The sequence below is a fragment of the Jatropha curcas genome, chromosome 7, assembly GCF_041381405.1.
Source record: "Jatropha curcas cultivar XTBG-Jc1 chromosome 7, XTBG_Jcur_1.0, whole genome shotgun sequence".
NCBI lineage: Eukaryota > Viridiplantae > Streptophyta > Magnoliopsida > Malpighiales > Euphorbiaceae > Jatropha > Jatropha curcas.
In genome coordinates, this window is record NC_143157.1 from 19,463,730 (window position 1) to 19,532,262 (window position 68,533).

Below are 68,533 nucleotides of genomic sequence, written 5' to 3' on the forward strand. Positions count from 1 at the left end.
CAATCAAGGACCTGGTGCTGCATCTGCATCCTCAAACCCTATCCTTAACTTGGATGACATGCCTTCCAAAACTGCCTCTGAGCTAGAAGCTCAGAAAATGAGAGAAAAGCTAGAACTCTTAGAAAGGTCTGTTACCGCCCTCAAGACACACAAAGAAGTGGTGGACATGGACTCCTTGTCTCTGTTCCCCGAAGCAAGACTGCCAACCAAATTCAAAATGCCCAACATGGACAAATTCAATGGAACTACTTGTCCAAAAACTCACTTGAAAATGTATGTGGGTGCCCTGAACCCGTTTGGATTGAACAGCGAGCTCCTTGCTCAGTTGTTCCAACAGTCACTCACCGGCGCTGCTCTGAGATGGTTTGTCAGTTTGGACCGATCTAAAATGAAAACTTGGGAAGATATCTGTAATGCATTTAATTCACAGTATCGCTATAACATGGAGGTGGATGTTACCCGAAGAGAACTAGAAACCACCAAACAGAAAAACAATGAGCCCTTTTCCTCGTTCCTTACGAGGTGGAGGGCCAAAGCTTCACAAATGATCAACCGACCCTCTGAACAGGAACAAGTTGACATAATAATCAAGAATTTACTACCTATCTACCAGTCTCAGCTTCAAACACAATACCTACCAACGTTCAGTCGCTCATTGCCACTGCTACGAAGGTAGAGGATTTACTTCAAATGGGACAACTGAAAGAAGATTCAGGAGCCTCGAGATACAAAAAACCTAGCCAGCCCGGAAAAGTCCACGAAGTGGCAAGCATCACCCCCACGAATCCTTTACGTGTGGGAAACATGGGAAACATGAGAAACGGCAGTCAATCAAGAAGAACATATACTGATCTCGGCATGCCAATCCTTTTGGTATTCCGAGAAGCTGTCAAAGCAAACTACATCAAACCTTTGGAGACAAGACCACCACCCAACCCCTTACCAAGGAATTTTAAAGCCAATGAATACTGTGAGTACCACCAAGCACATGGGCATAAGACTGAAGCGTGCTGGACGCTTAAGAACCGCATCCAGGACTTGGTAGATAATGGTTCAATTATTACGAGAAGTAAACCAAACATTAGCACTAATCCCTTACCAAATCACGGGGTGAATGCTATTATTTCTGACCAGGAATTGATCGATCCTTTCGGCCTATTCCTGGGAATGAACGAAATCTGTGTCCTAGACCTGAATGACCTGACTGAGGAACTCAATGCCATAACCAGGAGCGGGAGACAATATGAACCATTAGTCTTGGACAAAATCCCAAATAACCCTTACCAAAGGACGGATGAACCAAAGGAAGACCCGATACTCTCACAGCTAAAAAAAGACGCAAGCTCGAGTATCGATTTGGGAACTTCTAGCATCATCCTTTCCTCATCGCCAAGCTCTTTGCAAGGCTTTGAGTCAACTTCAAACATCGGTGGAAGTCAGCCCTGAAGTGTTGGTATCCACCCTTACCCAATCATCAAAGGTGCAAAACATCGGGTTCTCCGACAATGACTTACCTAAGGAGGGAGATAGTCACAACGATGCCCTTTACATCACTGTTCAGACCAGAGACAAAACTGTACCCATGGTTCTCATTGATAATGGGTCAGCACTAAACGTTTGCCCACTAAAGGTGGCCAGCTGTCTGGGCTTGGACGAAACAGATTTCATGCCATCTGACCAGATAGTGAAAGCATATGACAGCACCCGAAGGGAAGTGTTGGGGGTTGCTACCCTAAACTTAGCAATCGGGCCGGCCATAATGGAGGTATCATTTCAGGTGATTGACGTGCCCACCAGTTTCAATCTGCTTCTGGGACGGCCATGGATACACCATACCAAAGCAGTACCTTCCTCTTTACACCAAAAGGTCAAATTCCCTTATGAAGGTAAAATCATAACGGTTCAAGGAGATGATTACAGCCAGCTCAAAAAGCCAAAGGGCCAACCCCTCTTCGAAGTCAACCCTGAAAGCGCCTATTTTCCCCTCTCAGGATTTCAATATGACACGGTGCAGTTCATAGAAGGAAAGACTACGAACTCCCGAATTCTCTTTGATTTCGGAACGGTGCAAATAAACTGCATAGTTCCTTTAATGCTGAAAATGTCCTATTTGCCGGGAATGAATATGGCAAGGTCCGGTAAGACGTACCCCACATTACAAGCTTGGGAGAGTCCAGTGAATGAAGGGACTTTTGGTTTGGGTTATGAGCCTACTGAAGAAGACCGTGCTGAGAAGACTAGAAGAGGAAAGAAGAAAAGCATACAGATGTCGTTACACTTTTCAACATTGAATAGTCACTTCCACAAATCCGGAGAGACAGTTCCTTATCATGGTTTCCAAGAACCATTTTATTGCCCGACCGTCAAGAAAATGCTACCTGGTTTAGAAATATTTTCTGATGTCTGGGGTAACAAGTCTGAGGCAATAGCCGAGCTGGAAGTAGAAGACTTCATGCTGCCGAGTCTCTTTGATGAGGTTGCAGTCATTACAGGAAATGATGGGGACCAAGATCTGTTGAGCCTGATCAAGCCGAATGAAGGCCCTCTCACCAATTGGAACGCCGAGGAGGAGCACGCTGCTGATAAACCCCCTCCCGAGTCAAACCTAGAGTCAAAATATGTAATCAAGTCCTGTGTTGAGTCTGACCCCGAGTCTGAAACCGAGTCAGAGTCCAGTCCTAGTTCTGAGCTATCTGTGTCGGATTTCGAAAATCCAGATTTCAAATTTGATGTAATCTTTGAAGACGATTCTGTCATGATCAATAAAGGCTTGCAAATTATTGACTACCCCGCGTGTCTATCTTTCCAAGCATTTCTAAGCAAAAATAATCATATAAATGAAATGAAAAATGATAAAGAAAAAATAATAATTGGCAAAGAAGAAAATGAACATACATACATTGCATCTGACTGTGTGAACAGGGAACAGGTCAGTGAATGCTTAAAGAAGTTTGCCGATTGCTTCATGTGGAAGGCAAGTGACATCACGGGAATTGACCCAGCAATAGTGGTGCATAAGATTCCAGTATACCCTGAGGCTAAGCCAGTGAAACAGAAGCTAAGAAGGCTAAAAACAAAATGGTCCTTGAAAATCAAGGAGGAAGTGGCCAAGCAGCTGGAAAATCAATTCATAGAACCCTTTGCTAACCCAACATGGTTAGCAAATATTGTGCCGGTGCCGAAGAAAGATGGCAAAGTCAGAATGTGTGTGGACTATCGGGATTTGAATAAGGCATGTCCAAAGGACGACTTCCCCCTGCCGCATATTGACTTGTTAGTGGACCGAATGGCGGGACACGAGATGGTCTCCTTGACCGATCTTGCTGTCGGGTACAACCAGATAATGATGCATGTGCCAGACAAAGAGAAAACGGCATTCATCACGGAGTGGGGAACCTACTGCTACAGGGTCATGCCTTTTGGGCTCAAAAATGCCGGGGCAACCTATCAAAGAATGGCAACGACCATCTTCCATGACATGATTCACAAAGAAGTAGAAGTGTATGTCGACGATATGGTCATTAAGTCAAAACAGCTGACGAACACGCAACCGCACTTGAGAAGTTCTTCCTTAGACTTCGAAAGTACAATTTGAAGCTCAACCCGGCAAAATGCCTGTTTGGAGCTACATCCGGAGTATTTCTAGGGCATATGGTCAGCCAGAAGGGCATAGAGATTGACCCTTCAAAATCCAAAGCCATTTTGGGAATGCCAGCACCTAGGACGGAAAAAAGAAGTTCAGGGTTTCCTGGGAAGGCTACAGTACATCAGCCGATTCATCAACCAATTGGCCGATACTTGTGGACCGATTTTCAAATTGCTCAGAAAAGGAGTAGCCGTCAAATGGAATGAGGATTGTCAGAGAGCCTTTGACCAAGTCAAACAGTATCTGTTATCCCCACCAGTTTTACAGCCACCAAGGCTAGGAAAGCCTTTGCTACTGTACTTATCGGTGACAGAAGAAGCGATGGGTGCAATGCTAGCTCAACAAGCAGAAGATACAAGGGTAGAAAATGCCGTATATTACCTCAGCAAAAGGATGCTAGACTACGAGTTGAAATACAACAAGATAGAAAAACTGTGTTTGGCTCTAGTATGGGCCTGTACGAAGCTACAACACTACCTCTCATCTTACACCACAAGCGTTATTTCTGAGTCGAACCCCTTGAAATTCCTTATGGAGAGGCCGGTTCTTGACTGTAAGATGGCTAAATGGGTGTCAGTACTCGCGGCTTATGATTTGAAGTTTGTGCAACGGAAGGTGGTGAAAGGCGGAGCCTTAGCCGATCAATTAGCAGAATTACCGGTCGAAGACAAAATGCCAGAGGTAGAATTTCCTGATGAAGACTTGTTGAGCTTGGAAAGTGAAGTCTGGGAAATGTACTTCGATGGAGCTTCGAACTACCATGGAAATGGGGTTGGAGTCGTATTCAAAACTCCTTGTGGCGAATATGTCCCGATCGCAATCAAATTAGATTTCGACTGCACCAATAATGAAGCCGAGTATGAAGCTTGCATAAAGGGGTTAGAAGCAGCCCTGGAAAAAGAGATAAAGATCCTCAAGGTTTTCGGAGATTCTAACTTAATAGTCTCCCAAGCTTTAAGGAAATAGAAAATTAAAGAAGAGCGTTTGGTTCCTTACCTACAACGCTTGGACGAATTGGCTCAGCAATTTGAGGATTTATCCTTCCACTACTTGCCGCGAGCCAAAAATCAGTTCGCAGATGCTCTGGCTACTTTAGCCTCCATGGTCAATGTAGAAGGAGACCGAGTCATCCGACCTCTAACAGTGCGGCTGCAGAAACAGCCAGCACATATCATGAATTTGGTCGATGACAAGCCTTGGTATTGGGATATACAGAATTACCTTCAGAATGAAGCCTACCCGGAGGGATCCACCAAGACTGATCAACGGACATTGAGACAGCTAGCATCCGGATATTTCCTTACTGGGGGAGTTCTGTACAAGAGAAGTTGGAATGGCCTGCACCTAAGGTGCGTTGATGAGGGAGAAGCTCAAACCATCATGGATTCCTTACATAATGGGGAATCTGGTCCACACATGTACGGGATAGCCTTGGCTCGAAAAATTGTGAACCTGGGTTATTACTGGTCAACCATGAATGCAGATTGCATGAGGCACGCGCAGAAGTGCCACGAATGTCAAATTTTTGCTAAGCTGCAAAAGCAGCCTCTAGTCAATTTGAAGCCTATCACCTCACCATGGCCTTTCGCAACTTGGGGCATAGATGTGATCGGAAAAAATCCACCCGAAGGCCTCTGACGGTCATCAATTCATCCTGGTTGCTGTAGATTATTTCACTAAATGGATTGAAGCAGCCTCTTATTCGATTTTAAATGCCAAGAAGGCAGCACAGTTCGTTCGTACTAACATCCTTTGTCGGTACGGAACGCCTTTCGAGATCATCACAGATAATGGGTCTCACTTTCAGAGTGAATTTTCTAATTTGTTGAAAGAAACAAGAATTCAACATCATAAGTCCTCGCCCTATCGTCCACAAACAAACGGAGCTGTAGAAGCCGCGAATAAAGCTATAAAAGTCATTCTGCAGAAGACAGTTAAAAAGCATAAAGCTTGGCATGAACAGCTACCGAATGCCTTATGGGGATATAGGACTTCGATTAGAACGCCCACCGGAGCAACTCCGTATTCGTTGGTATACGGTATGGAAGCAGTATTGCCTATTGAGCTGGAAGTTCAGTCGGCAAGGATTATCCAGGAGAGCCAGATCAGCGAAGCAGATTGGGCGAAGAATTATCATTTGCAACTTTTGGGTATGGATGAAAAGCGGTTGCAAGCAATCCACCAAACTCAAGTCTACCAGAGAAGAATGGCACGGCATTTTAACAAGAAGGTCAAAGACCGAAAACTCGAAGAAGGTTGTTTGGTTCTGAAGGAAATTAGACAGCCAATTCAAGATCCACGTGGGAAGTTTCGTCCTCATTGGGCTGGCCCCTATGTGTTGAAGAAAGTATTGTCCGGCGGAGCCGTCATCTTGACTGATTTGGATGGTTTAGAATTTGCAAATCCATGTAATTTAGATCAGTTAAAGAGATATTTTGTATAAGCATTGCATAATGTAAAACGAACTACATTAGACCTGAATCTCTTCGAAAAAAAAAAAAAAAAAATTATATATCGGAGATATGTAGGCAGCCCTGTTTGGGCACGGTCTAAACATTAATAAAAATCATCATTTCATCGTTCTTTCTTCTTTGCTAATAATAAAAAATAATAAATAAAAAAAAATTAAAAAAAAAAAAAAAAACCCGCTAAGTCGAAAACCCGAAAGGGCGGCTTAGGCAAAAGTCGGGGCCCGCTAAGTCGAAAACCCGGAAAGGGCGGCTTAGGCAAAATGGGTAGCTCGCTAAGTTGAAAACCCGAGAGGGCGGCTTAGGCAAAAATCAGAGCTTGAATAAATAAAGTTGGAAAATGCTTAGAAAGCTTAAAAGTAAAATGACACTCCAATTAAAAAAGCAATAAAGCCAAACAGTACAAGCAAAAGCCAAAGAACAAAAATCCAAAATCCAGAGTCAAAGTCCCGAATAAACAGTCAAAATAAGAAAAAAAAAAAAAAAAAAACAAAGTCCAAAAACCCATAGGAGTTCAAGTGGCCCGTCGCCTCCGTGGGGCAATGTCCTCTGAGTCATCCCTAGCCGCTAAACTCTCCCCCGCCTCGTCTGTCCGAGGAGCCAACACAATCTCCTCATCAGTCCTAATCCCATCACCAGCGTCAGCCTGAGTCCAACCCTCAAGTGCACTCAGCAATGCGTTCCTCCTTGGCTTTTCCACTGGCCAAACAAAGGCCATGAACCAGGCCCGATACTCAGGAGAAGTCTGAACACCAGCAGGATTAGGTAAAGGCCTAACCATCAGATGGTCTCTAACCCAAGCTCTAAGGACGGCTCGGGTAACTCCCGGAGTGATGGCCGAATCAGATGAAGAGTCATCCACAATCGGGACAGTCTGATCTATTCCCATCTGCCTCATAACGCGCGAAGCACAATACCAAGTACAGTGTGTAAGGCCTAAAAGGTAAACCCGAGCATGACGAGAGCTAACCTGGATAAAGCAGGTGATGTCATACCAGGGAACAAACCACAATACCTCGTTTGGACCCAATTCAATCAGCCATGAGGTCCATGCGTCAGCAGACGGGTGTGTGATCAAGATCCTTCGCATACGATACTGAGAAGGGTTGTAAGGCAAACGGGTAGGAGCAGCGACCACTTGAAGGTGATCCTTCAACCAAACCTGAGTAATGGATCCTTTCTATTACAAGGGAATGAACCAAAACAATAAGTAAGGAAGAGATGAGAAGAAAAGAAGTACCTGGAGAATAATCGGAGAAAACCGTCCAGTCCTCGAAGCCTAGAGCAGCTCTGTCAAGGCTCCGAATAGTCTCTGACAGCACAATGCCGCCAATGCAACTCATGTCCTCCATCTGTCGAATCATAGGGCAAAATCGCAGATCCCTGAAGCCTGGGTCCTTGTTAAACAAGAAACCAGATAATAAGCAAAATACAAAAGCCCGCATCCTCAGCCTCATCCGGTCTGGGTCATCTGAAAGAACCTCTGAAAATTCATCAATCAGGGGCAGCAGAATTACTATCTGGTCGTCAACAATCATCGCCCTAGCTTGTGGCCGGCTGAATTGAAATAAACTTTCAAATGACCGAACATACCCGACTTTGACCTCATGCCTGACTAGAGGGGCATTGGGATCACACCCGATAATAGCACAGAACTCCTCAAAAAGAGGGCACATCTCCTCCATCATAGCTCCGAACCGGAAAACATGGGCCTCTGGATCCCAAAGCCGGATGCAGGCCCATAAGAAATCCCAGTCAACTACCACCCCCCTGAGAGTAATGATAGGAGAAAGACCGTACCTCCCTAAGTTGATCTTTTCAACTTTGGAGAGACTCTTAGTCCAGCTGTGCATGCTGTGGTTAAAAAGGGGATTCATTTTTTGAAAAAGAAGGAGGATGAGAAACGGCTTTGTTTTCCTTGCTAAGATCTCAAGAAAAAGAGTGAGTGCAAAACCAAAACGAAGAGCCGTTTTTTATAGAGAAAATGCACCGAATAAGGGCGGCAGCAGCCGCCGAAATGATGGCGGCAGCAGCCGCCGAATTGCCACCGAATGACGGCGGCAGCAGCCGCCGAATTCCCGCCGAATGATGGCGGCAGCGGCCCCCACACACATAAAAAAATAATATAAATAAAAGTTTTCATAAATCGAAATGATAAAATCCCATTTTATGTCACATTCGATACACATGCATACATATTTTCAGTACTAACCAAGTGCAGGTACGAATAGAATTCAGTACAAAAGTACAGTGCAGAAGCATGGTCAAAGTTTAGTACAGAAGTTCAAAAAAAAAAAAAGAGAAAAAAAAAATCTGGCAATCATGGCTTCAGCGGCGGGGCCTCCTCCTCCTCTGATCATCATAAGCCTCCCGAGTCCAAGACGCAGACAGCTCTTGTTGCATCCCAAGTATCAGTTCCATCATCTGACTGACCAATCCGGCAGGAACCTAAGAAAAAAAAAAAAAAATGCAGGTCAACATCAAATCTCTTATAAATCCTTTTTGTGAGAGCTTTAGCTGTCTTTACTTACCTCAGTAATGTCCTCGGAAGGCAGATTCAAGCGATCCACATTTTCCAACGAGACTTCTCGAAAGGCTAGAGGAACGTCAGGAGTATGGTAGGAAATGCTGTACGGAAGACGTAAGTTGGCCAAATCTCGATGAAGCGACCCGGTAGCCTCTGAAACAGCCCGAGGAGCCCTGGAATGACCGGCCGAATGGCTAGGCCTGGCTTGAGAAGAACCTTTAACCGGAGTAGAAGAAGAAGGATCGGTCGTAGCCCTCCTCCTTGGAGTACTACTCGAGGGACCTAAAGCCCGAGAAGAACGAGTGGCAGGCGGATGGGAAGGAGCCGATCTCTGAAAACTATCAAGCCGAGACTCAATAGGCTGCATCAAGAAAAGTCTGCAAAACTCGGCGTAATCTCCCTCCAAGGTGAACTCCTCATACGGAACACCCTCAGTATGAGCATCGGTGAGCGTCATGTGCTTACCCACCCGCATGTCCTCGGGAGGAGAATGAGGGATAGAACGACAACCTCTTATTTGAAAGTCTACCCTCTCGCCCAAGTAATATCGTCTCAGAATGGGGTGCGACAGAACCAGCCTCCGCCGAGACAAGTCGTCCGACCGCTGGAAACGGGGGTCAACCTGAATCCAGTTCTGTAGATGGGTAGCCATCGCCCCTACCTCAACCTATAAAAGAAGCAAATATGTTAATAAATCCTTTTTATTCAACATGTTCAAGAATTACTAGACACATACCTGCGCCAAACTACAAGTATCAAAAAGGCTCTCAGATCCTTTAGCGAATCCTTGTGCCGACTGGTATGAAGGTTTGTTCGGTACCATCTCCAAGCCAAAGGCACCAAACCCAATCCGAGATCAGCATGAATCTGCTCTGGGCGAGTATAAGGAAAGTACTCAAATGCCCAAGTCTGCAAATGAAAGAAGAAGAAACAAGAGTCAAGAGAGGTCGAATAAAACGAGAAAAATACAGAATGTTCTCCACATTACCTCCCATAAGTAGTAGGTCCCGCTGAGTTTACAATGGCTCCGACTCAGATCACACATGTCGTCGTACATACGACTCAGAATAGCGCCGGCCCAGTCGTACTCCGTAAGATGGGCTAGGTTTTCCAAACTCTTCAAGATAGAAGGATTGAACTTCTCTTTTCTGTTGGACTAGAAGGTCGAAGCAAATACCAGCAATAAAGTGAATCTGGCCACCTGAGTAGCCGTCAGCTCTCCCCGCCTGTGTCTGGCATAAATACCGGGGGCCTGGAGATGCAACCAGCGTCTGGAAACGCTCAAGGCTGGAGTAGTAGAACCTGGCCCGAAGATCCGAGGCAGATCTATCCCGATCAGCTCCACCATCCGGTCAGAGGAGATCTCTGTCCTCCAGTCATTATATAATTCAATCGGCCGAGTGCCAAAAGGGATCCCGGAGATCACAGAAAAGTCCACAGGGGTCATTGTCATCTCGCCCCAAGAAAAATGAAAAGTATTAGTGGTGTCCCACCATCTCTCGGCCAAAGCGCCCAGTAACTCCTTGTGACTGTTCGGCCCGCATCGAAATGCCTCAAGTAACCCAGATGGGGACGGACTGATAATCGCTCCAACCAGGTGGCTGCGATCGAATATTCCGACCGGGATTTGGGACATAGAGGTCTCACCCACATCCAATTTGATATAAGGATCCTAGAAGGTAAAGCAATATAAGAGTTATCCTTCAGTTCTTTACTAAGGATAATGTCTTCATTCTACCTTAGCATGCATACCAATAAAACAGTGAGTGCAGAAAAATAAAAACAAATCAGGCCACAGAGGCCCAAAATTCACATTTTCGGCCACACAGGCCCGAAAATTCACAATCTGGCCACAGAGGCCCACAAACCACAAATCAGGCCACAGAGGCCCAAAATTCACATTTTCGGCCACACAGGCCCGAAAATTCATAATCTGGCCACAGAGGCCCGAAAAATCACAAATCAGGCCACAGAGGCCCAAAATTCACATTTTCGGCCACACAGGCCCGAAAATTCACAATCTGGCCACAGAGGCCCACAAACCACAAATCAGGCCACAGAGGCCCAAAATTCACATTTTCGGCCACACAGGCCCGATAAATTCACAATCTGGCCACAGAGGCCCGAAAAATCACAAATCAGGCCACAGAGGCCCAAAATTCACATTTTCGGCCACACAGGCCCGAAAATTCACAATCTGGCCACAGAGGCCCAAAAATCACAAATCAGGCCACAGAGGCCCAAAATTCACATTTTCGGCCACACAGGCCCGAAAATTCACAATCTGCCCACAGAGGCCCGAAAAATCACAAATCAGGCCACAGAGGCCCAAAATTCACATTTTCGGCCACACAGGACCGAAAACTTCCACAATCTGGCCACAGAGGCCCACAAATCACAAAATCAGGCACAGAGGCCCAAATTCACATTTTCGGCCACACAGGCCCGAAAAAATCACCAAATTCACATTTTTCGGCCACACAGGCCCGAAAATTCACAATTCGGCCGAAGGCCCGAAAAATTCCCGACTTTGGACTGAAAAAAAATGATAATAATGCCATAAAGGTAGGCTTACCTGGGCGAAGATGCCAGTCACAGAGGCGTGAGTATCAGCGTCCGCCGTAAGCTTGACCTCGTCGAGAGAAATCCCCAAAGACTCCAGATATTCCTCACCACTTAAGTCCGAGGAAGCCATGAAAGAAAGGCTCTTAGAACTTTAGAAGTTGAGAGAATTTGAGAGAGCTCTTTGATTTGGAAAGCTTAGAATGAATGAAAATGAGTTTTTTCAAGCTATTTATAAGCAAATAGCTAAAGGGCAGGTCTCCTGAACGCGTCTGATTTTCGCCATCAAAATTTGCGTTTCAGAGAACCACCGACTCCCATAAATCATTTTTATGGTCGCCGGCGGGGGGCAACTGTGAATACTCAAATTTTGAGGCTCAAAGAGCCAATTATCCCGGACTGCAAACAGTCCGGCCGGACCCAAGGCCATTTTGGAAGTTCACCGAAAGTATGCCAATATGGTACTTAAAACGTCCGGGATGTCGCGAGGATTGCAGAACTGGTCCCGGAATAATTTTTGGAGGTCCAGAACTCCCGGAAAAGCCCTGGAGTGAAACCCGGGGGATTCCCACCAGCCACGGCGGCGCCGGCCGCCGGACACGGCGCAGCAGCCCGCCTTGTTGGTCCTCGCGGCAGCAGCCGCCCCGCCCTGCCAGGTGGCACCTGCCGGCCACAGCCTCCCATGGCGGCAGCTGCCGCCTTGCAGGCGGCACCTGCGCCTGGACCCGAAAATGGCCTATAAATAGGCCATTTTCAGTCCATTTCGACACCGCTGTCTTGTCGACGGACGATCTTTCTCCCCCCGCGCTCTTTGCGATTCTTTTTACGTTTTTTTGCATTTTATTTAATTTTTTATTGCATTTTTATTTGATATTTGGACACTAAAATTGAAACAAAAACTAAATTAATTTTCCCTAAGGAAGGAGCTAAAATCTGGATTAAGAAGTGGTCGCCGATTAAATCAGATACGTAAACGAAACTCTGGCCTATTTAATTTTAGCACTTCATGCATACTTCTCCTCTACTTTTAATAATTCTAACAACTGCATAAATGCATTCACGTCATTAATTTGGCAAATAAATTGCCTCAAGTAAATGAATTTAAGCTTAAAAAACGCCCGATTAATTAATAATCGTGGTATTAAAGTTTAAATCCGACAATATCGGCTAAGTATGCCTAGTTAATCAATAACTACGGTGTAATTGCCTTTATTTCGAACACTCTCGCCTAAAAGTCCAATTAATCAATAATTGTGGCTAACGGCCTCGTCAATCACGTTTGTTGGCAACAAATTGCCTACATTAAAATCAATCTTTTGGCAAAATGCCTTAAAATCAACCATTTTCGGTAAAAAAACCGTTAAAATCACCATTTTAGCGACAAATCGCGTAAAATCGACATTTTTGGCAAAATGCCTTAAAATGAACCAATTTCGGCCAAAGGCCTAAAATCAACCATTTAGCGACAAATCGCTTAAAATCGTATTTTTGGCAAAATGCCTTTAAATCAACCTTTTTCGGCTCAAAGCCGTAAAATCGACATTTTGGCAAAATGCCTTAAAAACGAACCAATTTTCGGCCAAAGGCCTAAAATCAAACCATTTTAGCGACAAATCGCGTAAAATCGACATTTTGGCAAAATGCCTTTAAAATCAACCATTTTCGGCTCAAACCGTAAAATCGACATTTTTGGCAAAATGCCTTTAAAATGAACCATTTTGGCACAAATGCCTTAAAATCAACAATTTTGAGCGACAAATCGTTTAAATGAACCATTTTGGCACAAATGCCTCAAAATCAACATTTTTTGGCAATATGCCTAAAAATCAATCAATCTTTGGCGAGATGCCTAAACAAATGCACAAAGCATACACACACTCATGCACAAAGCATACACACTCATGCACAAAGCATACACAAACATGCACAAAAGCATACACAAACATGCACGAAGCATACACACACACACTCAATGCATTAAGCATACACCTTCAAAGCCCTTGAAACAAGGCCTATCGAACTACGTTGACTTTGATCTTCCATTCAAACGGAAAGTACGTAGGCACGTTCGGGATTTTCCCCCCGGGCGGCAAGTCGAAATCATCGAAATCACTTAAACATTATCATTAATCCATCCATTCACCTTGCAAAGCATCATTCTCAGTTAGTGCAGCAGCATGACATAGTCTCGGGATCCATCCTCGGGTTTGCATACCATGCCTTACATCATTGGGATAACTTATCACTAGTAACTAGGTTATTAAAAATTGGAGTCATTTAGGGTTTTTTCCTAGTTTACCCTGAATAAATTAAACAAGGTGGCGACTCACCACCATCACGTGTCTTTCTTTCTTTTTGTCATATGCTCACATGCATATGCATCCGGGGAAAGGGGTTTCAAACATACGCCTGCAGTACAAAGAAGGGAGCTCAGTACTTGACCATGTAAATGAATTTCAGGGTATCTTTGATCAGTTATCCAATATGGGTGTCAAGTTTGATGAGGACATTATGGGACTTTGGTTGTTGAATACACTTCCTGACTCTTGGGAAAACTTTAGGGTATCTTTGACAAATTCTGCTCCTGATGGTGTTGTAACTATGCAGTATGTGAAGAGTGGTGTTCTGAATGAAGAAGTAAGAAGGAGAACTCAGGGCGCTTCCACATCACAGTCAGATATTTTGGTTACTGAAAACAGGGGGAGAAGCAAGAGTAGAAGTCATGATCACAACAGTAGAAGCAAGAGTAGGAGTAAATCAAAGTCAAGGTATAAGAGCCTTGAATGTCATTATTGTGGTAAATCTGGGCATATCAAACGGTACTGTTACAAGTGGAAAAAGGATAACAAAACCAATAAAGGCAAGCAAGAAAAGAATGGCAATGATGAAAATGGTGATCGTGTCAGTGTTGCTACTTCAGTTGATTTGGCTGTTGTTCATGATGGAAGTATGATTAATGTTGCCAGCAATGAGGTTCTTTGGGTACTTGATAGTGGAGCTGCACACCATGTTGCTACAAAGAAAGAATTCTTCACATCTTACACTCTTGGTGATTTTGGAACTTTACGGATGGGAAATGGATCTGTATCCAAAGTAGTGGGCATTGGCAATGTAACTGTGGTGACCAACCTTGGTATGAAGTTGATACTTAAGAATGTTAAACATGCGCCAGATGTGAGGTTGAATTTGATATCCTGTGACGCTTTATATAATGATGGATATGGCACCAATTTGTTTAATCATGGCATTGTTTATAAAGGCTCTTTGGTTGTGGCTAAAGGGTTTAGAGGTTCAGGTTTGTATTGGCTACTGACTACTATCCCTACAGATCTTGTGAATGCAGTTGAAAATGATAGTTCAACAGAATTATGGCACAAGAGATTGAGTCACATCAGTGAAAAGGGTCTGAATATTCTAGCTAAGAAGAATTTGCTTTCTGGTTTGCAAGGTGGAGAGTTAGACACTTGTGAGCATTGTTTGGCTGGAAAACAGAAACGGGTCTCCTTTAAACATCATCCTCCTTCTAGAAAAGAAGAGTTGTTAGAGCTAGTACACTCAGATGTATGTGGTCCTTTGAAGGATAAGTCATTTGGTGGTGCACAGTACTTTGTGACTTTTATTGATGATCACTCAAGAAAGCTTTGGGTTCGTGTGTTAAAGTCAAAGGATCAGGTACTCGGTGCATTTAGAGAATTTCACATTTATGCTGAGAGAGAAACAGGTAAAAAGTTGAAATGTGTTCGTACTGATAATGGAGGTGAATATTGTGGGCCATTTGATTCTTATTGTCGAGAGCATGGTATCAGACATCAGAAGACACCTCCTAAGACTCCACAGTTGAATGGCTTGGCAGAAAGGATGAACAGAACCTTGATGGAGAGAGTTAGATGTACGCTTTCAGATGCAAAACTACCTAATTCTTTTTGGGGTGAGGCATTGTATGCAGTTGCACATGTCATCAATCTTACTCCTACCGTTCCTTTGAATAATGATGTTCCTGATAGTTTTTGGTATGGTAAGAAGCCTTCATATGATCATCTACGGGTATTTGGGTGCAAATGTTTTGTTCATGTTCCTAAAGATGAAAGGTCCAAGCTAGATGCCAAGACAAGACAGTGTATCTTCATTGGCTACGGTCAAGATGAGTTTGGCTATAGGTGTTATGATCCTATTGAGAAGAAAGTTTATAGAAGCCGTGATGTGGTCTTTATTGAAAATCAGACTATTGAAGATATTGGCAAAGTGGAGAAACCAAAACCTCAAAATAACAGCTTGGTTGATGTAGATCCAGTTCCGTCAGCTTCAACACCTACTGCAGTTGATGTTAGAAATCAGGTTGATCTTCAGGATAATACTGAAGAGGCAGATGAGGTTGATATTCCTATAGATGATGCAACTGATGATCAGTATGAGACACTTGAGGGACAACAAGAGGCTCCAGTCAGAAGGTCTACCAGAAATCATATTCCATCTACAAGGTATTCTCCTAATGAGTATGTATTGTTGACAGATGCAGATGAGCCAGAATGCTACCAAGAAGCTGTTGAGAGTGAGGAAAAGACAAAATGGATTATTGCTATGAAAGATGAAATGCAATCCTTATATGACAATGATACTTTTGAACTGGTGAAGCTTCCTAAAGATAGAAAAGCCTTGAAGAATAGGTGGATCTATAAGGTGAAGCATGAAGAGAATTCATCATCCCCTCGGTATAAAGCGAGATTAGTTGTCAAGGGCTTTAGTCAGAGAAAGGGGATTGATTTTGAAGAAATTTTCTCACCAGTGGTTAAGATGTCTTCCATCAGGGTTATCTTGGGTTTAGCTGCTACACTTGATTTAGAGATTGAGCAGATGGATGTGAAAACTGCATTTCTTCATGGTGACTTAGAAGAGGAAATTTATATGGAGCAGCCTGAAGGTTTTGTGGTGAAGGGCAAAGAAAATTATGTTTGCAAGCTGAAAAAGAGCTTGTATGGTTTAAAACAAGCACCAAGGCAGTGGTATAAGAAGTTTGAGTCTGTTATGGTTCAGCAAGGCTACAAAAAGACTACTTCTGATCATTGTGTTTTTGTGCAAAGTTTTTCTGACAATGACTTTATCATTTTGCTGTTGTATGTTGATGATATGCTTATTGTAGGTCCTAACTCCTCCAGAATTATGAATTTGAAGAAAGACTTGAGCAAGTCTTTTTCTATGAAGGATTTAGGCCCGGCAAAGCAGATTCTTGGCATAAAGGTCATTCGTGACAGAAGATGCAAGAAATTATGGCTTTCACAAGAGAAGTATATTGAAAAGGTACTACAACGGTTCAATATGGCTAAGGCTAAGGCTGTAAGTACACCTCTCCCTACATCTATTAGATTGAGTGTGAAGCAGTCTCCTTCCAATGAGCAAGAGAAAGAATTCATGCAAAAGGTTCCTTATGCATCTGCAGTAGGAAGTTTGATGTATGCTATGGTTTGTACTAGACCAGATATAGCTCATGCAGTTGGTACAGTTAGTAGATTTCTTTCTAATCCAGGTAAGGAGCATTGGAATGCAGTTAAATGGATATTGAGATATCTCCGTGGTACTTCAGGTTTGAAGTTGTGTTTTGGGTCTGAAAAGCTTATGCTTTGTGGTTACACTGATTCCGATATGGCTGGGGATATTGATTCTAGAAAGTCTACTTCTGGGTACTTGATTACATTTGCAGGGGGAGCTGTGGCATGGCAATCCAGGTTGCAAAAATGTATTGCTTTATTTACTACAGAGGCTGAGTTTATTGCAGCTACTGAAGCATGCAAGGAGTTGCTATGGATGAAAAAATTTGTGAATGAGCTTGGCTTTACTCAGGAAAGGTATGTTTTATTTTGCGATAGCCAGAGTGCTATTCATCTTGGTAAGAATCCAACTTTTCATGGTAGATCTAAACATATAGATGTGAGATATCATTGGATCCGTGATGTTTTGGATTCTAAGTCAATTGAGCTTGAGAAGATTCATACGGATGATAATGGTGCTGATATGTGCACAAAGTCTCTACCAAGAATGAAGTTTGAAATATGCCGTTTGAGTACCGGTTTGGGCACCTCTTCCACATAGTCGGGAAGGGGGAGAATTGTTGGGTTTGGGTTCCCTTCCTATGTGGTAAAAGCCCATATTTTGAAGTCCACTAACTAATTATTGTTTTACAATTATGCCCCTCAACTAACAGCCATGTTCCTAATATTTTTTGGCTCTCATTTGATCGACACACAACCAGAAATCGTGTGAGAAAAACAGAGGAGAGGAGAGGGTTTTTCTGCACAGCCCCATCCAGCACTAGCCACCGTGTTCTGGAGATTCCTGGAGTTTCAACCGTTGGATCGTTGTGATATTTGGATATGTCGTTCTTTGCTCTCTGTTCTTTATTCTCACCGTAGGGATTTTCATTTGGAGGTTCAGAGATTGAGTTCTGGGTCTGAATCCGAAGCTGTCCTGTTCTGCTTCTAGCTCTGCATAGCTTCATCTTCTTCAGCGTTTTCGGCAGTCATCCTTTGTCGGATTGAGCTGATTTTTGGTGAGCTTGTTCCTAACATCCAACTCTTGATTCTGGCTGATCAGTTTAATTTTTGGATGAGTAGAACATTTTTAAATGTATTGAGAACAGCAGCTGTATTTTTTGATCACTCTATTGTGTTCCCACACATTTATTTGTGGTTGTTTGTGGTATAGCTACATATTTTGATGGTTGTAGCTTGCTGTAAGTTGTAAGACAATATTTGTGATAGTGAACTTTATTTCCTTGGACCGGAGGAGAGGTCCCGTGGTTTTTATCCTTCACACCAGAGGAGTTTTCCACGTAAAAAGATTTGTGTTCATGTGGGGAATGTTATTTTTGATTGTGTATGATTTGGGACAGCTTGTGTTCCTTGAATTTGTTGCTCATTGTTAATCCTAATAGATTCATTCAAGTGGGGAAGTTTTTGTTGTGAGGTCAGATTTTGTGTTACTTCCCATCATAAAAATGGAGTCTATTATAGTTATCAGGTTGAAGGTGCTCTATTGTCCAGGTTATTAATGAATCGAACGGGCTTCTTGGAGCGTTTTCTAAGAATAACTCTTCCTTGGAGAAATATATATTATGCACCATTAGATGAATGTGATAAGTACTCAGTTTGTGGTGCTAATATGAAATGTAATATTATTGATAATTCTCATACATGTGATTGCTTAGACGGCTTTATATTGGAATCTTCCAAAAATAGGAGCAATCACTGTGTTCGAAAAACTCCATTGGATTGCAAAAAGGGTTACGTTTTTCGTACGTATACAGGATTGAAGTTACCAGATACATCTAATTCTTGGTATGATATGAATATGACACTTGCAGAATGTAAAGAAATGTGTTCAAAAAACTGTTCTTGCACTGCATATGCAAATTCAAGCATCATTGGAGAAGGCAGTGGCTGCGTGCTATGGTTTGGTGAACTGATTGATATGAGATATTACACTGAAGGTGGTCAAGATATCTATATAAGAATGTCCTCTTCAAAAGGATCAGGTATAAAAAAAACTCTTTTTTTCCCCTAATTCTTTCAATTTGGCTCTGGGGAGGATTCAAACTCGAAACTCACAGCACTGAAAACAGTAAAATCGAGTCTGGGCTCATTGGTCCAAAAAAATTTATCTGTTTCAAGAAAAGGAATTAGCCAGTTAGGTTATTGCCATATTATCTCATGAATATACCCACTGAGAATACTTTTTTATATTTCAGATCAGTACAAAAAGGAGCTGATTGGTATCATTGTCAGCTCTGCTATACTCATAGGAGTGCTTATGGTGGGGATTATAGTTTGCATAAGGAAAAAGAAACAGAGAAAGCGAGAAACAGTAAAAGGCAGTTATATAGAAGGTTATGAAGATGGAGAGGTAAAGGAAGACATGGAATTGCCAATATTTGATTTGCCTACAATAGCTAAAGCCACAGATAATTTTTCCAGTATCAACAAACTGGGGCAAGGTGGTTTTGGACCTGTCTACAAGGTAAAGTAACAATTTGAATATTAAATATGGTACATAAGATATTATTTCTGCAACTACAAAGATCTTCAGTTTCTGTAACAATGGTTTTGAGGGCACATTGACTAATGGGCAAGAAATAGCAGTGAAAAGGCTTTCAAAGAGTTCTGGACAAGGGTTAACAGAGTTCAAAAATGAAGTTATTTTGATTGCAAAACTTCAGCACAGAAATCTTGTTAAACTTCTTGGCTGTTGCATTGAGAAAGATGAAAAAATGTTGATATATGAATTCATGCCGAACAAGAGCTTAGATTTTTTCATTTTCGGTTTGAACTTCTCTCTTGTCTATAATTACTATTTCACAACTTGTTTTATGTTAATCTAGTTAAACATTCTGCTAATAGATGATAAATATATCAGATCAAATGAGAAGCAATTTTCTAGATTGGAAAAAGCGCTTTCACATTATTGGAGGAATTGGCAGAGGGCTTCTTTATCTTCATCAAGACTCTAGACTAAGGATTATACACAGAGATCTCAAAGCAAGCAATGCGTTATTGGATAAGGACATGAATCCCAAAATTTCTGACTTTGGTTTGGCTAGAATATTTGGGGGAGACCAAACAGAGGCTAATACAAATAGAGTGGCAGGAACATAGTAAGTACACATCTACACTTATTATTCATTTTCAGTCCTCCCCTGTTGGGAATTTCAAATTTAAGATAGCAAAAAATATAGTTCCATTACTATGTTTCATTTTGCAGTGGTTATATGTCGCCGGAGTACGCAGTGGACGGGCTTTTCTCCATGAAATCAGACGTCTTCAGCTTTGGCGTATTAGTACTGGAGATAGTAAGTGGAAAGAAAAACAGAGGGTTCTTCCACCAAGAACACAACCACAATCTTCTTGGACATGTAAGAACTTTTGCTGGCACAGTCACTCAATTACTAATTGGAATAAATTTTTAATCTTTATTGTTCTTGATTTTACAGGCATGGAAACTGTGGATAGAAGAGAGGTCAATAGAATTAGTTGATAGAAAGCTAGAATCTTTAGCCATGTCTGAAGTGTTAAGATGCATTCAAGTGGGTCTTTTATGTGTTCAACAGCGTCCAGAAGACAGACCAAGCATGGCATCTGTAGTTGTAATGTTAAGCAGTGAGAGTTTATTGCCGAAACCGAAGCAGCCTGGCTTTTTCACAGAAAGGAATAAGCCTGAAGCAGAGTCTTCATCCACCAACCATGGAACATCCTCAGTAAATGAGATAAGTACAACTCAGCTGCTGCCAAGGTAGAATATTAAAGAATATACAGTCTATCGGTTGAACTGTCTCAACATAATTTGCATACTAGAAAATTAAGGATTTAAGATTAAAAAAAATGTCAGACTTATAAGTTAAGAACTTGAGGAAGGTATGGCATATTGGTGGAATAAAGCTTTATTGCAAAATTTGTATAATTATTTTGTATAGTCTCAAAATGAGAACCTCCTTTACGACAGTGCAAAAATTTGTTTTCATTTGGATTTCATATTTTTTTAAAAAATATTAATAATAAAAATAAAAATAAAATTTTAAATGCTCTTTGAATATCCAATTATATTAGGTGACATGTTTATATACGTAGAAATATAATATTTAAGACAAGTGTAATTAAAAATAATTGAGAAATATTTATTTTTTTTATTAAATTAATAATAATTTGACTATATATATTATTAACCTAAAAAATTACAAAAAATTTTTTTATCAGCAATTAGAATATTAAAATTTTATTAAGGGTAGTAAAAGGACAAAACTTATCAAAACGGAGTAATTACTCTCAAACCAAACGGAGCAGAATAACCTCATTAAAAACATCTCTTTAAGACAAGAGAAGAGTACTAGAAATGCTAGAACTGCTGATAGTACAAAGAGAGAAAATCCAAAAAATAAAAATAAAAATAAAAATAAAAAAATAAAGTTAAATCCAAGCTAAGGATAGACTTGAAGCAGTAACACCTGGTTGAGTTGTCAGACTCTATAATCAAAGGAAAATTCTTAACATTTGAATACTAATAAAATCTTAGTTAAAAATCTGCAACATGATTGTCATCTCTTGAAATAAAAACAAACTGAACCTGGTTGAGTTGATACAAAATCTTATTAAACTTGTTAAACTTCTCCCACCATTTCCATGCCCTCATCATGTTCTGAATAATCCAGCATAAAGCATTTTTAGAGTCAGACTCTATAATCAAAGGAAAATTCTTAATAAAACTCAACAGCCGAAAAGAAAGCAAGGAGTTCCGTCTTATTCGAATCCAAAATACCGACTGAATGAAAAAAAATACATTTAACTACTCGGTTGTCATACCTTAGCACGCCTCTAACCCCTACTGGACCCAGCTTACTAGAAGAATTAGGATTTTTTTTCATGCTAAAAATATAGACAAATAAAAAATATAAAATAAAAAATTATATTTTATTAATTTAATTTTTATATCATACTTGGAGATTTTTTTGGTAAATAACAAAATTAAATACCTAATTAATAAACTAAATCTAACTTTTAAGAAACGAAGACTTATCTATGCTTTTAGTATGTAGGTGCATTTACAATCGGGAAAAAGAAAAAGACTATATATATATATATATATATATATTAGTGAGAATAGGTGGACAACATTAATATTGTCAAAAATGCCTTTACTGAGTTTGACAAAAATATTATTAACGATTTAATTTGATTTGTTGAAAAACCAAAGGTAATTTTGATTGACATATTAATTTTCTATTTAAATCTAAATTATATTGGATAAAATAAGAAATTATATTAAATAGTATATAAGATATATAAAAAATATGGTAATACTATTTAGTTACACATTTCTTATAACCAAATATAAAATTTAAACCAATTCAAAATTAATATAAAATTTAATATATAATCATTGACTTTCATAAAATCCAGCTTGTAGATGTGTAATTTTCTATTTGAGTCAAACTTTACTAATAAAAATTATGTCTAAAATGGCTAAGAGCACTTTTTTTGTACCTAACAAGCAAATGACATCCTAACCTAATAGACAAAACAAATATCCTTTACATTCAGATTTGAATCTTACCCTCACCCCTCTTTAATTATTAACCTCATTAAAAGTACAAAATTTCTTACAGAAATAATTGAGAATTGCTACAACCAAATATAAAAATCAACATATTGATTAAGGAGTATTAAATTTCTTACAAGGTAATAGATAAACATTGCAATCAAATATAGAAAAATCAACATGAGAAATTTTAAGAGAAAAATAGTTATATCTATTAATTGTCCATATATTTACTATAAGCAACATATTATGTCTCTATGTAGCAACCTATCCATTAAACAGTGATACTCTTCTTTGTGAAAAATGCAAAGCAGTAAAAATCCAAGACTATTTATTTCCTCGTGATAAATAACTTATATGTATATCTATAATATATATAAAAGTGGAAATGGGTGGAAGAACATTAAGATTGTCAAAAATGCTCCTACTAAGTTTATGAATTGATAAAGATATTACTTTGGATTTTAATTTGATTGATTGTAAAAGATAAAGATAATTTAATTTTAATTAACATATTAATTTCCTATTTTAATCTAAAGTCTATTGGATAATTTAAGAAATTATATTATATACCATATAAGGTATACATAAATATGATAATATTATTCGGTTTTATCTTTTTTCATTTCCATAATCAAAGAAATAAACAATCGAAAAGCTAGATTTTACGATTTAATGGTAAATACGGTCCATATACGTATATATGCCTTTCTAGTTCAAACGGTAGATACAATGTATTTAGATACAAAGTATATATTTATATGTAAAATTATATATATACTGTATTTAATTGATTTTTCATATGAATATATATATATATCTTGTATCAGTATTAATCCAAACAAAGTCGAGAGTCCTAACTTATCTTTTGAAAATAAAAATAATATCTATAGAGATGAAATCATAGATTAGGAATTGATTTTCCATCGAAGAATAGAAACGAAAACAAAAATTAAATTGTAAAACAAACACATATTCCGGTGAGGACTTTCACTCCAAGCGTACATGTGATAATGTTTCTTATGTTGGTCTTGCCGCCAAAGTCAAAGTTCAAGTTTACGATTGAAAGAATAATAATAATAATAATAATAATAATAATAATAATAATAATAATAATAATAATTAATCACTTGTGAAAATATCGACTTGAAGAATGTCGGCATGGCATGAAACGTAGAAAGAGTAATAAGAAAAGAATGCCGGCTGAAAAAAAAGGCAGCAAAAAAAGAAAAAAAAAACTAAAAAAATAAAAGAAAACGATAATGAAAATAGGAAATTAATATAAAAGGAAACTAAGAAATTAAAACACTAAAACACTAACAAACTAATGCCTTACAAATTAAAAAATGGCATAAAAGTAAAAATATAGCCTAACTGACAACCATTTAAATCTTGAAGTCAAACTGACATATGTTAAAAATAAGTTTCAAAAATTGACATCTATCTATATAAATATATAAAATCTAAGGCCTAAATGCTACGTGGCTACATATTAGAATATGAAAGTGATGGCATGACATTTTATTTTTACCTTATAATTAATATCTTTTATATTTAAATAAAAAAGTAAATATTCTTTATTAAATAATGGAGTTACAATTAAACTCATAAGATTTCATTATAATTAATATATAATAAATATAAAATTTTTTATTAAATAGCTTTTACTCTATCAAAAAAAATTAATGGAATTATAATAGAGTCATGGTTAATAAAAATTAATTAAATAATATAATTAGAATAACAAATAGAATTAAAATATTAATTTCAGTTCACTAAATAAAATTTATTTCGTGAAGATTAAACATTCTTATACTTCATTTAATTTGAATATATAATAATTTCAAAGAGAAAAAATAAATAATTAACTAAATATATCAATTGAATAACAATAATTTGCTTACAATAATTAATTGTGCTAACTAATATTTCAGTTAATATTTGAAAATTTAAAAAAGAACCTATAATTTTACCTTCCATCATTTAATCAAAAGTACACAAGTAAATTATTTAAATTAAAGCTACACAAATATAAATTAAAACAAATTTTTTTGAAAATTACATTCAGTTTAATTAAAAAACAGAAAATTATACAATCCGCGCATTATACGGGTACTGATATGTGCATAAATTGTCACTTTTATTCTTAATATTTTTGATATTTTTTAGTTTTTTTCAAGCTTAAATCAGTTGGTTGAACAATTTTTATCAATTAGATATGATCTAAGTTATTTTTTTGAATAATACCATTTAATTGAGGAATTTTCAGCATTGTTAATATTTTGACCATTGTTTGCTTCTTCAGGAATAACTGAATGTATAGATGTTCAAATTGATTGATTTGTGATTCGATGGAAAGATAGAAAGGAGCTCTACAAATTTCTAAGAGGAGGGAAGACTTAATTCAGCCTTGAAATCCATCAAAAAGAGCTCTGAATCTAGAACAAATGTCATGAATGAACATGCATGAAGGGGTTTTATTGTTTAAGACATATCTGGAGCTCCAAGAGTCAAAATCAGCTCAGCTCAGGCCCATTTGAATCTTAGAAGATAGCCCTACAGTTGCTGTGAAGACAACTAAATGAAGAGAGGTCGTTTTGATTGTCAAAAACGCCATAAAAGATTACATTTGGAGCAGAAATATCTGCTTCAACCTAATTTGGTTTTTAGGTCATATCTTCTGCTGTGAGTGTCCGTTTTGGGAAAGCCTTAGTTCGTTAGAAAGGTGAGAAGGAGATCTGCAAGTTTGTTGAAGAAGTTAGAATCAAATTTGAAAAGAAGGTTGTGCAAAATGGGAGAGAAATCAAAACAATAAAGATTTCTGTTGACTGCTTTTTTAAAAGTTCCCAAGTGATTAGAGATTCTTTGGGTCTTTTGAGAGGCTATATATAGTTGCGATTTTGGAGCAGTAGAGGCACGTTTTTCTTTCCACATAGTTCATCATCTAATTTGAGATTTTGTTTCGTATTCTTTTGTTTTAGTGATTGAAAGCCATGAATATGAGTGACTAATTTCTTAGTTCAGTTCAAGGCATTCAATTTCCATATGTATAATTGTGAGACCTGTTCTTAATTTAAATAATTGTTCTTTGAATATCTGTTGTTTCTTGCAATTAAGGTGTTAATTCTATTAGGTGATTTGCTAAAAAGGCCTATTAGTTAATTATTTGGTAGGATTAAGTGCTATTTCATCTTCATAATCCGTAATTGTTGTGAAAAATTCAGTGTTAGTAGCAATTAGATTTTACTGATTATGTTCCAAGTTTTTGGTAATAATCTAAAGAAACAATAGGGTTGAATTAAATAATTTATGCTTTTTAAATTACTGTTCAAATTTAACTACTTTCTGTCATTAATGCTTTTATTAGATTGAAAAGGATTGCTTAATACCTGCTCATTTAATAATTAGAGTTAATAAGGGTGCTGTGCTCAAATTAACTGTAATAAGAAAGTCAGGGAATTTATTATGCTTGTTGGTAAGTTTCAGTTAGGTATTCAAAGAGTAATTCATTCAAAATTTGTCTGTGATCATTTATACATTGGATTATAAATTGCCTTAAATTGAATGTTTAATAGACTGAGTTCCAATTTAAGTTTAATAGTCAGTTTTATTTTGATTTCTTTAAGTGAATTTTCAAAAGCCAACCCCCCTTTTTCTCTTTACAAAATATCACAAATTTTAAGATTTCAGTCTCTAGGGTTCGACTTGAATTCACCACTTCTGCAATTAAAATTCAATAATTAATTTTTGGTGGAATCGACAACCATCAAAATTTTGGCGCCGTTGTCGGGGACTGAAAGATTATTATATTTTGTGTTTTTATTTTGTTAAAATAGTGTTCTTACCTTTGTGTAGTGTTGTGGTTTCAGGTTTGTGGTAAAATTCGTAGAATTGAAGGAGAATTGAAGTCATTTGGTTTATGACAAGAAGTTCTCAATCTGGTGAAATTCTTTTTGATCCTGAAGTAGAAAAAACAACTAAACGTTTGAGGAAATTAGCTAAACAAGCTAAATGAGCTAATTTGAGTCAAGCCTCATCTGAACGGACGATTACTGATTCAAACAATTCTCCGAGGGACTCAATTTCAGATTTAGATTCTAAAATTGATACCATGGCTGCCAGAACCTTGAAAGAATTGGCTACACCTGACCTAAATCAGCAACCTTTGTGCATTCAATTTCCTACTTTAGATTGTTGGCTCAAGGGTCAATCTCTAAATCTCGGATTTTGATGATTAATACAAAACAAATAAATTTAAAATTATGTTATTTGTGCGAATTTTATTTTATGCAGAAATTCTTTGGAAAGAAAATCATACAAGGCAAGTCCTACTTTGAGTGTGAAGATTTCAAAGACCTAGTAGCTAGGTATTTAGAAAAACTTTGTAGGATAGAGAGAAAATCCATATATGAGCACAAAAATCTTTTTCTCTCTCAAAAATATTTTTCGAAAAATTAGTTTTCTTTAAATAATCTATTTTTGGAAATATTCCTTTAAATCGGGAAGATTTATTTTCCTAAAACTAAAGAGAATTTTTCTCTTAATGTTTTAGTAATACAAATCACTCTCTTTTTCGGAAATATATTTTGAAAGGTATAATATACTTAAATTTATTTTCCTACCTTAAAAACGAAAGAGAATCTCTTTCGGTTTTAGTAAGAGTATCCTTCCACAAAAGTATTTTCCAAATATTGCTGTCGAAAATCTCTTGTTTAAAAGAAAGCAAAATCGTGTTTTATTCTCTTACCAAAAATGATAAAATAAATTTTTGGTAACAAAGATTTTCATATCTTCTAAAAGGAAAGAAGATATTCTGATTTCAATGTCTTTCCAAAAGGCAACCGCTTCTTTGTTTCCTATATAAAGGAACATTCACGCCTTAAACATTTGGTGAAGTAAGAGTATTTGTTTTAAGAGCACTCTCTCTCATTGAACGAATCCTTATCTCTCAAAACTTACTCTACCCCCATTTTATTTTCATTTCCACACTTAACGTTTTCAATATTTAAAGTGAAAAGAATTTTTATAATTACTTTTGAAAAACAGTTTTGTGTTCTAATCGATCTTCTAATCTGATAAAACTGTTTTTCCTGTGCTTATATGGGCGTTTCTTTCTGTCTATTTAGATTGTGTAATCTATAGTAGACAGACTCTTTATTTGTTAAACTTTTGAGTGTAATAGCTTAGGTTAGAAGCTATTGAGATAGAGGTTATCAAGCGACCTTCTCCATGTGTGGGATAGTAATGTCTTGAACTGAGTTTTTCTGTACTCTGCCAAAAACAGAAAGGGTTGAGGTTAACTAGAACCTTTGGAAAATCTAGTGGGACAAAAAGGGTAGATATAGGTTTTTGATCTATTGCCTTGTACTGTTGGTTTGTCTCTTACCCTTTAAAAGAGATAATTTAGTTGAGGATCTCAAGATGAGTCTTGGGGAGTGGATGTAGGCGAGTTAGTGCCGAACCACTATAATTCTCTGTGTTGATCTCTTTATTTCTGAAGTTTGTTTGATACTGTCTCTTTTACACTCTTGTTTAATTTTCAGATACGCTAAAATTGTTAATAATTCAGTTGTTCTAAAACGGTAATAAGTCTTATCTATCCTGAACTTTAGAACTCTGGTATTCTAATAAAGTGAATACACAATGTTCTAACTATTGTTCTATTCCCAGTGTAATTCACTGTTTGGGTTTCTATTTTATTTTCTAAACTTTATGAGGATGTTCTAATCCTGATAACTTTCCATCATAAAGTTACTCTAATATTTGATTAAGGCTCTGTGAAGAAGTTCTGAATTTTAATAACTATCTTTCACATAGCTTTATATGATTCTACAAGCTTTATGAGGAAGTTCTGAGTTCGATAACTTTCCTTCATAAACAAGCTCTGATATTGTATAAGTCAGTGTGAAGCTGTTATAATCAATAGCTGCACTTTGCACAGACTTTCTATATTTGAGATTAGAACATTGTGAGGAGATTCTAATCTATATTCTACTCTCACAAAGTTCTGTCTGTTTTCCGCTACACTTAGAATTCTAATTTCTGTTTAGAATTTCTAAAATTAATTTCAGTTTTTAGAAAACCCAATTCACCCCCCTCTTGGGTTGTGCCATACATATTTGGGACCCACAATCTGGTATCAGAGCATTGGCTCTTGACTTACCGAAGCTTAACCACTTAAGAGATAAGATCCCATGGCAACCCCACTTCCTCTTTCTACTTTAGAAGGACAATCTGTTTCTAGACCTCCTTTGTTCAATGGCTCTAATTACTCTTACTGGAAAACTAGAATGGAGAATTTTATGAAATTAGTTGATATAAATTGTTGGAGAAATGTTATAACTGGTCCTCGTATTCCCATGAAAACTGTAGGAGATGAGTTAGTTAGAAAAACTGAAGAAGAATATACCGATGGTGACTGGAATGACATTGCTGTAAATGCAAAAGCCATTAATATTCTTCATTGTGCTTTAGATGCAACTGAATACAACAAGGTGTCTGGATGCAAATCAACAACAGAGGTATGGGAAAAACTTAAAGTCATCTATAAGGGTACAAACAGGGTAAAAGAATCCAGAATCAATATCCTTTGGAGAGAATACGAAATGTTTAGTATGAAAGAAGGAGAAACTATTGCAGAACTAAATTCTAGATTTACCAATATAGTTAATCCTTTGAGAACTCTCGGAAAGGAAATTTCAGAAGATGAGCTTGTTAAGAAAATCCTTAGAATTCTACCTAGAAAATGGGATTCTATAGGAACTGTTATGAATTACAAAGAGGCTCCCATCACTTATGATTATCTTATAGGAGCTCTTGTTTCAGAAGAAATGAAATCTTCCCTCACGACGGAAGATAAGAAAAAAAAAGGACTGGCTTTGAGGGTAGATTCTAGTGAAGAAAGTTCTTCTGATCTTGATAGTGATGATTTAACACTTATTGCTAAAAGATTTAAAAAGTTCTATCGAAAGGGTGGAAGGCCACAAAAAAAGTTTAATAAAAAGAACTTTCCATCTAAAAATAGTAACTTGCCTAAGAAAGAACCTTCTGAAGTGGTTTGTTATGAATGCAACAAACCTGGACATATCAAGCCTAATTGTCCTAAACTGAAAAAGAAGTCAATGAAAGAGAAGCTGAAGCAGGCTTTCGTAGCTGCTTGGAGTGATTCAGATGATTCTAATCCTGAAAGCCACGATGATCAAGAAGAAATTGCTAATATCTGTCTGATGGCTACTATCGACTCTGAATCTAAAGAAATTAGCACTCTGACTTCAACACAGAAAGTTGGAATCAACGAAACAAATGCAACGATCCATGAGAATGATGAAAGCACTGTAAGTATTTTTGAACCCGAATAAAAAAGTGATCTTCTAAATACTTATAATAATCTTTGCAATGAGTTTGAAAAACTTGTTAGAAAGCATAAAGTTCTAAAGAAAGATTTCAGAAAATTAAAATCTGAAAGTAATCATTTAAAAGATGCTTTTTATCAAGAAGTTACATGTAAAGACCTCATTATAGAAATCAAAGATCTTAAAAGTTGTAACAATCGGTTTTCTGAAAATCTGACACATCTTGAAGAAAAATGCAAAAATCTGAATTCTGAAAATGAATCCTTGAAAAATAAGATTAGAATTCTAAAGTCAATTTCAGAAACATTTTCTAAAGAGAAAACAAGTTCTAATAGCATTTCTAAACTGAATCGTGTTTCTAATCAGAAAAATGCTGTTTCTAATGTTGTGACTTTAGAACATCAAAGTTTCAACAAAAAGAAGAATCATAGTGCACCTGTTACCACTAACCCTCCAGGATCCAATATGAGTTGGGTACCTAAATCTGCTTGATCTTTCAGGTGTGCCTAAGGAGCGAGCTGAAAACAGAGATGTGGTACATGGACAGTGCTTGCTCTAGGCATATGACTGGTGACAAAAAGAAGTTCACCAGATTAAAAAAGAAAAAGGGAGGTATGGTAAGCTTTGGAGACAAAGCAAAAGGTAAGATCGTTGGTATTGGTGTGGTAGGTTCTAATCCTTCAATAGAAGATGTATGTTTAGTAGAAGGATTACATTATAACTTGTTAAGTGTGAGTCAGATTTGTGATAAAAATAGAAGAGTGATCTTTGAACCTTCTCATTGTGAAGTTCAGAACATGCATGATAACAAGACCTTATTCGTTGGAAAAAGGTTTGGAAATATATACCTAGTAGATCTCTCTGATATGCATAACCAGGATATATGTTTAGTTTCTATTGATAATTCTAGTTGGTTATGGCATAGAAGACTTGGACATGCAAGCATGCACCTTATTTCTAAACTGTCTAAGAAAGATTTGGTTCGTGGTTTGCCAAAGTTGAAATTTGAAAAAGATCACATTTGTGATGCTTGTCAATTGGGCAAACAAACCATAACTTCTTTTAAATCTAAGGGCATGGTTTCTACTTCTAGACCTTTAGAATTGCTGCACCTTGATTTATTTGGTCCAATTACTCCTTCTAGTCTTGGAGGAAAATTCTATACATTTGTTATTGTGGATGATTACTCAAGATTCACTTGGACACTCTTCCTTAGAAATAAGGATGAGTCATATGACATGTTTGTTCATCTGTGCAAGAAAATACAAAATGAGAAAGGGTACAACATCACGGCAATTAGAAGTGATCATGGAGGAGAATTCGAAAATCAGAAATTCAATGCTTTTTGCAACGAGATAGGAATCTTCCATAACTTCTCAGTACCTAGAACACCTCAACAAAATGGAGTGGTGGAACGTAAGAATAGAACACTTCAAGAGATGGCCAGAACCATGCTAAGTGATTCTAAACTACCAAAGTATTTCTGGGCAGAAGCAGTCAACACTGCCTGTTATATTCTAAACAGGGCTTTGGTAAGATCTGAACTTAAAAAGACTCCATATGAGCTATACAAAGGTAGAAAACCGAATATCGGTTATTTTCATATCTTTGGGTGCAAATGCTTTATTCTAGATAACAAGAAAAATCATCTTGCTAAGTTTGATGCAAAATCTTATGAAGGGATTTTTTTGGGATATTCTAATAATAGTAAAGCATATAGAGTATTTAATAAAAAGACTCTAGTTATAGAAGAATCAATACATGTTGTGTTTGATGAAACTGACTCTACTTCTAGAACATTAGAAAGTGATGATGTTGTAGATTCTAATCCTGAGAAGCAAAATGAGCAATCAGAACAACTAGAACAGCCAGAAAGCGATCAGAACATCAATAATCAGGCTGAACCAGAATTAGAACATGAAGATCAGAACATAGTTGAAAACCAAATGCCAGAAACAGAAAATGAAGATTCTCAATTACCAAAAGAATGGCGATTTCATAAGTATCATCCCCAAGAAGACATTATGGATAATCCCTCAGAAAGGATGATGACTAGAGCTCAACTTAGAAGATATTTTGGTAATGTTGCTTTCGTTTCTCAATTAGAACCTAAAAATTTAGAAGATGCTCAAAATGATGAAAGTTGGATTCTTGCTATGTAAGAAGAGCTAAATCAATTTGAGATAAACCAAGTTTGGAAACTTGTTTCTAGACCTAAAAACCATTCTGTTATTGGAACAAAATGGGTGTTAAGAAATAAGCTTGATGAACAAGGTAATGTTGTGAGAAATAAAGCAAGATTAGTGGCTCAAGGGTACAACCAAGAAGAAGGCATCGATTTTAATGAAACCTTTGCTCCGGTTGCTAGACTTGAGGCTATTAGAATGCTTTGTGCATTTGCATGCTTTAAAAACTTCATGTTGTATCAAATGGATGTGAAAAGTGCTTTTCTAAACGGTTTTCTAAATGAAGAGGTATATGTGGAACAACCTCCTGGCTTTGAGATTTTTGATAAACCTAATCATGTTTACAAACTTACAAAAGCTCTTTATGGTTTAAAGCAAGCTCCTAGAGCTTGGTATGAAAGATTGATTAAGTTTCTATTAGAAAATGGTTTTTCAAGAGGAAAGGTTGATACAACACTATTTATTAAAAACGAAGCACATGATATTCTAGTTGTACAAATATATGTTGATGACATAATCTTTGGTTCTACTAACGACCTTCTTTGTAAGGAATTTTCTAAGATTATGCAGGGTGAGTTCGAAATGAGTATGATGGGAGAATTAAATTTCTTCCTAGGGCTTCAAATCAAACAATGTGAGAATGGAATTTTCATTAATCAAGCAAAATATACTAGAGAGTTGTTGAAACGATTCAAAATGGAAAATGCCAAGGTATGTAGTACACTAATGAGTCCATCGTCAAAATTAGAAAAAGATGAAAAAGGCAAAGACGTGGATATCAAGCTGTTTAGAAGTATGATTGGTTCTTTGCTATATCTAACGGCAAGCAGACCAGACATACACTTTAGTGTTTGTCTATGTGCTAGATTTCAATCGTGTCCCAAAGAATCTCATTTAATTGCTGTAAAGAGAATACTAAGATATCTTTGTGGAACTTCTAATCTGGGTCTATGGTATTCTAAAGATGATACATTTGATCTTGTTGGGTATAGTGATTCTGATTTTGCAGGAAGCAGAATAGATAGAAAAAGCACGTCTGGGACTTGTCAATTTCTGGGTAGCGCCCTTGTATCATGGTTTAGCAAGAAATAGACATCTGTTGCTCTTTCTACTGCAGAAGTAGAATATGTTGCTGCTGGAAGTTGCGTTGCACAAGTTCTATGGATAAAACAACAGTTGGCAGACTATGGATTAAAATTAGAAACAGTGCCTATCAAATGTGACAACATAAGCGCTATCAATTTATCCAAGAATCCAGTTCAGCATTCTAGAACCAAGCATATAGAACTCAGACATCACTTCATACGTGACCATGTACAAAAAGGTGATATGTGATTGAGTTCATTCCCACAGAAAAACAATTGGCAGATATCTTTACAAAACCTTTGAATAAAAGTCAATTCTGCTCAATCAGAAGAGAACTTGGTATGTTAGTTCTAAACTCATAACTTTAGAACTCTGTAAGTATGATAAGTGCATTATCAAGTGCTTTTATTGTCTATATTCGTATGCATTTTTGGGTTATTTATGTGCTTAATTCACTTTGTTAGACAATTTTTACCAATTAGACATTATTTTAGTTGCATTTGGAGTAATATGATTAAATTGGTAAAATTCCAGCATTTTTTTTATCTTGACCCTTGTTCGGTTTTTCAGGGATATCTGGAGTTGTAGACCTTCAAATTGGATTCCGTTTGATGCGCTGGAAAGATGAAATAAAGTTCTACAATTGTTAAAAGGAATCAGAAGCTAATTTAGGCTCAATATTGATCAAATTCATCTCTGAATTTTGAAGCTACGTGCTGTATAACTGAGCACAACCTGTTCTATTGTGGACTTCATATCTGGAGTTCCAAGTGTCCAAACTAACTCAGCCCAGGCCCATTGAATTCTTAGAAGACAGCCCTACAGTTGTTGTGAAGACAATTAAATGAAATGAAGTCGTTTTGGTCTTCAAAAAAGTCATAGAAGATTAACGTTTTGAGCAGAATTTCGGCGTCACTCTGGTTTCGTTTTTTTAGGTCATATTCTTGTTGTAGATGGCCGTTTTGGGCGAGCCTTAGCTCGTTAGAAAGCAGAGAGAGAGATTTTCAAATTAATGGAAGGAGTCAGAGCTAGATTTGGAACAGAAGATGCTGAAAAACAGGGGAGAAATCAGAACAGCAAATATTTTCTGTTTACTGCTTTTGAATTTCCCAATTGATTAGGGATTCTTTTTCCTTTTGGAGGTGTTATATAAGGAGTGATTCTACAGCAGCTAGGAGGCACGTTTTTCTTCTCTTAATTCATCTATTAATCTAGTTTTTTTTGTTCTTTATTCTTTGTTTTGGTGATTGGAAGCCATGATTATGAGTGGCTAATTTCTTTACACCAATTCAAGGGATTTATCATCCTTGCACTTTTGTGAGACTCGGGTTTTAAATGAGTAGTTTCTTGTTGAATATCTGTTGTTTCTTGTTCTTATTGAGTTGATTCTATTGAATTCTTTGCTGAAAAGGCCTATTAGTGAATTGTTTGGTAGGATTAAGTGCTATTTCAGATTTCATAATCCGTAATTGTTATGAAAGTTTGAATGTTAGTAGCAATTAGGTATTACTGATTATATTTCAGGTTTTCAGTAATAATCTATAGAGACAATAGGGTTGAATTAAATGGTTTATGCTTTATAAATTGTTGTTCAAGTTTAACTACTTCCTGATTCTTAATGCTTTTATTAAATTGAAAGGGATTGCTTAATACCCGATCGTTTAATAATTAGAGTTAATGAGGGTGCTGGGCTCAAGTTAACGAAATAGGGGAGTTTTGGGAATTTATCATGCTTTTTGGTAAACATAGTAATCACTTTAGCAGTGAGATTCTTTTTCATCCTATGTATATGTCGGTAGAGTTTTTTATTTTTTATTTTTTTTTAATAAAATTGCCATTCCTTTGTCTTTCTAGAAGACAATGATATGTTTTTATTTTGTTGTGGGAAATTTTTTTCTCATCTTTTTGTGATGTGGATAGATGAAGATCAACGCTATTTAATATTAAAGATTTGAATTTCATCAATTGGAAGATGATTGTATAATAATTATGTATGAGAAATATATGGATTATTACCATATTTTGTTAAAATTATTGTAGTTTTTATAAAGGGTGTATTTATCTGAAACAAAATTTTGAAATTTTCGCAAAAAATTTATCTTAATAATACCTTTACATTGAGCTTTTAAATTTTTGTTTTTAATTGAGAATTCTATTGAAAATTTAAAAAAAATCACGAAATTGGTTGACACAACCATGTAATATACTTTGAGGAGATGCATGATTTTGCATGGCATGGGACGTTGACACCATAATGGAACGCCACTGATGACCAGCACTTTCCGTCTCTTTCACAAAATTAATTATTTTAGCAGTTGTTAATTATTTTAGTAGCGTTTAATTGTTAACTGTTTGAGTAGCTTTTTTTTAAAACACTAAAAGATAAAGGCTACATAAATTAACATTTTTATAAAAAGCTACCTTAATTTTTAAAAGTTAATTCAAACATTATGTTATCCAATATTGTTAATAATTACCATTCTAAGTAAAAACTACTTAAAAAATAAAAAGTTGTTACTAAACACGGATTTTGTGCTGAATAATGCAAATCCGTAGCGGTTTGAAGAATTTGCTGCCATTCAAGTAGGTTTCTAGAATACCAAAGCTTCCATGCGTAAAAAACAAATTCCTCTAGATGCTTCTTGGGAAAAGTTTGCAAAACTTGCAAAAACTAATCTTGAAAATTATTATTAGGAAAATAACCTCGGAAATTACTCAAATTCGAAACTCCTCTTACTTTTATACATCCCATCAAAACATGACCTAACTCCTCCAAATGACCACAAGAACTACAGCTCTCATCTAAATTACTGCCCATTCTTCTAAGATTGGCTTTTCTAGGGACTAGTCTTTTTTTTTTTTACTTAGGTTCCATATTGAATATATTCATTTTTATACTCGTTTAATTTTTTATTTATATAAATTAAAGTAGAAATTTTTATTTAGATTAAAATAAATACAATGGTTAAAATAAATAGAAATATTCACTTTGCCTTGAACACTATTTGTAATTCTATTTTTATATACTGAAGCGGTTTTAAAATAAAGCTCAATCTAACCCTTAAATCTCATTGTCCATAACTCCAAATCAATATCTATATATATTTATAATGAAAAAGTAAAAAATCATTTTTTACTGCTAGTTAAGTTAACGAAGAAGTGATTTGAATTGTTTAAAAATAACATGAGCCAAAATGATACTAGTAATCATTTTTGTTATAATGACAGTAATATTTAATGCATTGAAAAAAATGAATATATGTATCTATAAAGATACTTGAAACCCCCAAACGTGACACAAAATAGAAATATATATTTGAAAAACTGAAAAAAAAACTATATATTTTTATTTTGTGTCACTTTTGGGGTTTCAAGGATCTTTTAATCATCAAGAGGCCATCTATTTATTGTAAGGAAGATACAAACCTCATACTAAATGAAAGTGATAGTACTTACAAATTAATTCAGTAACGAAAAAGAAAATAAATAAAAAACAATTATTATTAAAAATTAAAGCTCTTCAAAACTCAATATATAATAAGAAATAAATTGCTTTAAACAAATTACTAATTTGATCTTAAAAATCAGCTTCTTCTTCAATTGGAAAGGAAATGATGTAAGGAGATAGCTGTTGAAAAAAATAATGAAAATAAAAAATAAAAAACCAACCTCCCGTTCAAAAATTTCTAAAAAAAGTTGGATTTAAGGTATAATTAACCTGTAAAATTTGGGATTTTTTAATGATTTAATCTAAATAGAGAATATACTATTAAATTAATGTAAACCATTTTTTGTACCAAGGTATAGCCTATTGAACTAAGCCTAACATTGTTCATACCGCATTAGCCTATAAGGGGAAAGCGTTCCCAGCGGGAATTTTCTCTATTCATAATAATCGAACACTCAATTAAAGGACATGAGTTCTTCCCACTCAGACAAACTCTCATCGATAAATTAACATAGATTATTTTAACATAATTTTAAGTGTTTTTAAGTATTAGCATAATTTGATTAAGTTAACTAAATTAAATTGGTGTTGGATAATTTGATTAAGTCTTTTTGGGTGTTTTATTTTTATAGAGAAATTTACTTAATTTAATAACTTTGAAAAGTATGCTAAAGCAAATAGTTCATATTGTCCTCGTATGGTTTCTGATTAAACTTTTAAGTGTGGAAGAATCACAAGATAGTGGCAGACAAAAAATTGGATAGTTATTTAATGCAACTATATTATGGAGAAACATATGTTTGATTCCGTCTCGATTATATTATGGAGAAACATATGTTTGATTCCCTCTCGATTAGTAAAAGTTCACTATTTTACAATATTAGCACTAATATGATTGGGATAATAATTTCAAATGGTTACAAAATTTTTATTCATTCACCGTTTTAGTTTTCAAAAGTCATAATAAATATTGTAAGAATATGTGACACATTTGTGCACTAGTTTAACATGTTTTTAATTTTCAAAATATGTTTGTTGCGTAAATGAGCACGATCCATCCATACATATACACATATAGAGAAGCTAACTTCATAGAAATAAAAAAGTTGTCTACAACTTGTTGAATACTTTGTGCATTTGGCACACCTTTTTCAATGTCAGCAAATAATATTTTACGAATAAAATTTTTAACAAAGTATTGTTTTTTCTTTTGTTTTCTTTTCTTGTATTTTCTGGAACACTATTGAAGGGGAGGGTTGTATGATTGGATCATCTATAGAAGCCAGTTGTTCCTCAATGGCAAAGAAGTTATATCTAAAGACACACTAGTATATATGGGCACATCTTCTTCAATTGTAGGCGAAATTGCATAGATAATGTTAAGATCAAAGTGTATTAACAGATTCATCTTAATCTTTAGATGATTGAAACAAAGTTGTGAGCTCTTCTTCATTTATATGAGGCTATTTTATGAAAGTTGAGGAGACCCTTTCTTTTTTTAAAAATTGAATGCATCTCTCTTCTCTCTCATGCATGATTGAGCTTCTATAGAAGCTTGAATAGGAGTTAATGGTACTTTAGGGATAAATTAGGAAAGAAAAAGGAAAAGATTACAATTAAACTATCTCCTTAATCCTTGTAAAAATTCAATTTTCTCTAGCTAAATACAACAAAGGAGTATATAATAAGAAGTATATCAATAGAAAATGCAATTCAATATGGAATTATGAGAGTGCAAGTTTTGCACTAATGATAACTCGATATACGACCTTCATAATTGAAAGGTTCTTAAATTGTTATTATAACAAAATAATGTAATAGATATTTCATATAAGATTACGTAATTAAGTTTCACTTTCCTTAAAACCGTCCCAATCCCAATCAAAATTACCATACTTCATGATCCTGCGGTCATCTGAGAAAGAAGAGAGGAGAAGAGGAGTTGTGTTGCGATAAAGAGGAGCATCAATTGAATGACTTAATTTCATATGTCATACTTCAGATATACATACTATCACATTATTGCACTCTAAATCAATTTAAGAGATAAACATATATGAATATGAATTTCAATTTAGTGAATGATAAATTAAAATTATCTTCCAACTGGATATAAGAATAACGAGATGGTCCTTTTAAAAATACTTTAAACTTTATTACCTGACATAGCAGGCAACATCAACCATATATTCCAATTTTGCCCAATTTCTCATTTAGCAATATCGAGAGAATTGGAGAAGCAACAACAAATAATACAAACACTTTCTCCAGACCACTCCAACCAGCTACAATCTCCGGTGACTGAGCTCTAAACTCCAGCGCTAGAGTCTCAGGTCCAGTTGCCCTAAAACCCTAATCAGACTCTTTAAGAATGCTCTCTTTCCAGAAGAAATCGATAGAAGAAAAAGATTATACCCAACATATGATAAATGGTGCCTTTCTAGAATGGGTAAAATTTCCTCCATCTGTACTTTCTAAAACATCATTGGTGAAATTGTCCTTGCCATATTTGGATTCTATGATATTTTTTTCCAATAAGAACCCACTTTCAATTTTAAAACCTCCATTACCACTTTCCAAGTAAGGTTGATTTTTTCATTTTACAATCATGGACTCCAATTGCTAGCTGTTTCCAAGCAACCCAGCACAATGATTTCTCCATCAAGGCCTTTACCCCACCTCTGAATGCTTTCAATCCTTTTGACGACCCCCTCTAGTGCCTTGAAAATAGACATATGATAGAGAGGTAGAGAGGAGAACATAAATATTATAAGAGTTATCTTACCTCGCATGGAAAAAAGTCTAGATTTCCCAGAGGAGAGCTTGTTTTCCATTTTTTGAATGATTGACTACAAAGTCTTGATCAATCTTAGGCTACGTCCAATCAAAATACCTAGATACTTAGATGAAAATTTTCTAGATTGACATTTGACATAAGAGGCTTAATAATTGAAATCATTCTCACTAATGTTAATGCTAAATAATGGGCTCTTATGAAAATTATCTTGAGACAAGATAAAGAGTTGAAAACATAAAAGAACTCTTGTTGAATTAGAGATTTTGATCCTTATCAACATAATTGAAGAAGATAGAATCATCTGCAAATTGTAGATGAGAGACAGGTATCCGAGCAGAACCAATTTCTATTCAAGATAAATAACCTTCAAGATAGAATTTGGAATTAAGAGATTCAAGTCTTTAGCAACTATTAGATTTAAGAGATTCAATTCTTATTGGTTGATGAATTTATTAAAACTTTCTATTGGTTATTGAGTTTTGCTTTAATAATAGTAATAATAATATCTTTAGATTACATATAATAAAAACAGAAAATGGTTGTTTTATATATTTAATCCTGCAACAAGAGAATCTAGAGCATTTGGCTATGGCTTTGATTATACTGAATCCATTGACCATTACAAGGTGATATATAGGGGTCGCCACAGTTTCGGAAATGCCAGTTCCGGTTCCAAAATGAACGGTTCTGGTTTCAAAAAATATGGCATCGAAACCGAATCAAAAACTGATTGTTTCGGTTACAGTTTGGAACCGAACGGTTACAATTCCTTAACGGATCCAAAACCGAAAGTTCCAACCGGTTCTCCGATCGGTTTTCCGACGGATTGCATAATTATAAAATAAAAAATTAGAGAACATTTTTTTTGTTGAAAATTTAAATATTTATGAAATAATTTTTTAAAAAAAAATTAAGAAAAAAATTAAACAAAGGTTTGAACTTTTTTTTTTTTAAAAAAAAAATGGGATTAGACAATTATTAGATATTGGACTTTGGAGAAATTTTTTGACAATAATTTGGACAATTATAAATGGGAGAGCATAGAGAGATTGAAGGGTAGAGAGTAGCAGAGAGAAATAATTTGTGTGAGGATAAATGAAAATAGTGGGTATTTATAGTAAATAAAAAAAAGTTAACTTTCCACAAATATCCTTGAAACTAGCTATTAGGATATTTAATTTGCGGATTTCACAAAAACTTTTGGAAAAGTAAACAAATTCTACTGGAACTGTCGATATGAACCGGTAGAATTGCCGGTTCTAATCGGTTGGAAAAACCACCGATTCTATCCGGTTCCGGCCGATTCTTAGAACTGATGGTTCACGGTTCCTCAAAACTTGGAACCAAAACCGGACCGTAAACCCCCGTTTCGATTCTGGTTTAGACTGACTACGGTTCCAATTTTCACTAGTTTCAAATCTATGGTTTCAGTTCCGAAAACTGGAAAATGGCCATATGCCTAGTGATATATAGTTGTAACCTTAGAGGAGAAAGTTTACAGAACTAAAGAAATATGGAAAGAAAGACAAAGAACAACAACTGTATTTTATTGCAATAAAATGAGCTTTATACTAGGCATAGCCACCGGTTCGGTTCTAACCAGAACCAGAACCGAACCGTACTTTAGGCAAACTGGAACCGGCGGTTCATAATTTTGAACCGAAACCGGAAGTTCAAGGGCCGGTTAAGGTTCATGTGAATCTTAAAATATGAACCGGAACGAGCGGTTAACAGCCAGTTCCGGTCCGGTTCGAACCAGATGCACAAAAAAATTGTAGCTTAAAATTTTTATAAAAAAATTTATATTACTTGATTTGATTGTAATTGATTTGATTTATAGTGAAGAGAAGTACAATGGTACATAAGTTATAAAAAGTGGTGAAAAAAAATACACATTTTTTTACTTAATTTATACAAAAAATGGTACATGAATAGTTGATTTATAAAAAAAAAAAAAAAAAAAAACTTTCAAGTGTATAAAAAAAGAGTGTAACAAATAGTTTTTGATATAATATGTGTTTTTTATTTATTTTTTGGTAAATAAATTTTATTCATTTTTTAATCATTTATTTATTTATTTACTGTAATTTACTAAATTATCCAAAAATATAATTGTTATTTTTCTATTATAAGGGACAATTTGGTAAACTAATAAATGAGAAACATGTATAAATATGATGAGTTGATGATTTTTTATTTCACAACTAATTATATCATAACTCTTCTTTTATTCTCAATCAAAATTCTCTCAAATTTCCATATTTCATTATTCTTTTCTATTGCTTTATTTTTCTTAATATTGGAATTATCTATTGTTTATTTTTTATTTTCTTACATCTAATTCCAAATTCTTTCTCTAATCTCAATTTTTTCCATTCATAAATTTACTTCATTTGATTTTTTAAATAATTTTCTTGGTATTTGAAAATAATAATTTCCAACTCATTTCATTAATTTTATATTCCATTTATAGTTTTCTATATTAGTGAATTAGCAAAATTTGTAAATTTAATATAATAATAGTTCTAAGTTAGTTAATAGAAGTTTTTCTTTTAAAATTTTATAATAATTTATTTAGTTAATAAAATTTAAACATTTTAAAATTATTATTTATTTATGAATTCGGAATCAAAATTTTATTATTTTTTTAAAAATTTGCGTAATGCCGGAATCGAATCGGAACCGTAATTCGAACCGTCGGTTCACCGGAACCGTGCCGGAACCGGAGGTTCAAGGGTCGGTTCCGGTTCAAAATTTTAAACATCTCGAACTGGCGGTTCAGTGAACCGGAACCGGCCATGCCTACTTTATACAAGAGTTCACAAAAATACTTTTTACTAACTCTCTATCTAGTACTTCTCAATTTACAAGTCAAGTCAAAGTTAAACCAAAAAACTAAGTAAAGCTGCCATCAATTGACTGTTTATATTAATTGTTATGCAGAATCTAGTAATTTAGAGCAGTACATAATTTTATATGGGAATGAATACTACAAAATTTTCCTAACCAATGAAGCACAAGTACACTAGGAAATCACAGATTTAGTTTCTTACTTTAATTTAAAATCCAACTGATGTTAATTCTCCTACCGCGGATTCAATTCTGTAAATGTGATTTCGTTAGTTGAAGTTGATTTGTAATAGCTTGAAGAAGATTCTGCTTCAGGAACATTTCTTTCTGTGAAAAATCCAGGCTGCTTCGGTTGAGGCAATGAACTTTCGCCACCCAACATTAACACAACAGTTGACATGTTAGGTCTGTCCTCAGGTCGTTGCTGAACGCACAACAAGCCTACATGTATGCATCTTATGATTTCAGAAAGTGTAGCCGACTCGCCTAACATGTTATCCATTAATTCTAAAGGCCTTTCTTCCATCCATAATCTCCATGCCTGCACAAACATTTCAAGTAGCAACTCAATTACATACTTGTGAGAAAGAATAGTAAAAAGAAATTTCAGTTTTGTACTTACGTGTCCTACAAGGTTGTGAAGATGATCATGGCTATGAAACCCTCTATTTTTACTTCCACTTACTATCTCTAACACTAACACTCCAAAGCTAAAGATATCAGATTTAACAGAGAAAAGCCCATCAACAGCATATTCAGGAGCCATATACCCACTGAAAAATAAAGTATTGCAAAGATTATATGGATATGTTCATAAACAGAATTAATCAACAGATTTGGCTGCACTTACAATGTTCCCACAACTCGGTTTGTATTAGCCTCAGTTTGATCTCCTCCAAATATTCTTGCCATACCAAAATCTGAAATTTTTGGGTTCATATCTTTATCCAACAGAACATTACTGGCTTTTAGATCTCTATGGATTATCCTGAGTCTCGAGTCTTGATGAAGATATAAAAGCCCTCTAGCAATTCCATCAATAATGTTGATTCGCTTATTCCAATCTAAAAGCTTGCTTCTTGATTGATCTGGTCAATTTTTTTAATGATTTTAGTGTTGACTAAACCTGAAGTTCAATTCTCAATAGAAAGTTTTGGATAAGAACAAACCAAAAATGAAAAAATCCAAGCTTTTATTTGGCATGTACTCATAAATTAGCATTCTTTCATCTCCTTCAATGCAACAACCGAGAAGCTTTACAAGATTGCGATGCTGGAGCTTTGCAATTAAAACAACTTCGTTTTTGAACTCTTCTAGTCCTTGACAAGAACTCATTGACAGCCTCTTCACTGCAATTTCCTGCCCATCAAAGAATGTGCCCTGCAAATTTTCATTCAAGATCATCAAAATATTCCTTTATACAATATACTTTTGACATACTAATTAGAAAAGCTATATCTTACCTTGTAAACAGGTCCAAAACCACCTTGTCCTAGCTTGTTGTTGCTCGAAAAGTCGTCTGTTGCCTTCATTATGGTGATTAAATCAATTATAGGTAACTCAAAGTCTTCAGTTTTGCTTTTTTGGTTGTGATCTCTATCAATTATGCTTCTCATCCTCTCTGACAATAGTTGAAAGTTGATTGGAAACGCAAAACTCAACCATTAGAAAAAAAAAAAAAAAAAAAAAAAAAAAAAAAAAAAAAAAAAAAAAAAATAAAATTTAACAAAGCGTTTCATTTTGCTGCATTAATCATTAGCAGCATAGAATCCACCATTAAATGCAAATTAGCTTACCTTGGATTTCAAGTTTCCTTTTCCTTACATACAGGATCCAGCCCAGAGCAAGCACTCCCATGCCTAATATTGTACTGCAAACAATGATCCCTATTCGCTTCTGCCTTCTTGATTCTTTCCTTCTCTTGATACCATCTTAAATATAAAAGCAGAGTTAGTGCCCAAAATTGGAAAGAGATCAATTAGCAGAAATGCACAATCACAAGTCACAAATTTCAACTGCAACATGTTAAAACCTAAACTGCATAATCTACTAAATGCCTCAGCATTGCATATTCTTAGTAGAAAACATTGGAATCTAATCAAGAACCATTACCCTTACCTAAATATGAAGCAGACATCCTTACATAGAGGTCTTGCCCTGTATCAATAAACTCTCTAAGGTCAATCAAGTCACTAAACCAAAGCAAGCAACCATTTCCACCTCCAGTGATATCAGTATTTGCATATGCAACACAAGAACAATTCTTCAAACACATTTCTTCACATTCCTTTAGACTCATACGCCTATCAAACCATGAGCCAGATGTGTCAGGCATCTTCTTTCCTGTATGTTTCACAAATCCTTCTCCTCTGTTACAAGCCAAAGCAATCTTCCTTAGACACCCACTTGACCAATCTTGAAAATTCCAATCTCTAACAGATTTAGGCTCAAACCCTTCTAAACAAGCACACATAGGTGACTTATTAATATTGCATATGGCATTTGCACCACAAAGATTATAATTATCACATTGATCTTCACCAACTGCGAAATAAGTAGCCCAACTATGTGTTTGATCTATCCATGTCAAACGCTCGGTAATACCTGAGGCATTCACTACAAGCCTTGACATTACTGAATTGTTCAAAAGATGAATATTGTAATATACTTCTTTTTCGTTTAATACAAATTCATACTCGTATACTGGATTTGGTCTAAGTCTAGAAGCTCCTGTAAACCTAATTCCATTCCAAGACCCAGCTCTAAATTTAATTGTATTTCCCTTTTTATAAAGTAATTGAGGATACCCATTTGGATCTATACCAAAAGTATAATCTCCTCTAGCTGGATCATTTAAGCTTTTCCATGATGATATAGTCCAATCTAGACCAGTAACGAGGTTTCTTCCAAGTTTCATGCCTGGTAAATTAGTGTCACCTGGAAAATCAAAGCTTTGCCATAAATAATTTTCTGGGTTTGGTTCATTTCCATTTTTTACTACAAAATTTCCAGAATCTAAAAGCTGAGCAATTGGGTTTTTCACTGTACTGGTTTTGTTTGATGACCAAATGACACCATTTGAGCTATTCAGAAGAAGAAGAATACCTTGAGTAGTGAAATTTAGAACTCCTTTGTCATCAGGAAGTGGGGTTTCTCTATTTGCAACCCAAACAACAGTTCCTGTAGAGATTTTCTTGAACCAAATGCCTAAATATCGTCCAGATGAACTACCTGGAGTAAAGAAACCAAGTTCATAAGTTTGCCCACTTGAAATTATTGTTTCTCCATCTTTAATGGCCTGACCTGGACTAATACTATCTACTGCATTGGAAGTTCTAATGCTGCAGAAGAGAAGACAAAAGTAGAGAAAGAACGTTCTAAAGCAATCCATTGACACTAAGAAAAAACTTGACCAATTGCTATATTATATATACATAGGTAAAATCAGCAGAAACTGGTCTGACATAATAGAAAGAACATTTGAAAGACTTTGTGTTGACGCGAATGTTGGATTTTGGACAAAGTTTAATAAGTTCCTCACATATAGAGCCAAAGCTGTTGAGCAAGAGGATGATCCCAAGGACCCAGAAGCTACTGGTCTTTATTAGCGTTAAAAAAAATAGATATACCATGTGAAAACTACGATATGTATGTAGGTTTCTCTCTCTAGTTCTGCTGATTGATTAGGAAACAAGTTAAAAATTAAAAGTGATTTCAGTAATAATTAGTCCATAATATTTGGATGAGCATTGACTCTCGCTGTCGTGCTTTGCAGGGTGAGTAGGTCAGTTCCGTGTCTTCTTTTTTTGAATAAAATTGAACCAGAAAAAATTCCATTTTTTTTTTTTATAAAGCCAAAACCAAATTGTATATCTTAAAATTGAAACGAAATACCATCTCTCTTTATTTTATAATATCTCGGTTTCTCACGTGTTTAGAGAAGTGAATTTTAGTGCTGAATAATTTGCAGGATTCGCTGTTTCTAATGAAATGAAGCTTCAGATTTTTATCCTCTCAACAGAATTTTTTCATGACTTCTTCTTAAGATAGAGTAGCTCATTGTATATAAGTTAACCCTTAATTTTTTTTTTTTTTCTCCTTTTATGTACCAAAAACAATGAAACCAAATAATTCGATCGGTCTAACCAAAATACACCAACTCTAGTTGAACCTGGCATTTATAATTTGGTATTGTCATTTATACTTTATGGTGAAATGTTTTTGACTTTCTTGTATTTTTATTTAATATCCTCAACAAGGATATCATATGTCTCACTTCAAATGGCCAAGGATAAAAAAAAATTGGCCAATGGAAGTCTCTTTTTCCTCAAGTAATGTTATGCTCTTTTTTCTGTGTATTTTTCCTCAAGTAATGTTTCTAGAAGACAATGATATGGATATTGACTCCTTTTATATTTTGTTGTGGGAAATTTTTTCTCATCTTTTTCTGATGTGGATAGATGAAGATCAACGCTATTTAATATTAAAGATTTGAATTTCATCAATTGGAAGATGATTGTATAATAATTATGTATGAGAAATATATGGATTATTACCATATTTTGTTAAAATTATTATAGTTTTTATAAAGGGTGTATTTATCTAAAACAAAATTTTGAAATTTTCGCAAAAAATTTATCTTAATAATACCTTTAAATTGAGCTTTTAAATTTTTGTTTTTAATTGAGAATTCTATTGAAAATTTAAAAAAAAATCACGAAATTGGTTGACACAAACCATGCAATATACTTTGAGGAGATGCATGATTTTGCATGGCATGGGACGTTTGACAACAGAATGGAACTCCACTGATGAATAGCATTTTTCGGTCTCTTCCACAAAATTAGTTGTTTTAGCAGTTGTTATCTGTTTTAGCATTGTTAATTGTTAATTATTTTAGTAGCGTTTAACTGTTAGCTGTTTGAGTAGTTTTTCATAAAATAATAAAAGTTAAATATTATATAAATTAACTTTTTATAAAAGATTATCTTAATTTTTAAAAACCAATTCAAATACTATGATACCAAATATTATAAATAATATTTAGCGTTCTGACTAAAAGCTACTTAAAAATAAAGAGTTATTACTAAACACGGCATTTGCACTGAATTGTGCACATCCATAGCAGTTTGAAGAATTTGCTGCCATACAAGTAGGTTTCTAGAATACCGAAGCTTCCATGCGTAAAAAACAAATTCCTCTAGATGCTCCTTGGGAAAAGTTTGCAAAACTTGCAAAAAATAATTTTGAAAATTATTATTTTATACATCCCATCAAAACATGACCTAACTCCTCCAAATGACCTCAAGAACTACAACTCTCATCTAAGTTACTCCCCTTCTTCTAAGATTGGCTTTTCTTGGGATTAGTCTTTTTTTTTTTTTTTTTTTTTTTTTTTTTTTTGCGTGTGTTCCATATTGACAGTATTCATTTTTATATTCGTTTATTTTTTTATTTATATAATATTAAAGTAAAAATTTTTATTTATTAAAATAAATATAATGATTAATTTATATCACACTTTGTCTTGAACATTATTTGTAATTCTATTTTTATATACTGATGCAGTCTTAAAATAAAGTTCAATCTAACACATAAACCTCTTTGTCCACAACTCTAAATTAATATCTATATATATTTATAGTGAAAAAGTAAAAAATTATTTTTTTACTGCTAGTTAAATAAATGAAAAAGTAATTTGAATTGTTTAAAAATAACACGAGCCAAGATGATAATAGTAATCACTTTAGTTATAGTGGCAGTATTATTTAATGCATTGAAAAAAAACGAATATATGTATCTATACAGATCCTTGAACCCCAAAAGTGATACAAAACAGAAATATCTAGTTTTTTTTTTTTTTTCCAGTTTTCCAAATGCTATTTTTCTTCAAATCAAACAGATTTAGAATATAATAGATAAATATCAAGAAATCAAAAATGCTTAATCATCAAGAGGCTATCTATTTATTGTAAGGAAGATACAAACCTCTTACTAAATAAAAGTAATAGTACTTACAAATTAATTCAGAAACGAAAAAGAAAATAAATAATAAATAATTATTATTAAAAATAAAAGTCTTCCAAACTCAATATATAATAAGAAATAAATTACTTTAAACAAATTACTAATTTGATGTTAAAAATCAGCTTCTTCTTCAATTGGAAAGGCCATGATGTAATGAGATAGTTGTTAAAAAAAATAATGAAAATAAAAAATAAAAAACCAGCGTCCCGTTAAAAAATTCCCAAAGAAAGTTGGATTTAAGATACAAAAATTTTTGTAAAATTTAGAATTTTTTAATGATTTAATCTAAATAGAGTATATAATATTAAATTAATATAAATCATTTTTTTATACCAAGGTATCCCTAGCCTATTGAATTAAGCCTAACATTGTTAGTACCATTAGCCTATAAGGGGAAAGTATTCCCAACAAGAATTTTCTCTATTCATAATAATCGAACACTCTCAATTAAGGGACATGAGTTCTTCCCACTCAGACAAACTCTCATCGGTAAATTAACATAGATTATTTTAACATAAATTTAAGTGTTTTTAAGTATTAGCATAATTTGATTAAGTTAACTAAATTAAATTGGTGTTGGATAATTGTTATTATGTTAGCGGAAAGGTTTATCCCAAAACGTTTACTAAATTTAATCTTGGGTTTCAATTGTTTTCTTTTTTCCCCTTTCCTTACCAATTTGACTCAACCTAATTCTAACACTCCAATTAATGATTTAGGTTAAGTTGTTTGCCAATTTAATGATACAGAAGGGTGGTTGGTTGATTCTTAAAGACTTGCTCGCTGTATTGACCCTGCCAATCAATGTGCTCAAAAGGCCAAAAACAAGTTGTACTACTTGCACACATAATAATCAAATGTGGTTGGCAATAGAGAAAATAAAGTTAGTTGAGTTGATAAAAATAGGATTTTTTTTTTTTTTTTTTTTGAGTATTGGACGGGAGGGATTCAAATCTAGATCTATTGTCAGACCGTATATGCACTTACTATTAAACTATGTTTTGGTGTGTAAAAAAAAAAAATAGGAGCTCTTATTTCCTATTAATTAGTATTGAATTCTATAAAAGTATTAAAAATAATATTTCTATATATACTAATAAAGAATACAAATATATAATTTTATAATTAAATTTATATAATTTTATAAGTTAGAAAAGATTAATAGGTAAGAGTAAAATTAAGGGTTCAAATTTTTTTTTTTTTTTTTACCGTCAAGTAGAGTAAATTTATACATTGGGCCCGTGAAAATTGGATAGAAATTCTATAGAACCATGGTAAGTGCTCTTTGTGAAGTTCTGGTCTTTTCCAAGGAGAGAGCCCAAAAATATTAGAATAATACTGGACTAACTCTATAAGAGATTTTTGAAACCTTCTGTTTTAATGGGGCAATTTAATAACTGTCGACATAAGGTTTCAAATTTAACTAATTGTGAGAAAAGAATACTTAATAAAATAATAATAAATTTGGTCAAAATAAATTTATAATATCAAAATTAACCTTACAAGAGAAATGACAACTGTTAAAATAAGAGTAACAGTCAATTCTAATCTAAAACTAACTGCCACTACTTCAAAACAGTCTCTCAAGGACACAATCTTCCACCTCCGATAAGCACACTGAAAAGAAAGTCCAAACAGAATCAACCCTAAAACTAATCTCCACCTCCAAAAAATCAGAGGAAAAGAAAAAAGAAAAACTAAGTATATATGCAAAATAATTTTGTGATTTCATTTCCCTAATCAAAGAAACAAACAATCGAAAAACTAGATTTTACGATTTAACGGTAAATACAGTCCATATACATATATATGTTTTTCTAGTTCAAACGGTACATACGATGTATGTAGATACAAAGTATATATTTATATGTAAAATTATATATATACTGTATTTAATTGATTTTTCACATATATATATATACACGGTATATACAGGGCATATATTCATAAGGCAAATCAATTATATATATATCTTGTATCAGTATTAATCCAAACAGAGTTGAGAGTCCTACCGTGTCTCTTGAAAATGAAAACAATACCTATAAAGATGAAATCGTAGAATAGGAATTGATTTTCCATTGAAGAATAGAAACTAAAACAAAAATTAAATTGTAGAACAAAAACCTATTTTCCGGTGAGGACTCTCACTCCAAGCATACATGCGATGATATTTCTTGTGTTGGTCTTGCAGCCAAAGTCAAAGTTCAGGTCTACGATGAGAAGAAGAAGAAGAAGAAGAAGAAGAAGAAGAAGAAGAAGAATTAATCACTCGTGAAAATATCGACGTAAAGAATGTCGACATCAAACGCAGAAAGAGTAATAAGAAAAGAATATCGGCTGAAAAAAACGACAGCAAAAAAAGAAAATAAACTAAAAAAAAGAAAACGATAATGAAAATAGGAAATTAATATGAAAGGAAACAATAAAAAATTAAAACGCTAAAATACTAACAAACTAATGCCTTACAAATTAAAAAATGGCATAAAAGTAAAAATATATCCTAATTGACAACAATTTAAATCTTAAAGTCAAACTGACATATGTTAAAAATAAATTTCAAAAACTGACATCTATCTACATAAATATATACAATCTAAGGCCTAAATGCCATATGGCTACATATTAGAATATGAAAGTGATGACATGACATTTTATTTTTACCTTATAATTAATATCTTTTATATTTAAATAAAAAGTAAATATTCTTTATTAAATAATGGAGTTACAATTAAACTAATAAGATTTCATTATAATTAATATATAATAAACATAAATTTTTTATTAAATAGTTTTTACTCTATAAAAAAATTAATGAAATTATAATAGAGTCATGGTTAATAAAAATTTATTAAATAATATAATTAGAATAACAAATAAAATTAAAATATTAATTTCAATTCACTAAAATTTATTTCGTTAAGATTAAATATTTTTATACTTCATTTAATTTGAATATATAAGAATTTCAAAGAGAAAAAATAAATAATTAACTAAATATATCAATTGAATAACAATAATTTGCTTACAATAATTAATTGTGCTAACTAATATTTCAGTTAATATTTGAGAATTTAAAAAAGAACCTATAATTTTACCTTCTATCATTTAATCAAAAGTACACAAGTAAATTATTTAAATTAAAGCAACCCAAATATAAATTAAAACAATTTTTTTGAAAATTACATTCAGTTTAATTAAAAAGCAGAAAATTATACAATCCATGCATTGGGCGGGTACATGACTAGTTTAATATAATATCCCTTGTTTAATTTATAAGATATGATGATGATTATTTAACACAAAGATGCCAAATTAATAATTAATTATTATTAAATAAAATTCTAAAAAATTTAAAGAACCAATTAAATGGTTATAAAATAAATAAAATTTCAAAAATTCCTAAAAAGTAAAAATATAATGACAAAGGGAGATATCCTATATAATAAATATCTTGTTTAAATAATATTATTAGATAATATTATTCTTTATTTTAATTAATAATATTAATATTTAACATGTATTTTTTTCATTCAAAAATTAAATATATAAAACATCTCTTTCTTTTAATCAATAGATTTTATTAAAAGAAAAAAAAAGAAATGATATTTCAAAAAGTGAGAGAAAAAATTAAAAAATAGGAAAAAAGACTATTGTTACTTGTGATATTAACAATATATTTAAAAGTAACTAAAAATTTGTGATGTTTGATTTTATGTGTACCATGTAACTCTTCTTAGGTTCAGTTTTTTTTTGCTAAAAAAAATAAATTTTAAAATAACATAAAAAGTATTAACTATAATTATAAAAATTATGTCATTGACAAAAAAAAATTATGTCATTCATAGATGGATATAGATGAGATCACATACAAAAATTTCAAATTAAAATCTTAATTATCTACATATTTATATATTTATTTTAAAAACACATTACTCATGAATAATTAAGCTGATAAATAAAGGAAGTAGAAAATACACCTGCATAGAACATAGAAAATAGAAGAGAATAATTTTCTTTAACGGTAGACATAATCTTTGATCAATTAAACTTGAAATGGATATACAAAAATGCATGAGTAAAACTTTAGAACTTGATCTTTCTATATATACATAGTCTGAAATCCTGATTAGTTAAAAAAATAAAATTAATATACCTCCTCCCACCTAATACAATTACTATTTTTTAAATTAAAGAATAAAGGCCCACACGCTAATCTATATAACCTTTTTTTTTTTTTTCAACATGCCAAGAAGACCCCAGGTCTAAGTTTTCTTATTTACAGGTAATTAATAGATTACCTGCTTCTCAGGTGTTGATGTCATTTTCAAGCCTTTTCCCACTGCAAATGCTTATAAAAATTATTACTGTCACTTTTGAAACCCAGAAAATAAGATCTTGGTGCATGTAGGCATGATTAGGGTTTAAGAATTATTGATTTCGATTTTAAAATCGCCGGTTCCGATTATAAAAAAGGTGAAATCAGAATCGAACCACATTTACTATAACAAGTGATGGATAAGATAAGTTACGAATTTTCATGCATTATTGCATTGGCAAATTATCACTTTTTAAAAAAACAAAAAAAGTAACATTGATTAAATAGCAGAAAAAGATATAAGATAACTATAACAAGTGAAAGTTCTTAAAATAAATATGTATAAAAAGAAACAAAACGTTTAAAAAGCTTCCTGAATTTATTAAATTTTACCTATTAAGCCCTTGAATTTTTAATTTTTCAACTTTAAGCTTTCAACCTTAACTTTTATTTTAATAAAGATTAAACCCTGAATTGAAAGTAAACAGTAAATTGAAATCATTAATAATGAGAAGTAAGTCTCTAATACTATTTTTTATAATAGTCGGTAACATAATGTTTGAAGTAACTTGTAGATGTTAAGATATCATTTTATAAAAAGTTACTCAAACAGTTAATAACTAAAGTTATTAAAAATAGCTAACAGCTACCAAAACTGCTAATTTTATCGAATAAACCCTTAATATAATAATAGGATCAAGCAATATTTGAAGATAAGCCTAAGCCCAATTATTATTGGTAGGCCCAGTTTTGGCAATTACTATAAGCCCTATTTACTCTTTGAACCAAAAGGAAAGTACTTTTAACTGCCAGAAGGCCTAAATACAATACGACGTTATCCTATTTCTGTTTGAGAAAATTGAAGGAAACCTTAAATTACATAATAAAATTAGTTTTTTTAACTTGCATTATATGGTTGTCTGTATTCATTGATTTTCCCCCGTTAAATATAAATGCAATTTAATTTATATATATGATTTTCTATTAATTTTTATATTACTAAAAATCTAAGATCTTTCATAAAATATAAAAAAATAATATTTTATAAAATAAAAAAAAAACAAATTTTCTCAAAATGATTTAAATCCCTGACTTTTCCGTTTGATGACACTTTCGTAACAATACATTTTACATTTTAAACCAATTTGCTTAAAATGGTATGAAAATGCTCTTTTTGCCTAAAAACACGTGGTATTATTTTTCATGTTACTATTCGAACTTATATGAATCTTTTTTCTACAACAAAGGGGATGAGAGATTTTAATTTTGAATATTATTATAATACTAGGTTTAATCAGACTAGCCATAATAATAATAATATACTAGGTTTAAGACCATACTACCCCTGATCTCTTTCAACAGTAGATTATTGTTAATTTGGAAAAGTTGTTGGCAATTCTCAAGTTGCTTATTGCTTGATTTTCATTTATTACATTTTACTTATATTAAAATTATTATTTGTTTGCTTTCAATTTTTATTATGATCAATCCAAAACCATATAAATATAGGAGTAAATTATTATCAAGTCCCTTAGGTTTAATCAAAATTACTATTTCACCTCTACTATTTGGAAAAGAAATATTGCAAAAGTTTCTAAGATTTGGTGCTATTAAACTATTTAGTTTTTCTGTCGCATTTACATTAAATAAGGGATTGAATAGTAATTTAATAACAAATATGAGGAAATATACAATAAAGGTGAATCACCAAATAGTCATTTAAATAGTTTAAGGAGTAATAAATAATATTTTTTCAATATTATTTTTATTTACATTAAATATAATAAGTATTTTGATAAGTTACTCTTGATTTTAAGATAAAGGGTAATTTGGTTAAGTTATATTTAATTTTGTTATAATTTAGAAAAATTAATTACTTCTTTAATTTTAAACCCGTTTAAAAACTTTAAAAGGATTTGCTCCATCCGTCCTAAAAATATAATTTATTTTTCCTTTTTGATTTGTTCCAAAATATAATTTATTACTCATATGTTATATAAGATGGGCATAATAGAAAAGTTATATGATTAAAATTATCTTTTAGTTATAATAATTTTCATTTTTTCAATTTGTATAAAAATAGAAAGTGAAATATTTTTTTATGGAGGAAGTATAATTTACTAATTTATTAATCTTTTTATTTTAGGTAATGCTCACTGTTATTCTATTCGGAATAAAGGAGCAATAAGATTTATTAGGTTTGAATGTTTCGTTTGAATGCAGAAATTATGGATGATGGGTGTATTTATCGCGGTTGGTGCGTAGGTTGGACTGGAGTCTTCCAAACGCTGGCCTAGTGTGTACGGGCAAACAACATGGGTCATTAATATCTTGGAAAATGACCTCTTCGGTTGGCCAATTCGCAGATGGGGGCTGTGCGAGTTGGGTGTCCAATTGGCAGGTTCGATTCTGAATTGAACCAAACCAAAAAAAAAATACTGAAAAGATTTAATTTAATTGATTTGGTTTAATTTTAGCTATTTCTGACAGATGTTAGGCTTATTTTCTGCATTCAATTTTTGAGTTTTGACCAAAGTTTACTCACTGCTAACCCTAAATGACTGATCTTAAGTACATTGCAATTTAACCCGGTGGATTCAATATAATATACTTTCTTCATTTATTTTTATTTCTTGTTCAATGTTTTTTATAATGATTAAAGAAACAATTAAATCTCGTAAATTATAACAAAATACTCTTTAATTTAATTAAATTACTCCTTATGTCACCTCGTTATTCCGATTTTAATTTTCACTCTATTAATTTGTTACTAAAATAGTTACTGTGTTTAGTAGATATAAGAATAAAATGAGAAAAAAATTAATTAATGGCCATTAGGCAAGTTTTATCCCATATATCAAACTAATAAAAAACGGTCGTTCCATATATCCGGTATAAGCAAGTCTTATCCTAATGTTTTTTTTTTTCCTTTTCTTTCTTTCTTATCTTTTAGAAGAGTCTTATCCTAATGTTTAGATGTCACGAATAGTAATATATGTACAAAGCTGTTCAACCACATAACTGTTTTAGCATGAACAACTACTTTCCATGTAAAAGAGCAATCTGAAAAAAACAAACAAGAAAAAAAAAATCAACTACTACCATGAAAATGCTTTTGGCAAGCTACTTCTTCTTCTTGCTCTTTTTACGACAACCTTCTTCGTCATCCCTAGGCACCATTAATCCCGGTCAATCCATCAAAGACGGTGAGACTCTAGTTTCAGCTGGTGGAAAGTTCGAGCTGGGATTTTTCGAACCAGAAAATTCAAAAAAGCGTTATTTAGGAATATGGTACAAAGATCCATCAGCTTATGCCGTAATTTGGGTAGCAAACAGAGAAAACCCACTTATTGATCGCTCAGGAGTTTTACTTATCTCTAACCAAGGCCTTCTAATCATCTTAAATAGCAAAAATAACACAGTTTGGTCATCTAAGAAAACAAGCGATGTCCAAAATCCAGTTGTGCAGCTTTTAGACTCGGGAAATTTAGTTGTCCAAGATAGGAATGGTACTAATTTGCTGTGGCAGAGTTTTGATTCTCCATGTGATACATTACTTCCTGGAATGAAAATAGGAAGGAATTTTTTAACTGGTCAAGAGACGTTCCTAACATCTTGGAAGAGTGAAGATAATCCTGGCCACGGCCAATTTTCATTCTGGATAGATCCTGCTGGATTTCCTCAGCTTGTTGTGAGAAATGGAACTTCTAAGCATTACAGACTTGGTTCGTGGAATGGCGTTCGATTTACAGGAACTCCCCAGTTGCCATCAAATTCTAATGTCGTCACATATGAATTTGAATTGAATAAAAATGGAGTCTATTATAGTTATCAGGTTGAAGGTGCTCTATTGTCCAGGTTATTAATGAATCGAACGGGCTTCTTGGAGCGTTTTATAAGAATAACTCTTCCTTGGAGAAATATATATTTTGCACCATTAGATGAATGTGATAAGTACTCAGTTTGTGGTGCTAATATGAAATGTAATATTATTGATAATTCTCATACATGTGATTGCTTAGAGGGCTTTATATTGGAATCTTCCAAAAATAGGAGCAATCACTGTGTTCGAAAAACTCCATTGGATTGCAAAAAGGGTTACGTTTTTCGTAAGTATATAGGATTGAAGTTACCAGATACATCTGATTCTTGGTATGATATGAATATGACACTTGCAGAATGTAAAGAAATGTGTTCAAAAAACTGTTCTTGCACTGCATATGCAAATTCAAACATCACTGGAGAAGGCAGTGGCTGCGTGCTATGGTTTGGTGAACTGATTGATATGAGATATTACACTGAAGGTGGTCAAGATATCTATATAAGAATGTCCTCTTCAAAACGATCAGGTATAAAAAAAACTCTTTTTTTCCCCTAATTCTTTCAATTTGGCTATGGGGAGGATTCAAACTCGAAATTCACAGCACTGAATACAGTAAAATCGAGTCTGGGCTCATTGGTCCAAATAATTTATCTGTTTCAAGAAAAGGAATTAGCTAGTTAGGTTATTGCCATATTATCTCATGAATATACCCACTGAGAATACTTTTTTATATTTCAGATCAGTACAAAAAGGAGCTGATTGGTATCATTGTCAGCTCTGCTATACTCATAGGAATGCTTATGGTGGGGATTATAGTTTGCATAAGGAAAAAGAAACAGAGAAAGCGAGAAACAGTAAAAGGCAGTTATATAGAAGGTTATGAAGATGGAGAGGTAAAGGAAGACATGGAATTGCCAATATTTGATTTGCCTACAATAGCTAAAGCCACAGATAATTTTTCCAGTATCAACAAACTGGGGCAAGGTGGTTTTGGACCTGTCTACAAGGTAAAGTAACAATTTGAATATTAAATATGGTACATAACATATTATTTCTGCAACTACAAAGATCTTCAGTTTCTGTAACAATGGTTTTCAGGGCACATTGACTAATGGGCAAGAAATAGCAGTGAAAAGGCTTTCAAAGAGTTCTGGACAAGGGTTAACAGAGTTCAAAAATGAAGTTATTTTGATTGCAAAACTTCAGCACAGAAATCTTGTTAAACTTCTTGGCTGTTGCATTGAGAAAGATGAAAAAATGTTGATATATGAATTCATGCCGAACAAGAGCTTAGATTTTTTCATTTTCGGTTTGAACTTCTCTCTTGTCTATAATTACTATTTCACAACTTGTTTTATGTTAATCTAGTTAAACATTCTACTAATATATGATAAATATATCAGATCAAATGAGAAGCAATTTTCTAGATTGGAAAAAGCGCTTTCACATTATTGGAGGAATTGCCAGAGGGCTTCTTTATCTTCATCAAGACTCTAGACTAAGGATTATACACAGAGATCTCAAAGCAAGCAATGCGTTATTGGATAAGGACATGAATCCCAAAATTTCTGACTTTGGTTTGGCTAGAATATTTGGGGGAGACCAAACAGAGGCTAATACAAATAGAGTGGCAGGAACATAGTAAGTACACATCTACACTTATTATTCATTTTCAGTTCTCCCCTGTTGGGAATTTCAAATTTAAGATAGCAAAAAATATAGTTCCATTACTATGTTTCGTTTTGCAGTGGTTATATGTCGCCGGAGTACGCAGTGGACGGGCTTTTCTCCATGAAATCAGACGTCTTCAGCTTTGGCGTATTAGTACTGGAGATAGTAAGTGGAAAGAAAAACAGAGGGTTCTTCCACCAAGAACACAACCACAATCTACTTGGACATGTAAGAACTTTTGCTGGCACAGTCACTCAATTACTAATTGGAATAAATTTTTAATCTTTATTGTTCTTGATTTTACAGGCATGGAAACTGTGGATAGAAGAGAGGTCAATGGAATTAGTTGATAGAAAGCTAGAATCTTTAGCCATGTCTGAAGTGTTAAGATGCATTCAAGTGGGTCTTTTATGTGTTCAACAGCGTCCAGAAGACAGACCAAGCATGGCATCTGTAGTTGTAATGTTAAGCAGTGAGAGTTTATTGCCGAAACCGAAGCAGCCTGGCTTTTTCACAGAAAGGAATAACCCTGAAGCAGAGTCTTCATCCACCAACCATGGAACATCCTCAGTAAATGAGATGAGTACAACTCAGCTGCTGCCAAGGTAGAATATTAAAGAATATACAGTCTATCGGTTGAACTGTCTCAACATAATTTGCATACTAGAAAATTAAGGATTTAAGATTAAAAAAAATGTCAGTCTTATAAGTTAAGAACTTGAGGAAGGTATGGCATATTGTTGCAATCAAGCTTTATTGCAAAATTTCTATAATTATTTTGTATAGTCTCAAAATGAGAACCTCCTTTACGACAGTGCAAAAATTTGTTTTCATTTGGATTTCATATTTTTTTAAAAAATAATAATAAAAATAAAATTTTAAATGCTTTTTGAATATCAAATTATATTAGGTGACATGTTTATATATGCAGAAATATGATATTTAAGACATGTATAATTAAAAATAATTGAGAAGTATTTATTTATTTTTTTACTAAATTAATAATAATTTGACTATATATATTATCAATCTAAAAAATTACAAAAATTTTTTTTATCAGCAATTAGAATATTAAAAATTTATTAAAGGTAGGAATAGGACAAAACTTACCAAAACGGAATAACTACTCCCAAGCCAACATGCTTACCCTGTACACCCGAACCCAAACTAGAAATTGACAAGAAAACCCAAAACAAACGGAGCAGAAGAACCACATTAAAAACATCTCTTAAGACAAGAGAAGAGTACTAGAAATGCTAGAACTGCTGATAGTACAAAGAGAGAAAATCCAAAAAAAAAAAAAAAAACAATGAAGTTAAATCCAAGCCAAGAATGGACTTGAAGCAGAAACACCTTTCTTAGTTAAAAATCTGCAAAATGATTGCCATCTCGTGAAATAAAAACAAAATGAACCTGGTTGAGTTGAGACAAAATCTTATTAAACTTGTTAAACTTCTCCCACCATTTCCATGCCCTCATAATTTTCCGAATAATCCAGCACAAAGCATTTTTAGCGTCGGACTCCACAATCAAAGGAGAATTCTTAACATTTGAATACTAATAAAACTCAATAGCCGAAAAGAAAGCAAGGAGTTCCGCCTTATTCGAATCCAAAATACCGACTGAGTGATATTTAACTACTCGGTTGTCATACCTTAGCATGCCTCTAACCCCTGCTGGACCCGGCTTATCAGAAGAATTAGCATTTTTTTTCATGCTAAAAATATAGACAAATATAAAAAATATAAAATAACAAATTATATTTTATTAATTTAATTTTTATATCATACTTGGAGATTTTTTTGGTAAATAACAAAAATTTATGTTATTAAAATGTTGCATCATTTGTTTAAACTAATAGAATATTTAATATTTTTTTTAAAAAAAATTTTATGAGTCACATTATGATTAAAAAAATTATGGAAATAATTTTTTATTTTTGGTTTCATTTTTAATTGTAATTGAAGTTATAAAAGGTTGAAGTTAGGATAAAATTGAAAAAAATATATAAAATTCTGAGTATTCTAATATATTATGTCTTTTTTAAGATAAAAATATATGCATTAAGTTTTCATTTCCCAAATCTTAGAAAATCTTACCATCTTTTTTACAACTACAACAAAGTCAATAAGGAAATGTCGACTTGCACACTGGTTTTCATTCCCCGTTATTTCAAATTCATGGATTGTCATAAGTAAACTAATTAATTCGGTTTGACCAAAATTAGTAATAGTAAAACTATTTTTCTAAGGAAGATTGACCTCAACATTGCAATAATCGGTTTGACCCAAATCCAAGAATACTTTCCAACAATTTCTCTAGTCTTTGCGAGCATTTATTAAGTTTTTTTCCAGTAAGAGTAAAGCGTAAGTTTTATGCTCAATTCAGTTCGATTTAATATCTTAAAAATTTTGTTCCATTTTGATTTTAATAAAGAATAGAAAATTTTTTAATATGAGTTAGTTTGATTAAATCCAAAAGAAAAGTTGAAACATGCCACAAATAATTGGAAATGAATCGAATCATACCCTTTTGGTTTATATGCTGTTCGGTTTCAGATTTTATTCCATCAGAAAAATTTCATTCAGTTTAGTTCGCAATTTTTCTGAATTTTGAACCAAAACTGAAATACCTCGAATTTTTATTTTCGAAACTTTCAAATTTTTATTATATCAAAAATCTTGATTTTCAACTATTTGGGCTATAAACACCAAATAATCTTAACTTGAGTCCAAAATTTTGCGAGTTGGGCCCAAACCCAAATATATTGTCGGAAATTTCGATTTGAGAACAGTTCAAAATTTTCGAAAAATAATATAAAACTCCAGCGATTAATCTATTATGAATATATATAAATTAATTATCCTAAAATCAAATATTGTTACTATTAATGTTTTTATTTTTATTATTATTGGGTAAATGGAGAAAAAGTTACGGAATATAACTAAAATAATCAAATAAATCGAACTGGACCCAGAACTCAAATTGAATTGTCGAAAACCAGCTTGAATTTTCTGAAAACCAAGTTAAATCGGGTCAAACCATTGATTTGGACCAAATCAGTTCGAATCGAACCGGAATGGCCTAGAAGTCTCTAGACCCATCTCTCTTCTTTTTCTTTTCTTCTCTTCCTCTTCTTCTGCTTGCGACCTCGCTGCCTCTCCTCCTCCCGTTTTTCCGACCACCAGAACCAGCGCCTCCTCGCCGCGTCTCCTTGCCGCGTCGCCTCCTCACTGCAGTAGCTCCGGTCCTCCTTCCTCTCTCCCATTTCGTTGCTGGCATACGCAGTAGTCGCAGGAGATTTGCGAGTTGTTGATCAGAGAATCGCGTCGCCTCTCTATCTCGACTCTCCGGCGATCGATCGACTCCAGTTGCGTCCCTCATCGACGGCGAGCACCGAACGTAGGAGGGATGCAGTGGTCGGCATTGGAATCGACAGAGACAACAGTGACACTGGACCACTGCCAAGCCCGGTTCGATCGATTGGAGTGCCGATCTCGGGAAACGGAGGCCAAAAACGGACTCTGGACGGAAAATCGAGCCAAATGGCATGGAGAGCGTTCCGTTCTGAGCGGCCACGACTTTCCGGCCACCGTCGGCGGTGGCGGTTCAGTGACTGGCCGGCGACACTCCGGTGAGGCCCTGTGAGACAGAATTCTCTTCTCTTCGCGCTGATCATAGAATCGTCGCCTGATTCTTAATCGGTACGTTCTAAGACCAATTTCTCCATTTTCGGTATAAATTCTAAACTTAGTAATTGTTAGTTAATTAAATTGAATTTGAATAATTAATTCCTATATTATATATGAGCTAGGTTGAGAAGGACCCATTTATTTTGAAGAACAACAACTATTTTGAATAATTGAGGACAATCGGATAAACTAATCATAGGAATTGATATATATTTAAGGGCGAGTTGAATTACTTAGTAGATGTATTCATTAAACTTTAGCTTAATTGAAGCATTTGTTCTTAGTGGCTAATTTAAAATTTGATAAAGGTATAAATATGTGATTGTCACCTTTAAGCAAGGATGAAGAAATGAAGGTTTGATAAAGAGTTCTCTTATATTAAAGGCTAGGTAACTATCAAATGACGATGACTGAATTTAACTTATTGATACAAGTTTTGTTTATAAATTGTACATTTATTTGATAATTAGTTAAAGAACAATTAATAATATCGTTGGAACATGCTTGGAGGTTATTATAATTTGTAAATTAATTGGTGCATGTGGACATGGTTGTTTGAAAGGAGGATGGATGGGCTGTGTGTATTGATTGATAAATATATAATAATATTGTGTTATCTAAACAGGTGGATAGTCCAAATTTTAGGGGAGGTGTTGCCGAAATTTCAATAGAACCTAGACTAGTTTTAATTAATGACATAATTAATAAGTTTATTTAGATTAATTCTATAACTTAATACATAATAAATAGAGTGCTCTAATTATTTATTTATTATCTTTATTATTCATTTAATTATTTAATTATTTATTTTCATTGTTATTGTTTATTATTGTCATTTATTTTATCGTTGTTGTTTATTGTTAATATTATTTATTTAATTATTTAATTGCATTTGAGAATGGATGTCTAATTGTACATTGCATTACGATGTTCAACTGATCAATATGTCTGCATTTGATTGCGATATTTGATTATTTGTGTTGTGATAATGCTATGCTTTGTTTGTGTGGAATTGAGATGAAGTGGGTTACCATGGGTTTGTGAGACCGTTACCGTTATATGGATCCTAATTATGATTACCGTTAGCCGGGTAAATAGGAGATCGGCGCCCCCGTGTTCACCTACCGTTACCGTTACCGTTAACCACAGGATGGCCGCTTGTTGTTGAGCACCTGAAAATCTAGATTTGATCGCAGCCCGCAAGGTGGCCTCCTGTTGTGTGCGCCTGATGATCTAGATTGGATGGAGACCACCGAGTTGCCTCCTGTTGGTAAAAAAAAAAAAAAAAAAAAAAAAAAAGAGAATGGATAAACAATGAGAGGGCCGGTCAAGTGAGGATTAGACCAGTCGGCTAAAATGGGGGATTGGCTCCCTGGAGCACACGTGAGTGGATGAGCCATGTTGGAGGACGACTCATTGGGGGTTTCGGTGATGCCACTGACCAATTTCCACGTGATGTGATTATGTGAAGATGTTAATAATTGTCAGTACTGGTGATATGCCATTTGTGTGACTGGCTGCGTGAGCATATAACTAGTCGGATGACTAGATTGATATATTTATATATTTGTGTGAATGCGTGTGTTGTGCAATAAGTATTACTTCTTAGAAGGCTCACATATCTTGTTTAATTTTTCAGGAAGTAAGTTTCTTTTTAATTCGGTTAAGTTATGTTCCTTCGCCGCAGGCTAGAAGAAAATTTTTCTAGTTCCATAATTATTTTACTATGTAATTATATGTATAAAAAGCTATGTATACCAAATAGTTAGTGACTCCGCAGTTGTATAATTTGCATACAATTAGTCATGTATTAACATAGACAATATAATTATGTGAGCCCATATTAAAAATGTGATGTATTGTTAATTGGGCTTGAACTGTGGAATGTTGTAGCTGATAAATTTGGGCCGAGATTTAATAAGATCTTGAGGTTTATTTTCCTAGAAATATGGGCTGAGTGTTTAAAATTGTATTGAGATAGTAAATTTTTAGTGTTTCAGGCTTATTACGAGCCTCGGGGGCCTTAAGCTTACCTGAGCCCTAGTGCCGGTCCGGCCTATGGATTCAGGTCGTGACAAAAACAAACAAGTGCTTATCTCTCTGTTACTAATTACTGCTACTAATTTTGGTGCTGAATTTGAAATTTTAAGTATTTGAATTGTTAAGAAAACTTTAAAAGGTTTGAAAAGGACTAAAACCTGCCCTGTTAGACTTGGAAATGAACTTATTTGGACAAGCCGAAATGGAATATTACCAACAAGGGCCGAGTTAGGACAATTATTTTGGGAAGTAAAACAAAATTTTTTTAAGCTGTTAGGGAGGCCAAGTTAATTTTTCTATATTTTTAAATATTTAAAATGTAATTTTTCATGAGGGAAAGTTTTTATGACGACTCGTAGTTTAACAAAATAAAATACCTAATTATTACTTTTAAGAAACGAAGACTTATCTATGCTTGTAGCATACAAATTCAATAATGACAAACAGAACAAATGAGGATGTCAAAAAAGAAAAAGACCATATATATATATATAGATATATATACTCATAGTTATAATTTATATTTAAATATTTGTGTATGTATCTATATATATATATTAGTGAGTATATATATATTAGTGAGAATAAGTGGACAACATTAATATTGTCAAAAAATGCCTTTACTAAGTTTGACAAAAATATTATTAACGATTTAATTTGATTTGTTGAAAAACCAAAGGTAATTTTGATTGACATATTAATTTTTTATTTAAATCTAAATTATATTGGATAAAATAAGAAATTATAGTAAATAGTATATAAGATATATAAAAAATATGGTAATACTATTTAGTTACACATTTCTTATAACCAAATATAAAATTCAAACCAATTCAAAATTAATATAAAATTAATATATAATCATTGACTTTCATAAAATCCAGCCTGTAGATGTGTAATTTTCCATTTGAGTCAAACTTTACTAATAAAAATTATGTCTAAAATGGCTAAGAGCACTTTTTTTGTACCTAACAAGCTAATGACATCCTAACCTAATAGACAAAACAAATATCCTTTACATTTGGATTTGAATCTCACCCTCACCCCTCTTTAATTAGTAACCTCATTAAAAATATAAAATTTCTTACAGAAATAATTGAGAACTGTTACAACCAAATATAAAAATCAACATATTGATTAAGGAGTATTAAATTTCTTAAAAGGTAATAGATAAACATTGCAATCAAATATGGAAAAATCAACATGAAAACTCTTAAGAGAAAAATAGTTATATCTATTAATCGTCCATATATTTACTATAAACAACATATTATGTCTCTGTATAGCAACATATTGATTAAGGAGTATTAAATTTCTTACAAGGTAATAGATAAACATTGCAATCAAATATAGAAAAATCAACATGAGAACTCTTAAGAGAAAAATAGTTATATCTATTAATTGTCCATATATTTACTATAAGCAATATATTATGTCTCTATGTAGCAACCTATCCATTAAACAGTGATACTCTTCTTTGTGAAAAATGCAAAGCAGTAAAAATCCAAGACTATTTATTTTCTCGTGATAAATAACTTATATGTATATCTATAATATATATAAAAGTGGAAATGGGTGGAGGAACATTATGATTGTTAAAAATGCTCCTACTAAGTTTATGAATTGATAAAGATATTACTTTGGATTTTAATTTGATTGATTGTAAAAGATAAAGATAATTTGATTTTAATTAGCATATTAATTTTCTATTTTAATCTAAAGTCTATTGGATAATTTAAGAAATTATATTATATACTATATAAGGTATATATAAATATGATAATATTATTCGGTTTTATCTTTTTTCATTTCCATAATCGAAGAAATAAACAATCGAAAAACTAGATTTTACGATTTAATGGTAAATACAGTCCATATTAGTATATATGTTTTTCTAGTTCAAACGGTAGATACGATGTATGTAGATACAAAGTATATATTTATATGTAAAATTATATATATACTGTATTTAATTGATTTGTCATATATATATATATATATATAGATATATATCTTGTATTAGTATTAATCCAAACAAAATCGAGAATCCTAACTTGTCTCTTGAAAATAAAAATAATATCTATAGAGATGAAATCATAGATTAGGAATTGATTTTCCATCGAAGAATAGACATGAAAACAAAAATTAAATTATACAACAAAAACATATTTTTCGGTGAGGACTTTCACTCCAAGCGTACATGTCATAATGTTTCTTATGCTGGGCTTGCCGCTAAAGTTAAAGTTCAAGTTTACGATTGAAAGAGTAATAATAATAATAATAATAATAATTAATCACTTGTGAAAATATCGACGTGAAGAATGTCGGCATGAAATGCAGAAAGAGTAATAAGAAAAGAATGCCGGCTGAAAAAAGCGGCAGCAAAAAAAAAAAACTGAAAAAAAAAGAAGTAGATAATGAAAATAGGAAATTAATATGAAAGGAAACTAAGAAATTAAAACACTAAAACACTAACAAACTAATGCCTTACATATTAAAAAATGGCATAAAAGTAAAAATATATCCTAACTGACAACAATTTAAATATTAAAGTCAAACTGATATATGTTAAAAATAAGTTTCAAAAATTGACATCTATCTATATAAATATATAAAATCTAAGGCCTAAATGCTACGTGGCTGCATATTAGAATATGAAAGTGACGACATGACATTTTATTTTTACCTTATAATTAATATCTTTTATATTTAAATAAAAAAGTAAATATTCTTTATTAAATAATGGAGTTACAATTAAACTAATAAGATTTCATTATAATTAATATATAATAAATATAAAATTTTTTATTAAATAGTTTTTACTCTATCAAAAAAAATTAATGGAATTATAATAGAGTCATGATTAATAAAAATTAATTAAATAATATAATTAGAATAAAAAATAGAATTAAAATATTAATTTCAGTTCACTAAATAAAATTTATTTCGTGAAGATTAAATATTCTTATACTTCATTTAATTTGAATATATAAGAATTTCAAAGAGAAAAAATAAATAATTAACTAAATATATCAATTGAATAACAATAATTTGCTTACAATAACTAATTGTGCTAACTAATATTTCAGTTAATATTTAAAAATTTAAAAAAGAACCTATAATTTTATCTTCCATCATTTAATCAAAAGTACATGAGTAAATTATTTAAATTAAAGCTACACAAATATAAATTAAAATAAATTTTTTGAAATTTACATTCAGTTTAATTAAAAAACAGAAAATTATACAATCCGCGCATTGCGCGGGTACATGACTAGTTTAATATAATATCCCTTGTTTAATTGATAAGACATGATGATGATTATTTAACACAAAGATGCCAAATTAATAATTAATTATTATTAAATAAAATTCTAAAAAAGTTAAAGAACCAATTAAATGGTTATAAAATAAATAAAATTTCAAAAATTCCTAAAAAGTAAAAATAGAATGACAAAGGGAGATATACCTATATAATAAAAATTAAAGTTAAATTTGAATTTTCCTTATCCCTATTTAGCAAATATCTATCTAAAATGTAATTAATAATATTAATATTTAACATGTATTTTTTCATTCAAAAATTAAATATATAAAATATCTCTTTCTTTTAATCAATAGATTTTATTAAAAGACAAAAACAAAAGAAATGATATTTCAAAAAGTGAGAGAAAAAATAAAAAATAAAAAAAAGACTATTGTTACTTGTGATATTAACAATATATTTAAAAGTAACTAAAAATTTGCAATGTTTGATTTTATGTGTAACATGCAACTCTTCTTAGATTCTTTTTTTTTTTTTTTGCTAAAAAAATAAAAATTTTAAAATAACATAAAAGTGTTAAATATAATTATAAAAATTATGTCATGGATAAAAAATAATATTGTCATTAATTAATTATAGAAAATAGCTAAAAAATTTAATTTAATTTTGACATTAACCTCAATTATTTTAAAGTGCAATATTTTTATGATAAAAGAGCAAACAATATTGGTGGGGATATATATTTCTCAAATTCATTGATGGATATAGATGAGATCACGTACAAAAATTTCAAATTAAAATCTTAATTATCTACATATTTATATATTTATTTAAAAAAAACACATTATTCAACCCATTCCAATTGAAATTTTTGCCATTTTACATAATTAAAATCTTAATTATCTACAAATTCATTGATTCTGCTGCAGTACATCGTATGGAGGGATCGTCTACAAATAGAACTTCATCTATCCTTGCCATAATGTTGAAACCATTCAAGGAGTAATGTTGTTTAGAAATTACATTGTGTGTTTCAATTTAAAAAATCAGCTAAATTGTAAGTAATTTATAATTTAAGCAATTCGTGTTTTAAGATAGATAGTTATATATAGATAAAGTTCGGTAATTTAAATAATTTAAAATGGATAATTTATATTAAATTATTAATTAAAATATTGTCCAATCACAATACAGAAAAAAAAGAAAAATTTCAAAAATAAAAAAATGGAATGTTGAACAAGCAAGCGCTTTAAACTTTTTTTTTTTTTGTTTCAGCTATAATATATACATAGTCTAAAATCCTGATTAGTTAAAAAAATAAAATTAATATACCTCTTCCCACCTAATACAATTACTATTTTTTAAATTAAAGAATAAAGGCCCACGCGCTAATCTATATAACTTTTTTTTTTTTTTTTCAACATGTCAAGGAAAATTCAAATTACAGGTAATTAATAGATTACCTGCTTCTCAGGTTTTGATGTCATTTTCAAGCCTTTTCCCACTGCAAATGCTTATAAAAATTATCACTGTCACTTTTGAAACCCAAAAAAGATCTTGGTGCATCTATTCATGGCCGGAGTTTCATCGGCACTATTGATTTTGATTTTAAAATTATCGATTCCGATTATAAAAAAAATGAAACCGGAACCGAACCGCATTTAGGCGGTTTCTAAGACGATTTTAGAACTGTCGGTTTCAG

At 33.3% G+C, this 68,533-nt stretch overlaps 3 protein-coding genes across 4 annotated transcripts; 2 read left to right on the forward strand and 1 right to left on the reverse strand.

The window, feature by feature from the left end:
* The first annotated feature begins 18,144 nt into the window (after positions 1-18,144).
* On the forward strand, positions 18,145-20,718 carry LOC149494882 (G-type lectin S-receptor-like serine/threonine-protein kinase SD1-1). Its single transcript, XM_089724211.1, has 6 exons — positions 18,145-18,728; positions 18,942-19,210; positions 19,302-19,512; positions 19,607-19,844; positions 19,952-20,102; positions 20,181-20,718. Exons 1-6 carry the CDS (start codon positions 18,245-18,247, stop codon positions 20,481-20,483), a joined length of 1,656 nt encoding a protein of 551 aa, XP_089580337.1. The 5' UTR covers positions 18,145-18,244; the 3' UTR covers positions 20,484-20,718.
* Positions 20,719-42,032: 21,314 nt separating this feature from the next.
* LOC149494883 (G-type lectin S-receptor-like serine/threonine-protein kinase At4g27290) lies at positions 42,033-45,649 on the reverse strand. Of its 2 annotated transcripts, XM_089724206.1 has the most exons (7): positions 44,117-45,634; positions 43,795-43,929; positions 43,462-43,619; positions 43,168-43,378; positions 42,849-43,086; positions 42,621-42,771; positions 42,033-42,539 (listed from the first exon to the last, which is right to left on the reverse strand). In XM_089724206.1, exons 1-7 carry the CDS (start codon positions 45,387-45,389, stop codon positions 42,234-42,236), a joined length of 2,472 nt encoding a protein of 823 aa, XP_089580332.1. In that variant the 5' UTR covers positions 45,390-45,634; the 3' UTR covers positions 42,033-42,233. The 2 variants fall into 2 exon arrangements, with proteins under 2 accessions (XP_089580332.1, XP_089580333.1); XM_089724207.1 differs by lacking the exon at positions 42,621-42,771 and having other exon boundaries at positions 42,373-42,539; positions 44,117-45,649.
* Positions 45,650-55,301: 9,652 nt separating this feature from the next.
* Positions 55,302-58,721, forward strand: LOC149494884 (G-type lectin S-receptor-like serine/threonine-protein kinase SD1-1). Its single transcript, XM_089724208.1, has 6 exons — positions 55,302-56,689; positions 56,902-57,170; positions 57,262-57,472; positions 57,567-57,804; positions 57,912-58,062; positions 58,141-58,721. Exons 1-6 carry the CDS (start codon positions 55,444-55,446, stop codon positions 58,441-58,443), a joined length of 2,418 nt encoding a protein of 805 aa, XP_089580334.1. The 5' UTR covers positions 55,302-55,443; the 3' UTR covers positions 58,444-58,721.
* The last annotated feature ends 9,812 nt before the right edge of the window (positions 58,722-68,533 follow it).

Excerpts from the sequence above, each read along its gene's own strand:
- LOC149494882 (XM_089724211.1), top strand. The coding sequence starts at position 18,245 with ATGAATCGAACGGGCTTCTTGGAGCGTTTTCTAAGAATAACTCTTCCT. Across the intron at positions 19,211-19,301 it reads GTTTTGGACCTGTCTACAAG|GGCACATTGACTAATGGGCA; the intron begins GTAAAGTAACAA and ends AATGGTTTTGAG. Across the intron at positions 19,513-19,606 it reads CTTAGATTTTTTCATTTTCG|ATCAAATGAGAAGCAATTTT; the intron begins GTTTGAACTTCT and ends TAAATATATCAG.
- LOC149494883 (XM_089724206.1), bottom strand. The coding sequence starts at position 45,389 with ATGGATTGCTTTAGAACGTTCTTTCTCTACTTTTGTCTTCTCTTCTGC. Across the intron at positions 43,620-43,794 it reads AAGGAAACTTGAAATCCAAG|AGAGGATGAGAAGCATAATT; the intron begins GTAAGCTAATTT and ends AACTATTGTCAG. Across the intron at positions 43,087-43,167 it reads CTTGGATTTTTTCATTTTTG|ATCAATCAAGAAGCAAGCTT; the intron begins GTTTGTTCTTAT and ends AAAATTGACCAG.
- LOC149494884 (XM_089724208.1), top strand. The coding sequence starts at position 55,444 with ATGAAAATGCTTTTGGCAAGCTACTTCTTCTTCTTGCTCTTTTTACGA. Across the intron at positions 56,690-56,901 it reads GTCCTCTTCAAAACGATCAG|ATCAGTACAAAAAGGAGCTG; the intron begins GTATAAAAAAAA and ends TTTATATTTCAG. Across the intron at positions 57,805-57,911 it reads AATAGAGTGGCAGGAACATA|TGGTTATATGTCGCCGGAGT; the intron begins GTAAGTACACAT and ends TTCGTTTTGCAG.